Raw genomic sequence first — 72,089 nt, 5'->3', positions numbered from 1 at the left:
ACCCAGAATTAGTGTGTTGATAGAAAACAAAATAAAATAAAATAAGGTTATAAATCTTAATTAGTGTATGATTGATGCAGAACTCTAATAGGCAATCATGAAAAGTTGTCAGAATCTAAGTTTTGTACCCTCATATATGTACTTGTTCCTTACAACTTGTTTCTTATGTCAATTAAATAACTTAACTTTGTTTCAGCAATATCCGTCCCAAAATGCAATGTCAATGTCTGAATAAAAACTAAAGATGACAAATAATAGGGAGGGAGGAATAATGTTTACAAAATTAAGCATAGTTATATATATTTCTTCTGGATAAGAAGACATACATGTATATAAACTTCACCTTGTAGATTTTTATTAAGCATGAGACCAAGGCACTACAGGGCCACAAAGTCTTGGAAATTTTCAGCACCAAAATCATAGGGAGGCTTCGGACTCCATCATTCTTTATCCTTCTTCCTCTTCGTTTCTGATTTCGTAAGGTTTCTGTCCCGAAACATTATTACTAGGACAATTCTCTCTTTTCTTTTCTCGGCACTCGGCTAGCTATGAGTTCTTTAACTGATTTCTGCACATTTGATATGAACAGATGCATACATGAAATTTCACTCGTCAGAACATTAGAGAGAGTACCATTAGAAAAGAATTTTTTTTTAACATAAAGCATTTATTTTCTACTTACAGAGATCATTTCTCTAATTCTCTGTGTTAGATCTTCATTTCTTCTATTGTCTTCGCCTTGGAGACTGAGCTTTTCCAAGGAACTTGAAATGATATACGTCCCCGGGCACTTTAGGTGATGGTAGGTTCCAAGGCATTTGCAATTTCCCTCCATTTTCGCACATGAGGCACTCATAGCAACTCTGCAAGATCAATATGTTTTTCAATGATCAATTACTGCTATCAGAACTTGCAGGAATCAAAAAGTCAACAACTTTATCGCCAGTTAACTAAAACGATTGTATCATACTTACAAGAAGGTTCTCATATAGCATTTTCATGTTCATTTATGTTCACTATATGTACATGTACATAAACCATTTTTTTTTCATTGAAGTAGTATAGAAACAGTTCAAAAGGAATTTTCGTATGCAGTTTAATAATTCTGATCTTCATTAATGATCTCGGACTTTAGTTCCTTTAATTACAGTAAACTCTGGCCAATGAATTCTGACTGCGTCCATCTTTTTCAGCCAAAAAAAAAAAAATCTCATAGCAAATAAATTTTTCTGACGCTAAAGATAAATGAATCAGAGTCCTAGATGACGTCTCAAGATCTATGATGTATCCTCTTGTATGATGCTTTATAATAAGGGAGACTAATAAGATATAAATAATTGCAAATTCATATGCTTCAATTGCAAATAAGATATTTAAATTATAAATGTAACTTATGTGTAATCGTTGAACTAATATTTGCAACTAACTTTTTAGAAAATTTTATCATAGACCTAACTATCATTAATTCTATCTTTTGGGACTTTACTATCATTCTCCCTTATAATAAATACAAATGGCGATTTTTTAAGTGATGTAATTGTAGGTGCAGGTGGGGACCAAAATGAGCATGCTCAAGTAAAGAAATTCTGTAGAGGTAATATTGTAAACCCTGCAAATCAAAGTTGTAAAATTTAATAATATGGACCCCAAAATAATTCTAAACTTTGATATTGCAATGCTACTTGACAGAAAAATAAAATTAAAATCATTTAACATACAAGGAAAAAATTTAAATTTACCAGGAGACTTGCCCCAGCATCGACTTCACCATTAAAACCACTGGTCAAAACACACATGTAGGTATTAATTCCTATTTGTATGATGAGTTTTTGAATGTTGAAACGTAAATATTAACTCAACTAACTGATTCAACATCAAATATAATTGAAGAATATGAGGAGCCTTGTTATACTCTATGGAAAGTTTATTCATACATGCAGCTTTCCCTTTCTTCATGGACACCGTCCCACATAAACGGATATATATATATATATATATATTTGTCTAGGGGCCATTACACACGCACACTTGTGAGAGAAAATAAATAAGCCATTTTTCTAAAAGGGATTAATTTAAAACCCTCTAACACAATTGCAAAATGGAATTTCTATTGGAGAATTAAACTTGACTTGTAGGTAAAGGGGTTAAAGGATTTTGTTCACCCCTTTTGATACATTCGACTTATATGATTTTCTTTGTAAATTTTAGCCCCCTAATTTTATTTATTCTACTAATTTTATTTATTTGAAGCTTCAACCCCAATTATTAATCTTTAATTTGAACCTACGAATTCTCTTACAGGTGGGCAAGAAAATTAATTTATCATCATCTATTACTTAATTTCTTCAATCCAATACATTTGGGGGGGGGGGGACGTTGAAGAGAAGTTCCATCAAATGGAATGTGCAAGTTAAGATTTGTCAGATAATTAAAGGTGAAAAAAAATTATGACACTCTAATCCTAAATCTTTAACCTAAAATCCTAATTTCATACCCGTAAAATCCTTAACTAATGTTTGTCAATGAAACTCAACAATTGTTCATTCCATTATTTTCAGAAATAATTCATTAATTCAAAATATCATTTTTCATAGCGTACGATAGCACCAACGATATACAAGATCTAGAAGATTATATGAATAATGGTCAAATGTGATGCATACCTTAATTTAGTATTCCATTGATCTGATTTATAAAGTCATGCATCAAACCTTTTCTCATAGCTTCACCATCCTCTTCTTCTTGATCTGAAACTTCCATGGATAACATGTCTAAATCATTAATAGCAACCAAAGAAAAACATTATGCTTCGAATAGATCTTGACGGCTGCTCGTAGCTTTTGAAGCAAAAGGGGTGTGCGTATGTGTATATGTATACGGTGATGAGACCTAGAATTTCTTTTAGCCGCCTATGAGAAAATCGCCTAGGGTTTGAAAGCCGTGGTTTGTGATATCTGTGGTTGTGCACGTGTTTTGCGCGGGTAGATTTAATGCAATCAGGAGAGTTTTAAGTCGGACCTAATCTAGAACATTTCGGCCATATATTTGATCTCATGTTTTTCTACCTAGTCATATCAAATTCTACTGCCGAAAATGTTTGTTTAAGACACTATAATGAACATTTTTCATCACAAAATCAAACATAAAAAATTTGTGGCAAATAGAAAATTAAAGTCTACTAATCCATCACAAAATCAATTTGCAAAAGATTTTTCCTTATATCCACCACAAATTTTTGTCACAACTTAAGGTGGCCTAAGCTTGTTAAATCTTGTTCCATAAACATGTAACCATTGTTATGTGCAAAATCAAATCTGAAATTGAGATTATTGTTTTTTTATTGAATATTTTTCAATAATTGGACCATGACTCCTGAAAAAATATGTTTGCGGATAAAAATTGTACTTGGATAAAAATAATTAAGAATTTATTCCTTCCATTAAAAAAATATAAGATATTTTTAACTAAATATTATATCCTAATAAATCAGTCAATTGTCTTCAAACTAATATCATCTTTTCATAAATTACCCTTTTTAATGGAGTGTTTCAATTAAAAATAAATATAAAGTGATTTATTTATTAAGAGCATTTTAAGAAAAAACCAACATTAATTACATCTTGAAATAAAAATGTCTTATATTTTTTTACATCTAACCCATAAAAAAAATATTTACATTTTTTAACAAATGGAGTATATTTTGTCAAAATTTAAAATTGCAAAATTACTTGAGAAATAATGGGAAGATGATTAATAACGAATTAAATCCAAGCATAAATCAAATTCCCCTGGAACGGACAAGTGTTAATTTGGGTTCAAACTCTTTCAAGGAAGAAAAAAATATATAAACTTAACTTAAGTACATCCTCGGTCTCCCTTTTTTTTTGTGAAAACTTAATTCCTTATTTTAAAAAGTGATCTCGCTGAGGCCAGATTTTCGAATAAAAGTATTAAATTTTGCTAATTTTTTTTACTAAAATTAGTCACAGCCTTTGATATTTTTTTCATGAAAATGTTAATATCGTACTTTGAAAACTCATGTCATCAGCTGAACATTTATCCAAATAAATGCATTATATTTTTATGAAAATGTACTATACAGATATCATAAGACTTTCGGTCCGTTTGAATATTTAAAAAAATTAATTTTAAAAAATTGATTTAACATGATTGATTTTGAATATAATTAATTATGGGTCTATTTAGATATCTGTTGGATAAAATTCATTACAAAAAAATGATCAATATGATTTATTTTGAATTTGATTATATATTGTGGTATAATATATGTCAAAATCAATTATTAATCTAACATCCTGATTTTCTTAAAAACACCCAAACACCCCTATACTTGCCAAAATCAACTATGAATACAAAATCATGTTATCTCATAAGCTATTATTACATGTTTTTCAATTCAGCTTTTCAAAAAAATTATCCAAAAATCTTATGATGTATTTTACAAATCATGTTTTTTTGGTTCATAATTGATTTTAAAATGTATAGATGTCTTTGGATATTTTCATTTCAGCGTTTGCATATATATAATTTTTCAAATAATTGTCAACAATTTTCTTGAAATGTTTTTCTCCAAACTTAATCACGGTCTCATTTTTTTTTTTTTGAAATTTAATGTCCTATTCTAAAAATTCATGCTGACTAGGCTAGATTTCTGAATAAAAGTATCATATATTCCTAAAAAGTTTTCATAAACTTAGGCACAGTCTTGGGATCACATTTTTTTGTGAAAACTTAATGTCCTATTTTATAAATACTCATCTCACCTAGGCCAGGTTTTTGAATAAAAGTGTTCAATTTTCTTGAAATTTTGTGTTTATTGGATTACCCTGTTTTGATGATAATAAACCCTTTTAGAAAGGTTGTTGTGCATTACAAATTGAAAGATTCTGTGCCAAAATTATAATCAAGTTAGAGATATTCAAGAGAAGACTTAATAATAGGTTTCCATTCATTTTAATTAATTCTTAGAATCTCATTGTAAAGAATTATTGAGAGCTTGTTTTTCAAAAGAAAGAAGTTTCTGAAATGATTTTTGAGGCTAAAGCTAACACAAATGTTTTTCACATGGTTTATAAAGCCAAAAAATCATTTTCCCTTGCATGACTTCTACATAGCTCGTTATGTGTGGTGTCTAGCACGTTATTAGCTTTGAAAATGACCAAAGGTTTTGTTCTGTGGTTCTAGCTTGTGTGCTATTCATTCGCAACACTAAATTTTTTTTCTCTGGCTCGCTAATTCACTCGCTAGTCATTCTTTCTATCGTGCTATTCATTGCATTTCACTCGAGGTTGTATCTAGACACTTGCATAGCATGCTAAGTGATTGTTTTAGCAAGCTATCTGACTTTCAAAGTCCCGTTCATTTTCCAGCAAGTTTCCATAAAATGTGCTAACCACTCTACATAGCATGTTATCCAAACAATTGATCAAATCCAAAAATATCTTGTTTATTAAAAAATATACTTGTCTCTGTTAACTGATGATTAATTAAACTCATTTGAAAAAATGTCTAATGTCTATCGCTGATTAAGATTAAGAAAAAGAAAGGACAGGCATGGGTGGATGAGCTAGTAAAAAGAACAGTTTATAACTTAAGATTTGATAAATTTTTAAAGAATAAAGATTATTGCAATGAGTCTTTTTTCAACACTTGAAACTAGAATATGATGAAATTAGTATAAACAAAATCATTTACCACTGTATGTGAACCAACAACATCTTCTGAATTTTGAATTGGTTCCGAGACTGGAAGTCTGGAACCATTATTGCCAAAACAATTCTCTTTTTTCTTTGCTCGGCACTCAGCTGAGTTCTTTCATTGATTTCTGCACTCATTTGAAAAGATGCACACATGAAATTTCACTCGCCAGAACATTAGAAGTATCATTACAAAAGTTTTTTTTTCAAGTTAAAGCATATTTTATACTTACAAAAAATCATTTCTCTAATGCTCTGTGCTAGATCTTCCTTTCTTCGACTGTGTTCACAATTGGAGATTGAGTTTTTCCATCTCACAAGAAGAGTTTTGATTCTCTATGCCTAATGAACTTGGCATTCTTGTGCCTAGGAGCAAATCTATTACATGTTCTGTGGAAGCATGCTATAAGCAGACTTGATAGAGATCTAGAATGAGCCATACTTCTCTCTATGCCACTAAATATTTTACTGAATTTATTGATTTTTTAATGTAATTGGAAGTCGTTTACTTGAGTTTTTTTGGCAAAAATATGATCAAGTAGATGATTATGTATGAAAATGGGCATAGAAATGTGATTGAAAGTTAATGGATTAATTTTATCATTTATTATGCGTTTTGTACATATAAGGAGGCCCAATTTATGGGCCCAAAGATGAAACTTTTGAAGCCCAAGTCAAAGAAAGTAAATCGAAAAAGAAAATTTGAACAAGTCATGTTTGCTACTATAGCAAAACGCAATTTGAGTAAAATGCATAATTATGATCTTCATCAAACTTTTAGGGTTTGGGGATCTCATTTTCAACTATTCTTCACTTCTAGTAGTTGCAGAATGTCCAGGGAGAGCAAAAGGACCCAAAGGAGGGTTGGAAAAACTTGGGTTTAATAGAAAATCAAAAATTTTGCTCAATATTACTTTTATTAAGCCTTTCTTCTCCTTCTTATCTTAACTTTGCTATATATATTGCTGATTTTTGCTATCATAGATCCATATGTGACTGATTTTCTCTCAATCTAATGTAGCTATGAACTGATTCTTGGATTAGAGCATATTTGAATCCTTTATTTTGAGCTTAATATTTATTTTGTTTACTTAATCTTGTACTTATTTGTCTACTTAATGCTTGGCCACCATTGAGTGTAAATTTGAAGGTTTAGGTTTTGTCTTGAAAGAGGAGATTTTGAATTTGACCATTAGATTGAGTAATGTGGGATTAGAATTATTTTTAATTTGCCAATAGGATAAGAATATACCTATTGGACCCATCACATTAGAGTAAGTTTGTGACTTTTTTCCTCTCAGGTAATTGTGTTAAGAATAGCATATTAATTCAAAAGAGAGGTGTAATTAATCAAAAGATAATTATTTCTATTATTACTCTAGATTAACAAATTAACATTAAGTGTATTTATTTGGTAATTTCATGCTTTATGAATTGAAGAAGGGATTAGCCACCTTAGGTTGCCTTGACTATATATAGTTGTTGAAATTTTAATTTTAGTGCATTTTTATAATTTTAATCTTTATTTTACAATATCAAATCCAAATTTTGCCTTACTCAACTTAAATGAAAATGGGGACTTTATTGCGTAATTGCCAATTAACTTGATTCCTCATGGGATCAACCTTGATTTATCATGTACTAATTTACGACCTGTACACTTGTGAAATTCATTACATCTTTGTGCGCATCACCTGCTTCAACTTTTTCCTATGTGGTTTTAATACCAGACCAAACCTTAGGGCCCAATTTTTTGGTATCGATTTTAGAAATCAAGTTATCACTACTATGGTATTTGTTTCACACCTCTTTAACCTATAAGTCATCATGTTTCTTACACAATCTATAACCAAGCTTCATAAGAAGAGCCTAGTTCTTATAAGTAGTATGTTGAAGCCCTAGCCTACCCTATTTCTTAGTCTTACACACTTCATCCTATGCTACTAGGTGAATTTTCCTCCACTCCTTAAAACTTCTGCATAAAAACTCATAATTGCATTTATCAAGAGTATCACATGTATTGACAGAAAGCAAAAGATTTGCATGACATGCCCCAATATGGCATATCAAAGACAATAAAGTAGTCTTCTTGGCAAGGGAAAGGGAGTTAGGCTACCATCTAGAGAGTATCAACTTCACCTTATTAATAGTATCTTGAAAAGTCTCCATGTTCACTCTCTTGTGAAGAAATGAAACCTTAAGATATTTACCCAAATCTAAAGTGTGAGAAAAACCTAAGCAAGAGCTAATCTCAAAACATTGACCATGATTAACATTATTAGAGAAAAACATGTGTGTTTGAGAAGAATTTACCTTATGCCCTGATGCCTCACAAAAGGTTCCAAGCAAGATTTTATAAGCTCAGCCTATTGAAGCCTCACCTCAGCAAACAAAATAATATCATCTTCAAAGAAAAGATGAGAAATAGGTGGCCTCGTTTTGGTAAGTCGAATAGGCTTCCAATCTCCCATATTCATCTTAGATTGAATAATATGTGCCAATTTTGCCATACAAATAACAAATATATATAAAGATATGGGGTCCCCTTGTCTAATCCCTCTAGAAGGTTTGAATCATTTGGATTTCGTTCCATTCTAAAGTAGATTTGTACTAGCAGTAGACAAGACAAAGGAAATAATATTTTCCATGCAAATTGAAAGCTTTAATTCTAGCAAACAACTCTCCACAAATCTCAATTTACTCTATCATAAGCCTTTTCAAGATCAATTTTGATATCCATAAACTCACTCTTACCTTTCATAGAGCACATAAAGTGAACAACCTCTTAGGCCACAATAATGCTATTAGAGCTATATCTCCTAGTATCAAAGCTATATTAATTGGGTGAAATAATTTGAGAGAGAAATGCTAAAATTCTTTTAGAGATAATGTTAGTAATCACCTCATAAATCACGTTACATAAATCAATGTAGTGAAGATCCTTAATAGTTTTTGGAGGATTCTTTTTAGGATAAGGACAATCAAAGTATCATTGATATCCTTAATAACTTTGGGATTCTCAAAAATAAATTGCACAATTTTCACAATGAGCTAACCAATCCTATCCCATTGGTTTTGAAAGAAAAGTGTAGCTCTAATCTTTGGTTCTTGAAAACCAATTACATACCAAATCAACATATTATCATCAATAGGAGGGTAAGTAACATCACTTACAATATAATCCTAATCACATCTTTCTTCAAGAAATAATGAGGAAAGATAATGAGTTGTCATCTTCTTAAGAAGAACTTCATGATAGCACCAATCCCCATCCTCTCCTTTTAAGGCTTCAACATAGTTTGTTTTCCTTATGTGGTTAGCATAGGAGTGAAAGAAGAAATTATTACAATCACCAAAGATATGCCACTTTAATCTAGCCTTTTAAGCCTACAATAAAGAGTCTTGAATGATGACATTATCCAATTCTATCTACTATTATAATTGAAGGTCTTAAAAAAATCATCATTTTGGCCTCTAACAATAGCCCACATAATACCATCAAGAATTCTCAACAATCTTTTCTTTCTAACTTCAATGTACTAAAGACATTCTTGTTCAAATCTTTACAAGATTCAGTAAAAATATTTTCATTCCACCCAAGCCACTATTCCATTTCTTCTTAACTAATTCATTAAAATTTTATAAAGGACCTATAAAACAATGACATGGAAGGGCATTCATTATTGACAAACTTTTCCTCATCACATTTGAGTAATATAGGCTAGTGATCAGATTTAAAATTTAGAAGATGAACTACTATTGTAGTTATAAAAGCACCCATCAACTTTTCATATGCAGCAAAGCAATTGAGTCTTGCCTCTGTACAATCACATTTCCAAGTAAAAGGAGGGCCTATAATTCCAATATCAATCATCAACAATTCCTCTAGCCATCAACCAAAATCTATATCATATAGAGATTTTGTAATGACAGTAGATACACGATTACAACCAAGCAAGTTAGCAATAAAGTCAACTCCAACTACCCAAGCATCTTGATGATATTAATTGCTCAAACTACTTAGTTCTTGCCAAAGTACCTATCTAGTAGCATTATGTAGGCTCACATAGATAACCATTAAAAACCACTTCTCGTTTATGAAATTCTCCAGTCAGAGATGGAAGAATTGTCTATGTCATACTAATACCTCCACTCTTTTAAAATTATTATCCATATGCACCATATTCCACCACTGAAACCTTCCACATCCATAAAGTCATAATAGCAAAGAAACCCAAGCTTCTTAATAACTCAAAAACTTTTTTTTTTTTACTCTAGTCTCAACAATAGCCAAAATACTTAAATTATAATGTTTCTTTAAATCAAGTATGAGGTTAGGAAAAGACTTTGCCCCTGTATACCATAAGAATTCCAAATCAAGCAATTCATAAGCAAACTACCTTAGAAAGGAGTATTTTCCCCTTGGAGTTAGAGTTAAACTAAAGCTCCATTTGATCATCCTCTTAGATTTCCTTTCCAATAATTTCCTCAACAAGGCTCATAGCTTATTCACTTTCCATGCAATCTAAATTAGGAATATGGACATGACCTAATTCATTTACCCTTCTTTATTCATGTTTTGATCCTTTCTAGGCCTAATATTCCTTACATTACCATAAAATTTGAGCAAAGTAACTACTCTAAGATGCTCAATATGATCAATCTTCATCATTATTCACCTTAGCTCCCAAACCTTTCCATTCTTCTTGAGGAATATATGCAATAATGACTAATGAATAAAACTCCTCCTTAGCATCCTTTTCGTCATTTCTTTTATGTGCTACACAAACGTGCATTCTTCTTAGGACACTTTGAATTCCTTGGCTCCACACAAGTTTGTTAAGCTTGATATCCACCCTCACATCACTTGTTCCCATTGCCTTTTGGGCAAACTTTCTAATTTCCTTGATTGCCTTTAGAGCCTTATTTTCAAATGTGCATCCATTCAAACACTTGTGAAGATTGACTGTGTACTATAAGGTTGCCCTTACTAATATGCAATAACCATAAACTCCAATAATAATCAAGGGATTAATGCAAAGAGATTACCAAAAAAATGAAAAATCATTCTAGTTTTCAAAAGTTAAAACTACTTGAAATAGGATTCTAATTTTTAAAATCTTTAAAACTAATATAATATAACTTTCATAAACTAAAATTAGAGTAAAATATGTTTACAGAAGCATGAAATATCAAATTATATCAAAGAATTTGTATTTGAGTTAATAAAAAAATAATTTAGTGTAAGGATACAAAGGTGCACCGCAGCATTCTTCCCAAACACTGTGGCACAATCTTTTTTATGCCATGTATAGTGATGCAAGCACCATACACCGTAGCATATTGCATATACATAGCACATTTACAACATTTTCAATGCTCAACCCTTAATAAAACATCATATCAATCATCATCATTAAAAAATCTACTCCTTCCTCACTTACACTTGTATGTTCTTTTTAAATATCATGGTTAATACATAAACTCCTTAGGGCCCAAAATACACAACTTAGTTCTAGGATCAAATAGCACAAGTAAGCAAAAACATGTAATCTCCTAATTGGCAATATCAAGATGTATTATACACATCCAATCTTAAAATAAATGAGGCCTATAAATTTAGGATAGAAATCCTAAGCCTCAATGTTTCCTTCGATCCTATCCTGATAAGCCAGCACTTGTAATATTGAAGAGAAGGGATGAATACAACCATTCAATAATAAAGGTACATCTAACATATAATAAAACATGTCAATTAATTTCAAAATGCAAGTAGCATATCATTCTCACACACATATTAATTTATCATTTACGAGGCTTATTTCACATTTTACTTTGCTAATAATATAAATTCAAATGAGTTTATCATAAGGGTCACAATATAAACAACCATGTGCCCTTAACAATAATATGTATGATCATAACCCCCTTATATATCCTCTTTATGCCTCTGACATAAAAACATAGACTATTACACAATAGGCTCATCCATGTGATAAGACTACTATAACCTTTCATGCATGAAAATTTACCCGACCAAGGTTACTTAACTCACTTGTGAGTCAAGATTTCCTCCAAATCTCACAATATAGGGTGTCACTCTCCCTAGATTAGTTTCCTCATCAAACATGTGAAAACTAGATCAGGTTCAAGTTCCTCAATAAACCATAAGAAAACCTCTCATCGAACAAGTAGGTAATAGATGTAAATATATCCAGGAAAGCCATTGAGCTTTAAATGATGACCATACCACATGGATTTTAACTCACTACTTCTTTGTCTATGCAATCTCCTACCTCACATGATCATGCAATACATAAGTGTAATATTTCATAACATGCATAAGTATCTACTATATAAGCATACTTAGCAATATTATCCTGCTCATTTCATTTTATGATCATCACATTTCCACATAACAAGAAATCATTGAACTCCTTATCACAATTTTTCATATACTTACACATTTTCATATCATCATAAAACTCCTCAACTTAACATTTCTCTCATTACTCATAACACACACACACACACACATCATTTCACAAATTACAAAGTTACCATAGCAACAAGTTATTCTTTATACCATAATCATTCAATCATATCACATGCAACAATTGCATTGAACAATTTTGCACATTTCAAAATAGTTTATGAAAATATATAACTAATCAACTATTAGCCTTTAGAATTTCATGTCATTTAGGCATATTTTCCTTATATTAATCTAATATATTTGAGCTTAATTGTATATATTTTGATTGCCTAAATTAAAAAAATGTATACCTATTTTATATTTACGCACTTGGCTTTAATTTAATATTATTAGGTTTAATTTGTGTTATTCTGGTTTAAGGTTCGGTGGATAATATTTTTGGTCCTTTGATGATTCTTTTAAAAGGCTTTTGGATGAAGAAATTAAGTGTAAAGAGGATAAGTTTCGTTAGTTGCAACTATAGTACAAAATTGCCAAAGTCATGACTTTTGTCGCTGTTAGCAAAATGCTCCATTTTATTTATAAAAAAAATGCTTAGGTAGGATACATTTATGATGCTAACTTGACCTAGAATGCATAATTCACACTTTGAGATACATTTGGAGCTTGGTTATACTAGAGTTTGAGCTTTGGATGAGTTAGGTCTAAGAGTTGAACCTTTAAAGATATTTAAAACACCATTTCTTTGGTTCTTTTTTTTCTTCTCCATTTCTCTCCTTGTAATCCGATATGGCTATGAATATTTTATGTATTTGTAGCTTCTTGATATTTATAAGTAGTTAAACTCTTCGCTCTAGGATTATTTTAAATTCTTGTATGGATTAATACTAAATTCCTTCTTTCTTTTTATGATTAATGATGTGTGTGTGTGTGTTTTTTTTTTTTTTTTGCTCTTCTTTTAATGCTTCTAATTAATTGGCCACTATTTAAATGTTGGGTTCACTTAGGTGATGCTTGAGAGGGCTAGCTTAAGTAAAAACTTGGGTAAAATAGTGCAAGAACTTAAAGTTTATATGTTGAAGGAATGGTTTTATTAGTAAGATAGAGATATACTTGCTAACCTTACATAGCCACATTAGGGTTGGAGCTTAAAATTGAGTTTTATTAATTGTAATAAGAGATTGGGCAATTAATTTAGCTAAACACTTGTTCATGACTTGAGAGAGCTTATTCAAGTATTTTTAGAACCCTAGGTTAGTACTTATCTTTATTAAAAATAGTTAGAAGAGTAAGTAATTTTAGTATTATGAAATGCTAGGAGGATAAATAATCCTAAGCTTCAATTTGTACTTGAAATTTGTGAATTACTATCTTTTTTTTATTTTCTAGTGTTAATTTAGTTTGCAAAATCAACTTCACCTAATTATGTTTTAGTCAACTTAATTAAATTCACTTAGTCTTTTACTTAATCATCATTTTTAGACAAATCTCCATGGGAACAATACTTTACTCACATTATATTACTTATTATAGCCGGCACACTTGCGAAGAGGGCAACATGAACATATAGTAGTACAAGAAAAATTCCCTCCGGTTACCTCAAAACTTTGAGAAATCAAATGTTTACCTCTCAATAATATCCTTCCAAAGCTTTGCAAAGGTTGAATTGTGTCAGTATGTAATTTAATCTACAAGTGATCATACTATAATCATCAATATTATGATTTAACAATTCTTGCTTCTCAACTTAACACTTTAAAACTCCTAAAGCCATAATCTCTTCACTTTTAAAATATACATATTGGGTTCATTAACTCACATTAACTTTATTGAACTCTAAAACAACTATTAATGGCATCATACTTCTCCAACTACCACATTTATTGTGGAATTTTGAATATTAATGGCCCTCAACAATCAAGAATGCATTTATTACTCATCCTAGGTTTAAATCACTCAAACAACTCTCATTAATTGTATTTAAGTCAATGAGTTTGAACCCATAACATCTAAAATCTAAAAATCAACTCTCCTCTTCAAATGCTAACTCAGAAATCCTTAAAAGAGGAAAATAAAGGAATATTAATGCTTGGGAAAATTATCTCTAATGTTTAGCGTAATGTTCACCTTGATATTACTAGAACAACATTCTAATGACACCGTTGTAATAACTAGAATTCATTATAATTCCTAAGTAAAGTCATCACAACTCAAGGGTTTAAAAATAAATAGTTTAAATAATGAAATCCCAAGAAAACCCTTTTTAAAAAGATGTTTGAGCTCAAACCATTGTTTAAAATAAATTAAATAAGGTATCAAAAGCATAGAGACCAAATACAATCATTTAAAACATCAATAGAATATTCTGGAAAATCTCTAGAAATACACCATTCACTGCATAAAAGAACCTTATACTCTCTACGCAATGCACCACGGCATACTCCTATTGTTATTACAATTCCTTTAGCCAACTTTTAAAGTATGCCATTTTGCCATCCGACATCTAATTTTAATGGTTCAGGATTCCACATATACTCTTCGAGCCCTTTAACTATTAGCATTGGTCTCACACCCAAACACTCAACTGATTAAAAGTTAGATACCTAAACCTAAATTGGTCCATTTCTAATTCAAAACACATACAAGGGTGTCCAAAACCCACAACCTAGTGCCAATAGATTTGGAGCACCTTAGACCAACTCAAATGAACCACACTTCACTTGATAGACCAATTATATCATAACAACAATAGTCTATACATAATTTGACCATAGAAACCCTGATTTCACAATAATACCAAGGGGTAATAAGATAATCTTAAATAACATACCTTAATCAACCATGCATGTAAAACATTGCAATATCATCACTTACAATAGTATTTTAAATGCTCACATCACAGATACATCGTTCTAGGCCAAGATACACATAGTACACACATTCTCATGCAAGTAACCTAAAATATGCATGAAATCCTAAGTTGGCATAACATTCATAACTCATTCGTTACAATACTCAAAATAACAAGAGAAAGAGCTATACAGATAAGGCTCGTAATTTTCAATAGTCCCTTCCATCCCTTTACCCTTATTAAAGCCCTCACCTAAAAAATGTAACTATAAGATAAGATAAATATCTCGGTAATAAAATAATTCATAACTATCAATTAACATACATAACTATAAGCAAATAAATCTCATATATGTAAAAAATCTCATTAGCATATTCAAACATAGACATTTTCATAATCATAGGTTATTTTCACTCTAGCATGATCATCCTATCATCTAAGCTTTTATATCAACCTAACAAAAACCAAAGACTCTGTAGGCCCAAGTGCGCGCATACACGTAATGGCTCAAGCTTACCTTCAGTAGTAGAATCACCAGGCCAAAGATGTCCTATTCCACTTTCAGACTATAGTTTCCTTATATCACACAAGATTCAGGGTGTCATTACTCCAACACCACATCACACTGATACTAAGGAGCATAAATCTCTAATATTATGCCCTACATGGGCACTAAGGAGATAATCTCCAATGCCATACCTTAGTAAAAACTCAAGAGATAAATGTTATATGGACTTCCACTACTCCTTCTTACTGGTGAATTCCTACCTCATATCATGATCATGCTCACTCTTTCCTAAAATTTACATATTTGCACCCAAACCATCAATTACACATATAATAGTACTTTCATTGTAATGACCTAAAAATTTAATTTAAATGATTTTCTTTTCCTACTAAGATTTTATTTAGTTATTTTAGTTTATAGCACATAAGGAGTATTAGCCTAGTAAAATTTATACGAATTACTTATATGGAGGTTTAGAGTTTGAAACCTACTTAGGCCAAAGGTTAGTTTATTTTCCTTTATATGGAGAAACTATTAAAGTTCTCCTAGTTCAAAAAAATATTACAATATCAATAATAAAAATCTAGTTAGGTATTGTTTTGTAATTTTTCCAACAAACTTTGGTCTTGTTTTGTAATTTTCCCTATAGTCTTTTTATTAAAATTATTCTTCCTCTCAGTCAGTGATACATGCAGAAAGAGTGAGAGATGGCTCATGATTCTTCCTATATTTTTTCTCTTCCCTTTCCACTACACTAGCTTCAATCTTATTGTTCATGTGATTTTCTCCATTTCCAGAAATTTATCCATTCCTTTCCCCTCTATTGATCATCCGTTTCTATCAAGTGTGTAGCTTAGTCTCTTCTCTATTGCGTGCTAATAAAGGAGTGTACATATTTATCTCTTTTTCTTTTCTTCTCCTCTTCCCTATCACACTGCCTTTCTATTCTTGCAATTAATTTTCTTTGCTTTCAATCAGCTAGGTCTCATCTCTTCCTTGCCGTCACTTCATGCTGCTAAAAGTATTGCTATCACCAGAATCCTTTCTTTGTCACTACCCCCATTTCAATTTGATCTTCCTAGTTTCATCATCAGCGTTCTTCTCTACTTTATCATCACACGTTGAAACTTCTCCTCTCCTTCTTTAACATTAAGACTTTTCTCTTTGGTCCTTGTCGATAATTTCTTTATTGTCATCAACTGGAGCTATTCTTACCATCATGTTTGGCTGCCGAAGGTGTTGAAGTTGTTGGTTCTTCCATCATTATTATCTTCCTTTTTGAGGTTTGTATGGGTGTTTGTTTAGTCTTCATTTTCCTTTTCCCCTTATCTGTTGAGTCTTGTGCATGTGATAAGCTTGTTACTGCTCCTTTATCACTATTGTTGGCCATGTGAGCTTGAAGTTTCAACTCTGTAAAATTTATACTAGCCATCTTTTCCCCCTTTTAATCATCATCAAAGAAAATATGGTGTTATTAAGAGTATAGCTACCATGGAACTTTGAGTTAATTAATTGTCTATTGTTTCTTTGTTTGGTGGTTTGCCCAATTCTTCTCCATTTCATATTACAGCTGTCACAATTTTAGGGAATTGAGGTACATTTTAGTTAATTCTCTATGTGTGTTTTATTTTAATGTTAAGCTGAATATGGATGATAGAGTTAAGGTTGGAAGTTAATTTAATTATTAGAGGCTTAATGTGAACTAAATTTGGTTGCACTCAAGATGTTTATGGAAATGTTTGAATAAATAATTTAGGTATTGTTTTGGACAAAATTAGATGCTATTTTAGAAATCCTGAGCTAAAGATTGGTGAAGAAATTAGATGTTGAAAATTGTTGAATTTTCTTAGATGCTTGCCTTATGAATTCATTAATAGTGAATGTTCTCATAGTCATTACTGTAGGACGAATTTTTAACAATGGTTATTTTAACATTTTAACGTCAGTTATTGAGGGTAAGTGAAAAATTGGGAAGCAAAAAGTAAATATTTAACATCAGTTAATTAACTGACATTAAAAACTGTTTCAACATCAGTTATAGTTATAACCAAGTTGAAACTCTGCAAAAAAATAATTCAAATTTTTTTCAAAATTAGACTTTTAACCACGATTTTTAAAGAACTGTGGTTAAAAGTCCTTTTTAAAAAAAATTAAAATTTCCTACACATCCACAACTGAAAAAATGAAAATGGTATAAATCATAAATAGCCAACCAGCACAACTACAATCAATAAACAATAAGTTACAACTACATTATGTACTTGTTCAACCACTAAAAATTATAAAATTTTGTCCAATCACTTTGAAAAGTATTCTTGGAGAAGTTGTTGAGCCAAAATATTCCGAATGCCATCAATCTCTTCTTCATTATAAGGCTCCATATTATCAAAAATCTAAATGATAAAATTAATTAGAATCATAATTTAAAGCAATTAAATACAAGAATTTAAACTAAAATAATAAAACCAAATACCTCTTGTAATCTTTTAGTACTTTCAACTTGAATTATCTCATACATGTAACGGATAACACAATACCCACATTCTATGCTTCTTAATTGCCTAGGCACTAAAATAAATGGAAATTTAAAATTAAACCAAAAACATGCAAAGAAAAATTAAATATGAAAGTTAGAGGTTCATGCTTACATTTGGATAAATCCATTCACCGATGATTTTGGCTTGCATTCCCCAAGTGTAAGCATATAATATGCCTCAAGTGCATTATTATCATTTGTAAATGAAAAAACATTACAAAAGTATAAATATATCTAGAAATAAAATTTTATATAAATAGAAGCTTAATTATTGAAAATCTATATTAACTCGTTGCTTGGTGTTTTGACTAGAGAACAAAACTAGTATACTACACCTTGATTTAGACAAATAACCCAAAGTGACCAATAGTAACTATAACATATAAAAATTTATATGAGTATTAGATAACACAAATATATATATACATACACACATGAATACACATTCATAAATAAAAAATACTTGCCCATCAATATTTGGCACTAGAAAATATGGCGTTTTCATGTCTAACATATGAGTCATCACATATATCATCCTTCTATATACTACGTTGTGGGCTTTCTGCACAGCTTTCAAGCACAAAAATCCAAATGTATTTTGTTTTCCCATTACACAACAAATATTATAGAGATACCTATCATTGAAATGAGATTAAAATGTTAATGGTTTGAAAATAAATGAACTAAATTAAAAAAAATAGAAGGAAAAATTACAAGATTCCAAATTTAGCCCATGATATGTAAAAATTACAAGATTTCAAATTTAGCCCATGATAGGTCTAGCTCCTTTAAATTTAGGAACTCCTTGATATCTATCTTGTCAAAGCCAAAATCATATCCCCTTTCTATACCCATGAGTCCAAGTGACATTTTAATAGTAATGCCTTCTATCATATGTTTGTAAATTTCATTGAATTGCGCCAAGCAAGGAAATTTGACAGAATATTTAGGTTCCTATTAAAACATAAAATAAGAGTTATATAAGTAATTAAATAACTTAAAGAAAATAACATAATGTTAACTCTTTTTTTTTTACATCTGGCGATGTTGTATCGATATCCGACACAAGATTTTTAGGCCATAGAATGAAAAAACCTTTTGCTTGGGCTATTGTTGTAAACTCAAAAGTAGGAAATGGCAATTGTACATTATTCTCACCCTTTCGAACACGTGTAATTGTCACCCTAACTTGGTTTGCTTTCATCTTCTTGTGATGAATTATGGACCTAAACTTATATACTTGACCTTTAACAACAACACATTTTTTTGGATCCTCTAGGTAAAGATAACAAGAAGTTCTTTCATTATCATCTAGTACGAGAGAATTAGAATTAACTAGTGCTAGTGCCATTATCCCCAGTGAATTATTGCTACCTTTTGTGCTTGGTATCACAAGGGAAGTCTATATGAAATACATATATATGTTAAATTAAATTAAACACATGTTTATATTAAATTAAAAAAATAATACAAACCTAAGGCGAAAGATCAACTCCTAGAATTATCATTCTAGTGACTATAGATTTCATCTCTTCATGAAGCTGGGCTATCATATCTTCCTAAAATGATTCACGAAACTCCTGCTCAACCTCTTGTCAAACCTCGGCTCAAGTATCTTCCCTAACCTTGGCCACCAACTAATAGATCTCATCTCTGGACATACTTCCTGGAGAGCTCTGTGGAGTCAGTCTAAAGTATTACTTAAGACCAACTCTTTTATCGACCCTTCTAACTCCACCAGGATGTTTTGAATTTCCAATTGTAGTTGACAAAATGTCCATCCTTGCACTAGGAGTGAAGGAACCTTGAGCAGCTTGGTCCTCAAGTAAATTTTACAATATATGAGTCAAGTGATTACTTAATCTTCAAAAACAATTATAAGAAAAAATAAAAATATTTAACTACTTAAGATCTTTTTAGCAACTACAATAGCCTCTAGAGTGATATACTTCCCTTTCTTAATCCTCCCAACCTTCCATTTTCTTTGACATGTTGGGCGTGGTAGTTGCTAAATAATAGTGGCGTCCAATTTTACTGCTTCCCTCATTTTCTTTTGACCTTCCTCAATTAGCTTCTACTCAAATTTCCTATATCCCTCACGAGACATGTAATGATGATATATATTTTGTGATTGCATTACTTTATTTGTGATGCTTAATTTCTGTGCAAATGAAAAAACATTAAAATAGCGAAGTCAAAAAACATTATACAAAAATTAAGTGACAACTTATTACCTAAAATTTAGGATCGTTTCGAGATGCCACAGATTGTCTCTAAGTGTCTTGATTAAGAAAATTGTACTCTTGACACGAATCTTAACCCGCCTTCTTCCCATTTATACAGATGTAATATCTAGTTAGTTTGAACTTGAAATCCTTCCACTGCTCAGCGATATTCTTTAACCAATGCCTTTTCATTTTGGAGGCAGCAGAAATATCATAGGTCAACTGTAACATAATTAAGTTTTATGTAAGTTAAAAATTTAAAAAAAATATTATAAAAATGATATTAATAAAGTTTGTGGTATTTACTAGAATGTCTTCCCAAACTTGATCCTTAATAGCTTACAGTACTTGTCTCCAATCCTTGTACAAAATACTAATTTTACTATGAGCCTGAAGGCCAATAAAGCTAATAAATCGATCTCCATTGGCACCAAGTGGAACTAAATCTAGACTAAGTTCAACATGCAACCTCTTTGTAGTCCCATGATGTATAGCTGACTCTCTCAATTTTATAGGAACTCTACTCCTTTTCATACTAGGTGAATTAGTAGTGTTATCACCTTCTCCAGAACCCTTCATATGCCTAACGAAAACAAGGTGATACAGATTAATCAAGAATTTAAAAATATAAGTAAGAAAAGTAATGGAAAATATATAAGAAAGCAAATAAACTAAAATAATAAAATTATTACTTTATTTATTCTCCCAAATTCATTTACAATGATAATCTCTAATAGCATATTCATTGATTGTATCATCCACTTCAATTGATTAATGTGGATTTGTTGTGAAAGTTGAGGTTTCATCAAGATCAAAACTAGAGTTGTCAACACCATCTACTTTAACAGTCTATTTTTTTTCCTTGAAAAACAATAGACAACTACTTATTGGCTAGATTAGTCACATAAAATACCTGTTTTGCTTGATTTACTAAAATGAACGGCTCATTAGTGTGATCTACCTTATCAAGATCCACTAAGGTAAATCCATCAATCTTGTCTATTTAGATGCCACTTCTATGAGCCCACTTACATTTGAAAATAGCAATTTTGAACTTGGTGTAATTAATCTCCCAAATGTCTTCAATAATTCCATAATAGGGCATGGGTGCCCATTTTGGATTTTTATCTTTTGAACTAGAAAAATGCTGAACTTCAGCCACCACTATCACTATACTATTTTGCACAGTACTTTTTTCATCTTGGGCTTTCGTATAAAATAAATAACCATTTATGTCAAACTCGCCCTAACAAACAATCTCAAAATAAGGCCCTGTAGCTAACTATTTTATCGTATCAAACACATTAGATTCATTATGAATCTTTTCCTTAAACCTCTTGATGATTGTCTTATTGTGCTCATTCACTAGCTATATATCATTCTTTTTTGGGTTTTTATTCTTTAACATCTTCTTGTGCGCCTCTAAGTAACACTGGACTTCGTCCATGTTATTCAATATATAAAGATGAGCTTGTAACACCTCTTCATGACACATACTCTTTACTCTAACCCCTTATGTTTCCTTACTTATGAGACTAATCACCTCATGGTGAGATTTAGGAACTCCAACAGCCTTCATCCCATTTAGATATTTGATATAAAACTCAATAGCCTCTTCAGCAATAAATCTTTCAACAATTGAGACTTCAAGATGATATGGATTTTTCAAATATCCTTTTAATATTTTCATGTAATGCTCGAATGTGAACATTCATCAAAGATAGATCAAATCACAAATTCCCTTACCAAATGAACAATTAAATACACTATAATATCAAAAAAAGCTAGAGTAAAATACATCTCTAGTTGGCATAAAATGATATAACCTTCATTCTCTAGTTTATCTAGCTTATCAGGATCAATGACTTTGCTACAAATAGAATTGAAGGAACTACACAGCCTTGTAATTGTATGCCTCACATTATCTTTTAATATGCCTCAAATAGCAATTAATAACAATTGCTATATTAATACATGGCAATCATGAGATATCAAGCCTATTAGCTTCAAATCATTCATTGACATAAGATTTCTCACATTAGAAGAATATCCTTAAGGCACTTTAATATCATGTAAACAATCACAAAAGCTTGATTTCTCCTTTCTTGAAAGTGTGTAGGTTGCGGGGGGTAGATAAGTCATTTTCCCTCTTCTCGTCGTGCAAATAATCATTATCTTATTCTCATCTCAGCTAAATCTAGTCTAGCATTTATTTCATCCTTAGTCTTTCCATTAATGTGCAAAGTGTGCCCATAAGACTATCACAAATATTTTTCTCCACATAAATCACATCAAGACAATGCCTTACACAAGAGACCCCAATATGGAAGATCAAAGAAGATAGACCTCTTTTTCCACAAATTCTTCTCACTTGCAGTCTTCAATTCTTATCAAAGATTGCATTAATCCTCTCTACACGATAATAAACTTAGTCTCCAGTTAATGCCTTGGGAGTAAATTCATATTCTTGAGAGCCATTAAAAGCTTTCTTCAATCTATAATAAAGGTAGTACCGACTAAGAAATCTCCTACAACCAAGGTAGATTATCTTCTTTCTATGCTTTAGATGTTAAGAGTACGTTCCTTCTTCACAAATAGGACATGCTTTATGCCCCTTAACACTGTACCCAGACAAGTTCTCATATGCAGGAAAGTCATTTATCGTATAAAAAATCATGGCACATAGCTTAAAAGACTGTTGTCGGTACGCATCAAATACATCAATGCCCTCCTCGCATATCATCTTCAAGTCCTCAATCAAGGGTACCAAGTACACATCGATATCATTTCCAGGTTATTTTGGTCCTAAGATCATCATGGTCAACATGATATACTTGCATTTCATACACAACCAAGGAGGTAGATTATAAACCACCAGAAGAACTGGCCACGCACTATATGTGCTGCTAAGAGTATCGAAAGGGTTAAATCCATCTGTATAAAGTCCAAGTCAAAGATTTCTCGGCTTATTACCAAAATCAAGAAACTTTTGATATATTGTCTTCCATTGAGGAGAATCGACCAGGTGTCGAAGTTTAACATCACAAATTCTCTCATCAAAATGTCATATCAAATTCTTTGCTTCCGTGGCATTAGAAAACAAACATTCAAATTGTGGTATTATTGGAAGATACTATAGTACCTTTAAAAGTGAGCCTTTAGTAATTTCATTAATATCACCACCAATGTCCTTCTTCAATTGTATCATGATACCTTGCATTTTAGACATTTATATAGCCCTTCATACTCTTTTCTATATAACACACAATCAATAGGACAAGCATGTATCTTTTTATATTGCATACCTATCGGGCACAAGACTTTATTGGCCTCATAATGATGATTAGGAAGTGTATTACCATCCGAAACCATATCTACCAACAATTCAAGCAACCAAATAAAATTCATATTGATCCACCCACATCTTGCCTTAATATTGACCAAACTCAACACACCAGTCAAACGTGTATACTTTTTACACCCCAAATACAAAGGCTTCTCTGCATCACTTTGCAAGCTCTGAAATGCATGTGCCTAAGTAAAGGACTCCATTCTAATATCATGAATCATATTCTCTATTCTATCGTCTGAGGTATTCTCTCTTACTTCTTTCTCTTGGGACATAAAAATCAATCCTTTAGTTTCACCATGCCATATCCATTTCTTATATCTCAAATTTATCCCATTACAAAGTAGATGCTCTCTTATTTCATCAATACCCAATCAACTCCCATTTAAACACTTCACACATGAACAAAAATACCACCTATTTTTACTAGGAGCATTTCTTTTAGTGAATTCAAGAAAATATTCCACCCTATTCTCATATTCGTCACTTGTTCTTCTAGCATTCATTCAACTACAATCCATTGTTTAACTACCTAATTAATCAACATAAATAATACTATATTTAAAATTTTTCTAACTTAATTTAAAAATTTTTTGACAAAGTTTCCCCTTAAAATAGAACCTTCTAAAATTTTAATAAAAATAAAATTTAACTCAACTCAGATCTCAACAACAATGAAGTACAAATCAAACTCACAAGCCAATACTATATTATATATATAAACTTTGTAAATATTAAAAAACAAGGCAAAGTTTTCTCTTAAAATAGAAGCTCTTAAAATTTCAATAATATCAAGTTTAACTCAAATCTCAAACAATTTAAAAATTTAAGTAAATCTAGACAAAATTAAACATATTTTATTAAATAGGTACAAATTCCATCATACTATCTAACAACATCATAGCATAAAAATCATTATAAAAAATTCAATTCATGTAAACAACTATAAATTTCATTCCTCAATCCAACAATATTCATCATAAAAGAAATTAATTCCTCCATCTAAAATCATTTTAGACAAAGAAAAAAATTATATTAATTATAAAAAATAGAAATGGAAATATAGAAAAATAGAAAAAAAATATAATCAGCCAGTAAAATTTTCATTAATCAAAGAAAAAAAAATTTGTAATACTTACTTGGAATCTATGAACACGAAAATGCAACTTAAAAGATCCACTTGAAGCCACAACCAACAATGGAGGAAGAGGAAAAAGGAAGTACACCCACTAAAATGGAATATTAAGTGGCAATGGAAGAAATAATAAAGTGGGAGCCCTAAATCGAAGATTAAACTTTACCCACACATATAAATAAAGGAAATCAACCTTTAAAGAACTAAAATGTCATAGAAATAGGGGAGACGACAGAGCTGATCGACAGTGGCTGCTTCTTTGACCGTGACTGGACTCAATTTCGGCAGGGGTGATTTGCTTCCTCAACTTCAGAGGGTTCAACGATAGAGAAGAGAGATTTGAAATTTGAAATCTAGAAAATAAATAGGGGGAGAAAGATGAGTTAGACAGATATATAAGGGAAATGACATCAGTTACATAACCGATGTCATTTCCTTTCTCGTGCGCACGCTAAACTAAATTTCTTTTTTTTTTAGTTCTAAGGGATACAACATCAGTTACAAAGTAAATTTTTTAACCGACGTTGTATCTTTGATAATTGTAAATTTTTTTATTTTTTTTTCTTTTTTGGGCTTTCGTAACCGACGTTGAAAACAAATTTTCCACGTCGATTACTGACATAACCAACATGAAAAATTACTTTGATGTCAGTTATTAAATAACTGGCGTCAAATAGATCAACTTAATTACATTTTTACCACTTCTTTATTTATAACCATAGTTTTTTGTAAAATCAACGTTAAAAAGTGACGTCAAAGGCATAATTTCTAGTTGTGAGTGCTTGCAAATATACTTGAAAGATTTGTTAATGGAAATAAGATTATTAAATTTTTATAGTAGAGTCTAGAGAAATTATAAGTATTTCTTGAGGGAGTATATGTCTTTACATGCAAGTTGTAAAGTTGAAATACTTATTGAAATCGTGTAACTTTTAAAGGAAAATCATTACACTATATGATAATTAAGATTCTTGTCAAGTCTAGAATAAGCTATATTGATGGTTAAAATTAAATGCTACTTAGTAATGTTAAACTACTTGATAGAAGTTATTGGAGCATTTAATTATAGTTTAAAGGGTTAATGAGAAATTTAAAAGATTATCGAAGATTTTGAATATTTTGCTCGTTTATTATAAGAAAGAAAATTCATAATGATATAAGGATTATTGGATTATGTGTTAAATTATTTGAGGCATCACTAAAGTAAGTAAGAATTTTAGGGGGTCAAGTTTTAGAATTTTTGAAAACTTTTATGTGAGTGGGTAACGTTCTTACTAAATTTTTAGTAAAATGTTTATAAAATTCCTTGATTTGAATTTTATTATTATTCCTTTATAAATTGTCTTAATATCTTTTTCAATTCAATTTTTATAATAATTATTTTAATAATGATTATGTCTTGATTTTATTAATAATTTATGTTATTGCAATTTAATTATTTAATTCCATGTTTAGTATGAAAATAAATTTGGGCACTGAGAATTAATGGTTGAATAGTATGGATGAAGATGGAAACTTTGAAATTGCTATCTTGCTTGATGCACATTGGGTTTTTATTAGAGGGATTGAGATCAAAACGTTAGTCCATGATACACCTAGCCAGTAGGGTGCTTGTGAGAGATGCTAGCCCCATGTAGAGGCCAATGCACATAGATCAGAGGGATGATAATTCCTGAGCATTGTACTCATGTTTGTGTTCATGGGCCTTATGCCTGATCTTGATTCGTGGCTTCTAGCCACGCTTAATATTATTTCATAGTTTTAAACTGCACTTGTTAGTTATTTACCCTTATGGATTATGTGTTCACACTTAATTGGTTATTTACTATTGTAGACTGTGTGTCCATACTTGTTATTCGTTTTGATAAAGCCTTCCTAAATTTAAATTAAAATTTACCATTTTTATATTGATTCTCTAAAAACATTCTATCTAATTATACCATTACTTGAAATTTTTATATTCTATGAATAGTACAAACTTTGGTAAATTTACATTATTGTATTAGCATTGTTTAATTTCATGATTGTATTATTGAGAAAACTTGTTCTTTATATTTAGTTTAAGAATATGCTTTGTTTTTTCATTTGATTGTTTTAAAATAAAATTATCAGTTACTATCTTCATAAATTCTTTAAAATTATAATTTTGATTGGAACGCTACTCATCAAAAATTTCTTTGGTCTCAGATATTATAGCCGACCATGCGCCTCCTATAGATCTTTGAGGGGCCCTATTATATCTTCTTGGAAGGAGGAAGCACATTGTAATTATCTCATTTAGTGATAATATGTATTATTACATGATTATAACTTAGTGCTCCACATACACCATAATTATGTCCTAGTTTTATTTTGTTAGTATGCAACTTCCTAGATTGGTTGACAGGTTTTTATATTATAGAAATTTCGGGGGGTCCAATTTACAGGAGAGACTCTACCAAAATTTCTACAACATGTTTAAAAATTAATGAAATTTATTATTATATGTAACTTAAATACTGATATTTTAGCTTAACCCCTGGCTAATCAAAGCTTATGGAATATGATGTCATCTCATATTTAATGCCGGTCATACCTTTAATATCGAGGTGCAACATTCATAGATTTATTGTTTTTAAAAGTCATTTTTTATGTACAAAATCCTCATTTCGCAACATGCAATACTTCCAAACACAGGTTTGCAAAATTACTCATTTACTCATAAACAGTTAAGTACTTAATCAAATAGAGTAAATTATTCTGTTACCTCAATCCTTTTGTCACAAAAAAGATTACCGTGGTCTAAATATGTTCACCACAAGCCACACATGTAACAACACTCGAGCACTATATAATCTACACAATTTAACGATAATCATCAATTATTACTTTAATTATCGTGGTCTAAATATGTTCTCCACAAGGTCCACACGTGTAACAACACTCGAGCACTATATAATCTACACGATTTAACGATAATCATTAATTATCACTCTAATTAAACCCCTAAATCATTAAATTTTGGGTACATATTGTACCCAAAATCCCATTTTAATAACATCAGTACCTCCAACATACTCCATTTATTCCATTTGACATCCAAACATACTAATAACACCTATCCTTTACTCACATTATTCCAAAACTCTCAAATTTCACTTAAGGTTCATCCAAACCCTAACTAAAGATTTTAAATCACTACAAAACCCTAAAACCTACGTTTAGAAACTTGATTTAACTCTCCAAGATCTTAATTAAGTAAATGGATTCGGTTGAAACCTAAGGAAAACATAAAATCCATCCCATTACACTCAAAACTCAGAAATTTTTGCATAAAAGAGGAAGGAAAGGAATATGAAGTTTACCCAATGGTGACTCTTGTTGAAAATGCTCTTGAAATGCTCCTAAGATGAAGCCTTAATAGACCGCAAGTCCTCCTCCTCCATCTCTCTCTTTTTTCCTTCTTTTTTTCCTCTCTAAAATTAGACACATTTCATATCTGTTTTAACCCTAAAAGTAGCCGTGAATTGTACCGTAGTGTGTGTGCATCATGGCACATGAACAACAAGTGCCTTGTGCCACTTGACCTCCAATTCAAGTCCAGTTGATTCATACACCGTCTTAGCTCACTTCTAAGGCTGTTCAAAGGTGTAATAACTTTATTAGTGTCCCAAAAACACCATTAATTTATAAATCACCTATTTTGACTAATTTACCTTTCTTAAACACTCAAAGTTTTAAGTCAAAAACTTAGGATGTTACATTTATAAGCTTCAAAATACTCCTAAACCTTCAAATTCCTTATGCCCTAACAAAGCTCTCAAGTTCTTTTCATTTTCTCTCTATTTCCTTTCTATTTTTCAAATCTATTCTCACTCTTTCTACTGTTAGAATCTGACCATGCATCACAATATATGCCACACGTGCCACAACATGTGATATAGAGAAACAAGTCTCCTGTTTATGTGACTCATGTGCCAAAGCATCCCGTGCACACACATCAGCATATGGCACAAAGCCATTTCTCCTTATTTTTCTCTTTTTTTGAGGTTTGAGTTTCCTAACTCGGCCTTGGACTTAATCCTAAGGCTAAAACCACAACCCAAAACATTCTATAATCACATAATACATTAATTTGCTTAATTAACCTCATCTAACTTAGTTAATTAGGGGTTAATTTTTTAGGATGTTACATGTACTCTCTAGTTTCCACCTCCTCCTTTGTTCCCTTTGCTGTATTCTCCACCATTTCTGCTACTCCACTAATCCCACACCTCTCGATGCCATAGATGAAACCCTAACTCCATATAGCATCCTTGTATTAGTCTACTATAAAACAAACCCTTCTTCTTCTTCTTCTTCTTGAGCAAAAACACATTTCTTTGATAGAACCAAGCCTAGGCATAGCTTGCTTACACTCTAATAGAGACCAAAATACAAGTCGTTCTCATTTCAGGTAGCCACCAAATCTCAATTCTCAAGTTTGTGAAGCATCTCGTTTATCACTACCCTAACTTCCATGTGACCTGTGTCATCCCCACCATTAAATCTTCACTTTTGGCATCTGTGCCCTTCCTCTAGCCATAAATCACGTCTTCCTTCCTCTCGTGAGCTCCCATGACTTCCCTGCCAAAACGACATCACTTCAAGTCCAGGTTTAGCTTGGCATCTCTTACTCCTTCCCTTTCATGCAGGAAGCCTTAAGCTTTCTCAATATGTCAATGAAGAACCTCACTATCATGGTCATCAAACCCTTTGTAAATGAAGCAATTTAGGTGGCAAAGTGGCTAAATGTCATGTCATACATTTACTTCCCTTCATCTACCATGTTGCTCTCGCTATGTTTATATTCATCAAAGCTAGGTGAGAAGCTTGACAAAAAACGTGGCTAAATGGAGGGAAGTGTCAAGGGAAGCTGTGAATTGCAAAGAGAGAGGAGTAAGGAAAACATGGCTAGGAGAGGAGAGTGTAGAGAGAGAAAGGGCGTGTGTTCCTATGCCTTACCACTAAATGGATTTAGTCTAAATTAACAATGGGGATCAGAATACTTCAAGTTTAATCGTTCAAGGTTTAAAATATATTAAATACAAATTTAAGATTCAAACTACCCCTAACTTATTGTTTAGGGTTTAAATTATCATTTAACCTTTTTAAATATAATGAATTATATTATGTAGTATAATTGCTTTATAAAATTAATTAATAAGACTGATTTTCAATATAATTGAAAATCTAGTAAGACCACAGTTTTGTAAAAATGTATTTAAACACCTCTATTATATGCCAAAATCAATTATAAAATTAAAACTATACTTAAAAAAATTATTCAAACAACATTTTTACATGCTAAAACCAATAATAAATCTCAAACTATGGTTTTATTAAAAATATTCAAACACTTTTATATATCCAAAATTAATTATAAATTTAAAATTACATTATCCCATACACTTCTACTGCCTACTTTTCAATTTAGTTTTCCAATCATACTTTGGTAAAAATTTATCTTAAAATCACATAAACTCTATTTTATAAATCATACTTCTGGGTTCATAATTATTTCCACAAGTAAATAAGGATGTTTGAAATTTTTTTTAAAAAAAAAAATCATAGTTTGGAGTTCATAATTAATTTGGAAATGCATAATAGTTGTTTAGATATTAGAAAAAAATGCAATTTTATATTCATAATTGATTTTAATATATAAGAAAAGTATTGTGACATATTTTTCATAAAACTATGATTTTGACTTCTAAAATTGATTATAGAGAATTAGAGATTTTCCAAACAAGCACTATAAGGTGGGTCATCCTCTTGGTTGCGAGGAGGTCAAAACATGCTTATCTCGTTGATTCTATGCTACATGAGATTCTGCTACAAAGACTCGTCAAAATAAATTACTATATGGATATTTCTGTTGCTTCTACAAGAACTAGCTGAAAACAATAGATCAAGCTAGAGAAAAAGTATTACATTTCATGACAATAATATACCCCTATTTGTATAAACATGAATCAAATTGCATTACTTAGTAGCATCTAGCTTTGCCGAGGAGGATGAGGTGCTATTCGCTTTCTCTTCAACCTCTCTCATTCTCTGAAGACTATCATTAATGCTTTTTGATACTTTAATGGAATGTTCCTCAACATCTCTCAAAATTATCTCAAGCTGTTGTTGAAGAACTGCTCTTCGCTTTCTCTCACGTTGTAGCTCAGCAGTCAATTCTCGGATCTTTACATCCTTCTCATCCTGAGAATACCAAATGGTTAAAATAAAATATGCATCATTATAAAGATGTGACAATCATACAACATACATAAAACTAAGAGAAAAAGATGAAGAAATTAAATAAACAAAATTATGCTCTCCCCAGGGGCAATCCCAACTATATCATGCATCTTAAGGAATGTTGGTCATATAATTTATCAACTCAAAATGTGCTAGTTCTTTCCATGTATACCCTTATTCATTAGGAGTAATTAGCAGAGTTCCAACTTCCAAGAGCACTGATGAATAATTATATAAACGAGCAAAGGGGTAATATAGCGAGAAAGTTTGTTGACATTCCACTTTCCTCTATATTTTGGACCAAAATTGCTTTTAGAAGCTGTCCTATAAATCAGACCAGAGGGAGCATACTATAATTAACACCTTAACAAACAGATTCATTCATTGAAAAAAAAAAAAACGAACACGAACACTCAGCATGCAAGAAGTTTTGCGCTTTTTTTTTTTTTTTTGTTGGGGGGGGGGCGCAAAGTCAACGTGACTAAAAAAAGAGCTGGCTAACAACTGCACTTTTAAATGCATTACGATGTTAGTCCTAATTATAATAAACTTCCAGTCAGTAATCATAAAATTTTTTAGTTAAATGACATTTTCAGTAAGTCTGACAGATCCCAAGGGATGCATCAACATGCATGCTAAGTTATCAGAATCTATAAATGAGACCCATCACACCTTAATGGAAACATTATAGCCACTTGTCTTCTTATTCATAGAATATTATGAACCGCCAACAAGAACTGTCTCTCACCCTGTATACTTGAGCTAGCAGATTGAAAACTAACCTTCAAAGTTCTACATGACATGTCCTTCCTTACTTCATAAGTTTCTTACCCTTACTGCCACCCAATCTAATCCAACATGAACACGTTACCAAGGTCAATGATTACTAGTTTCTAGTTTCTATGCCCTGGCAATCAAACAGTTTTGATATGCAGATGAAGCATAATGCATGAGCAACTATAAATTTATCCTTATTAAGATGGGGAGACAGCAGATTACTTAAGGATCTAGTAAACAGGTCTATGCTTAGCGTTTGTAAAGGGTACATCATTGATCAACTAGTAGAAGATAGGGCCAACAATGATTTTCCAATTCTCCTCTAGAACTTCACAAGTCACTGCCTATGAAATAGAGATTTTAGATCAACCAGAGCACATGAGAAAAAACCTTGGATATTTGCATGAGATTAATAAGAGAGATATTCTCAATGATCTCACTTTGCTGCCTGAACTGCTCTCAAATAGGTAGCCATTTCAAGGCAAATAGACCAAGCTCAACCTCTCATGTTAAACAACGTATAGTTAAGAGATTCAGGAAGAAGTATACAGATGATTGGCAAACATCACTTAAACACGCACACAAAGTTTGTTCCAACACTGACGCAGGCTCCATCAAGTAAAAACATCTCAGGTTTCCAAAAGTAATAAATGCTTTGGTGAGACAAATCTGAGCACCTTCTCAATGCTGAAACACGGGATGCTCTCTACATCAGCAAACTTGAATATTGGTCAGAACAATCTAAAGCATGAAGATAATAACCCCTAGGTGCATATTATCTCACTCTGTTAACCTAATTCATAATCATATGACAGGAATAACCGCTGAGCTCAGCAAAGAGTAAATGACCACACATTTCATTCAGTAAGTAGAACTGATTAGTTCAAGGCTTAAGGGTTCATCATCAGAAGACTTCAGCTATTTTAGAACCGCTATTAACAAAACTGATGCTAAAAATAAGAAAACCAGGATTTACAAGTTACTTGTAATGCATTTTGCACTCAGGTGCTGATCTAGAGCAGTGCGACACATGGGGTGGATTAAATGTCATCATTCATCAGAATGCAGTACATATTATATACATTGTACAAATTAGATATCTACTCAAACAAATTGTATTTAATTATCAGATATAAAGATTTGTTTTTTTCTTATTCCAGAAGTAAAAAGTAAAGAAAATAAGAGAAATGAAATATCCTATCATTAAACAGTGCACATGAATTAAGATTATTTTCTAGTTAGTATGCTTGAACCTCATTCTCTTTCCGTTGGGATGCTTTCAAATGCACTGTTTCTGGAAAATGAAGCGGGTGATTGTGCTCATCAACGAAGTCAACAATTCTATATTTTCCATTTATGCGTGATACTGTCATTCTTGCTTTGCATCCTGTTCTTGTCTCTGGGCGAGGATGAATTGTTTTATAATCTCTTTTATCTGGCCTTCGTACACCTTCCTTGCAACACACGTATCTGTATGAAGTTATGGTGCCATCCTTCCTACTCTTGCTGAAATATTGCTTTCTAACACCAAATCCAGTTTTGCCACCATAACTCACCCAATATTGCCACGCTTCTTCTAAAGTTTCAAATTCAAGACCCAATCTTGGGATTAAATTCGTATCCATCTAATCAGGCCTACACAAGATGATTACAAGTGCATCATTTTATTACACATTCAAACATTAATTTTTACTCTTTTTTTGCATTAAAATCTGGACTATTGCTTTATGTTGCAGTAATTGAATGAAATTTTCATTACCCTACAAAATGATATACGCACATTCAATGTTTTAAAAGCTCAATCAATATTTTAAAATCTCACTCAATATTTCAATAATTTATATTAACCTTGAAAAGAAAACATCTCATTCAACAATTTATGAAGTCATCTAAGCACTACCATTATCCAACATAATAACAGAGCAAAAATTTTAGTTAATAAAGAAGATAATCACAAGTAAAACATCATTCAGCATTATCCAACACAAGAAAAAAATTATCCAATAACACCAACCAACAAGCTAACGTTTACAATCACCTGTGCATAATCCAAAACAGCAATCACCAATCATCAATATGTCTAAAAATGAGTTTTTATCAGTCACCAATCTAAAGTTCGATTTTTTTTTTTTTGGGCACCCATCAAGCATTATTCACGAAAAAAAAAATTGCCTAATACCAGCAAAACAATCAGTATGTTCACATAAACATAATTTAACATAACCCCAAAAATGCTCAATTTATTTGATTTTGCACCATAAATAAAAGGTAAATTTCAAAACTCCAAAAGACCAGAAACCAATCCAAACAATATCTGAGAAGGGAAGAAAATTTACATAAGCAGATCATTGGTGCTTTCTTACTTGCTCTGGTCTTCCTCTAAATTTTCTCACTCTTTAAACCCTAACATCGAGCCAAACCGCCTCTGTTCGTCCACATTTCGTTTTCTCCACTAATCGTAGTCAAAGATTGTTGATCCTTCCTCTTCCGCCACATTCAAATCCAGAAAACCTTCCTCCGTCCCGCCGAGAAAGCCTTCACCTACCACCACAATCCTTTCCAGTTCCAGCGCCGGAGGGGGAAGAAAGGAGCTAGCCCGTGGTTTTTTATGTGTACGAACGGTCACGATTTTCTTGGTCATTGAAGGGCCAGGATCTCCTCAAAGAAACGACGTCGTTACATTTGTGTTTATATACTGTCCGATATATCTAACGGTTTTTCCTTTAGTGCCCCGCAGACAAACTGGAGACAACTCGAATGTGAAATCATCTGGTTTCGTTTTTCTCCTTTGCCCGTTGCCACCCCTTTCGTTTCACTGCAAAAACCTTCACTCTTTTCGAATTCAGTTCTTTCGAAGCTTCGCAGTAAACTATAGATAGACGTTGCAAAGCGGAAAGATCTGCCATTTCCATTCACAGTAAGTAACGGTGTGTTAGTTAGTTGTTTTTCTTTCGGCTTTCTTTTCCAAAATATTCAGATGATCACTGGCGTAATCATGTTTTTCAGCCTTCCGTACTGTTTGCCTTCGTGACCTCTTAGCGGGAAGCCTTCACTTTCTTGAAGCTTTGTTTTTAGTTTTTTCCGTGAAAAAGGCTCATATTGTTACGGCTTAATGTGAAGAGAATTTCTTCTTGAATTTGTTTCCTTATTGCTATTATGGGACAGTTGATGGGGAGTGTTTCTGAACTGGAATTATTTCCTTTTAAATTTTTAGGTTTTTGTAAGTGAAATTTGAATTTGACTTCCTTCTCATGTATAAGATAAGTAAATTGAATCTTCATAACTATTATCTGGATTCAATTGCTTGCGTGCGAATTAGAAGTTAATAGCACTGGACAAAGTTTTGAAAATTGATGTTCAGATTCATATTTAGAGAATAATGACTGTCTATTAACATTTTCACTAATGAGTGATAAGGCAGGGATTTATCAGGAGAAACAGTGGCAGTCGGCAGATTTTATGGGACTTATTGTTTAAAAAAAAAAAAAGTGTCTGGGCCATGTTACATGATATACATGATTCGGTTTGGCTTTTACTGCTGCAAAAGCAGGTGAAGGCTTTGGATACATATTTATGAATATGTGGATTCTGAATTTCTTCTGTTAATAGAAAACAAGAAGGGAAAATGTAGAAGGTTATTATTCTGCTGTGAACAATGAGAATTAGCAACAGTTTGAGCAGTAATGGAGAATGCAAGAAGAATAGAGGATAGAAAGAACTTGGATTTAAATTGTTTATTTGCAAATTTGCTTGAAACTTATTTTCAATCTCAGTGTCAATTCTCAACTCTTGCTCTCTATTAAAGAGATATCTCTAAGCTCATCCTTTTCCTACCAGTAGAAATTTTTCTTAAAATAAAGATCTCATCAATACTTCTTTCACTAGGACTTTGACTCTTTATGTATGACTGTAGGGAGTTATTTTCCATAGAAGTTCTGAAACAAATAATCTTCTCTTTTTGGCTATATGCATTGTGAGGTAGCTTGGCAATTTTTTTTTTTTTTTTTTTGAACTGAAACTGGAGGTCTTCTGATCTATGTTATGGAAGTTTGGGGCTAAAAGGAGAACAAGAGCAATGAAATTTTGCTCTCTGTTTTGGAAGGGTGGGTGTTTTAGCTGACAAATACATACTGCATAATTTTTGTGGGATAGGCTGGTTTCTTAGCTTTCTTATGAGTTTATACACATAGAGATTGGGTTGCTTTTTGAAGCCAATTTACTTTCTTTTTGTCTCTTTTCCATTTTTCATTTTATCTTTTTTTTTTTAATGTTATGAGGATTCTTGATCTCACGATTCTAATAAACTCATATTTTTTATTTGAAATATGATTAAGTTTGTGTGTATGGCACACCTAGTCTATTGGTATTAAATTATCATAGAACCATGATGATGCAATGACATTGAGCCATCCAACAATTTCTTCCGTTGCCATATTTTTTTACCACAGCAATTTCCTTCTTTAAGAGGATTTTTCAACCCTATAAACTTCAAAAGCCATTTTGCCCAACATCAAACTTTTGTGAAGCTTTAAACTTTCAGATACCAGCACAACATTTTGTTTTCATATGAAAATTACATTTGCATGATGGAGAGCTTGGTAATTAGGTCTGGTATAATTGCATTCAATGTAAACATACATGATTAAATTAATTTTCTTTCTTGTTTGATCTTATCAACAACGACAGAAAGCCTTATTACTCTAAGTAAAGTCGGCTGTCATTGTGCTCCATCAAAAACTAACTATAGTTTTTAAAAAAAAAAAATCCTCCTGATAAAATTTATTCCAAGCTTTTGCACTAGTCCTTTTTATTGTATACGTTTTGATCTCTAGCATTATCTTAAGTTGCTGATGATCAAGTAAAGCAGCTATAATATTGGAGCTACATCTACATTTTCATCTCTTGCATGGTTTTGATTTGTAAACTGCATCACATGTACTCGCTGTAATGTTGTAGTCCTAATTTCTAGATTATTAGGCCATCTACCATGGATAGACTGTAAAAGGGATATGGGATAGGCTAGAATATCTGGCTGACTTTACTGTCAGCCTTTGCCTACCCATGAACAATTTCGTTCCACCAGATGGGATGCCCGGCCCTTGGTCAAGATAAGTTGATAATACTGTTCTGCTACAACTAACTTTTGTGACTTGTCAGTAGAAAGAAAACCAGATTTTTAGATGTGTAAACTGTTATTGAAACTGTCTCTCTTCGAAGGCATGATTTAAGAGAGCATTATCATGCGGTTGTGTGTGCAGTGAATAGAATTACTATTAAAAACTTACCTTGCTGCCTTTTAGATTCCATGTGTGGAGAAATATGACTCAATTGCTTGATTGTATTCATCTCCTTAAAATAGGAGCAATTTATATGCAAAATAGGAGCCCCAATCATAATGGCTTATTAATACCCCAATCCCCATGATTATGCTGTCATTATAATCATGCTGAAATGATTCCTATATCTAAAATAAATGAAAGAGTATTCTATTCTAACACCGTAGTTCTTGGGATTAACAGGCCTGTCCTGGTTTCTATTTGGCCATTGTTTTATGTGGCTCAAGTAAAGTTGTTTTGGGACTATGTGCATAATTGGGACAATATATGTATATTTCTCTCTTTTTTTTTTTTTTGTAGATATTATCTGAAATCATTCTAGTGCATCAATGTGTTCTGAAGTCATAGTTTGATTAACTTGGTAGACTGGTGATTTATCTGCTGAATAGAAGCTGAAAATTTTTAAATCATGACAAATTGAACTATTTAAGTATGATGATGGTAACCGGAATTCTTGTGGATTATTGTGATAGTGGATTTGGACAAGAGAAATGATGGAGAACAAGGCTATGTAGAAGTTAGTACAAGTATGCTACATGGCATTGAATTTCAAGAACCATATGTAGGCATGGAATTTAATTCTGAAGAAGATGCCAGGAAATACTATGTTGAATATGCTAGACGGGTGGGATTTGTAGTACGTATCATGCAACGGCGCCGTTCAGGGATTGATGGGAGGACTCTTGCCCGTCGACTTGGATGTAACAAACAAGGCTTCTCTCCAAATAGTAAGGGCACAATTGGAGCTGACAAAAAGCCAAGGCCAAGTGCACGAGAAGGTTGCAAGGCAACAATTTTAGTGAAGTTGGAAAAATCTGGAAAATGGGTTGTTACAAGATTTGTAAAGGATCATAACCATCCTCTAATTGTTACAGCAAATGGGTTCATCACACCGGTGAGCTTTTGTTCTGGTTTCAATAATACATTCTTAATTATAGCTTTTTTATTGATTAAAGTAACTGTATACTGTAGATTAGGTATTACTATGTAGCATACCAGTTGAAAGTGAGAGTATGACGGTTTTTTTTTTTCTTTTTGTGTATAAGATTGAAGTCGAGGGCCCCCTATATATTAATAAAAAGCATCATTTCATGAAAACGCTAGTAGCTACTCTGCATGGTGTTGTAGCATCCAAAATTTTCGCTAAAAGAAGCAAGTTCAATTGTTTGGTGTAGCTAATCAATAAAACATGTAAAGCCAACTCTTTGATGGACCTCTTTTTGCTGTGTCTGATAAGGAGAATTTGTCATTCAGTTTTTGTTGGCAGGCAAAAATGCTGTTGACCAAAACACTAACTGTTTCAATTTATGAGTATATAATATTTGTACATTCTTGTGTTCTATGAATGTTATGTATCATTACGAGAGGCATTTTCATATCTGAAATCTCAACAAATGCATTATAGAATCAACCGAGTTGATCAATATTTATTTTTATGTCAAAAACAAATGAAACAACTTATTTGGGGCTTTTTGGTCAGAAGAACTGCTGATTTTGGTGTTCTATAAAAATTGTAGGTTTTTGTTTTCGAAATTGGTGTCATTCATGATTTAACAGTTAAACTTGTGCTACAGCAATAGCTATCTCTTCCAGAAACCTAGTTTATGCCACATCAAAAGAGTGTGAATGCTGTGTTCAAATATAAAACCTTTATGTCAAACAAAAGTGTCTGAAGCTGTAAGGATGCATCATTTTTATTTTGAAGCTTGCAAGTTATATATAAATCAAGTTTTGGAATGCTTTGAATGGACTAAGACTGATGTAGAACACCAAAGACAAAAGGGAGAGGGGAAAAGAAAGAGGTAGAAAAAGAGGGAGAAAGGGAAGAACGAGGGAGAAATAGATGAGAAAAGGAAAGTTGGGAGAGAGGATGGCAGAAAATGATTATTCTAAATTTCGAAACATCCTTATCTGACAAAAGAGAATAGCATAAGCCATGAGAACTATTTATTGCACAAAGCACAAGGACTTCAAGGGAACACCTTTTCCCGTGCTCTAACTAAACAAGGCAAGAGATTAGATAGATCTTGCTTGGATGCTTGTCATTTTAGATGCTTTATTTGCGAATTATTAGATTAGATACAAGGTTCAATCATTTCTACCACATTGTAATGTTTTTCTTTTCCTTTTTTTTTTTTTTTGGTGGCCTTTTCTTTGGATGAACAAGTATTTTTCTTCTTGCAGGGTGATAAAGACAAGAAAATTGAAGAACTAACTAAGGAATTAGAGCGCCAAGACCAGCTATGTGCAGCATATAGAGAAAAACTGATCCGTTTCATGAATAATGTGGAGGAACAAACACAAGAAATGTCAGAAAAAATTCAAATTATTGTAGAAAATTTAAGGAAAGTTGAATCTGAAGTGCAAAAGAATCCCATGAATAGAAAGTCTTGGGGTTTAACCTGAGTTCCACGTTAACGTGATTCTGTGTATAATTCCACATCCAATCTTCATCAACCCTTCACTTTATTTTGTATAGTAGTTTTTGTTACATAATGGAATATATGCTTAATGTGTATTTTCTTAAGGCTGGCTATTATTTCGGTTTTGTTGTTATTATCACTTATTTTTGTTGCTGAAATGGTAAAAATATTCTGACATAAAAATAAATTGATCAGGTATGATTAAAAATAAAAGATAAGGATGAAAAGTTTTCCTTTATATTTGGCTTTATTAAAAAAGAATGTGGGAAACAAATGTGAGAATACGCATACGTCAACAAAGGGATTAAAAGTACACGGTAGCAAAATTAATTCTGTTGATGTTAATTTGTAACTTATAATCTTTATATGCATTTTTAAAACTATAAGATTTAACATTGTGGACAAATCAAATTAAAAGGACATGCAATAACAAAATAAAACTATAAAAACTTAAAGCAAAATGTAATCAAAATATAGGGACTTGCTATTGCATTTTTTCTTGCATAACAACATAACACAACATTTTACAGTAATGCAATGCTGTTCATTTTCAACCATCAACATTAAGTCAACTTGAGACTAAAAAAAAATAAAGGAAGAATTATATTGAAGTTTTACACAAAAATTAATTACTGAAAGATTTATTGACAACTAAACTAAGGCAATTGATCACACAATCAGATGTCAATTGCCTTAGTTCAATTGTTAATAGACCTTATAGTAATTAGTTTCCTTGTATGGGACCTAGAGGTAATTATCCCAAAAACAAATCCCTTGCCTGCAACAATGGTTGACTTAATGATAAAAAATTAAAATGGGGTAACATTATATCAGTTTTGAAATATTATGTGGTATGTTACTCCATAATTTTTTTTTAAGCTGCTCATAACTCTTTTGAACATACTTTAAGAGAAAAAAATGCATTTTAACCTAAATTAGATCTGACTCCTTTACTCTCAAAGTTAAAAAATATTTTAGTCATGATCTTATTTCATGTAAGATGGAATGAGTTCCCCCCCCCCTTTTAAGGGTACCTCATTATTTATTCTTTCAACAACATGAAATATAAGAAACAAAATCATAAATATTTACTAGTTTGACAAGTTTATTAAAAAAATTTAACCTCCTTGGTAAAAGGTTGTATTTGTTATACGATATGGCAGTTTGTAAGCTTGATTTACTTTTAACCAAATCCTTCTTGAAAAAGTAGTAGTAGAAATATGTAAGTATTAAAACGACTCATATATAGGGAGAGAGAGGGAAAAAATTAGACTACTTCACTACTTGTAGATTCATACAATCAGATTACATTTCTCTTGTATAATCCTCATTTGAAGTTCACTTCAAATGATCCACACACACCCCTATGAGGTTCGGCAAACTCCTTTTGACAATTTTAATAGCCATATGCTATAAAGAATCAAGCTTTGGGAATATTAATCCCACAGAGAAGCAACAAAAAGGAAATAAAATAGACACCAACAGGTTGAAATAAATAAAGCAATACAATATTTTGGGATCTATAATCCAACAATCTTCAACAACAAATATTTAGCATTCTTCTCCAGTATTGAAACAATTGGACTATGTTGTATTAACACAGATGAGAATAATATCGCCCAAAAAAAGACATCTGATTTACAACTGATTCAGTGCTACTTTTCACTTCGTGACAAATTAGTCAGTCACTCTACACATTTTATTGGGCTTGCAAAGGAATGATGTAGCACAGCTTCCCAAGCTCCCCTGTAATTCCCAAACCTTTTACATAAAGTACATGTTAAACAATGGAGAGAGAATTTTCTAGTGAGTGTCCAAAGGTTTTTCAACATCATTCTGAAGCTGTTTTACACTGCTAACGACAAGTTCGAGTTTTCCTGATAAAACTTCAGTTTGCTCCTCCACAGATTCCAGTAGGGAAAGTAACAGCTGGCGGTATAGTTGACATAGCCTATCATGACGCTGAAGCTCCCTTGTGAGTAGTTGAATCTTCATATCCTTTGATTCCTGGAAGGTTCGCAAACAAAAGTTTTTGTTAAACTTTCACATAGCTATCAATCATTATTTAAAAAAAAAAAAGATCAAAAACCATAAATTTCTTAGGTTGTTGGGGTTACTAATATTTTGTGGTGTGCTAGAATTCTCCAGCAACATGGCCACTTGGGGAAGGTGTAGACTAAGGCAAAAACACAAAAAAGTTGACTGTCAGAAGTCTTGAGTAATTATACATGGTATTCCAATTTTACTATAACTTTGTCCTGCTCCTGAGCTTCTAAAACAAATATTCATTCTTATTGTAACCAAAATAATAATAATAATCCATTCCTATTGATTCCATCTTAGGAAGGGAAGGAAGTATTTAAATAGTCTCCACTGAAAGAATCTTGCATTGAGCGTCAAGATATGCAAAAAGACAATATGAATGGTTGATATTTGATCTAAACAGTCAGAACTTCAATACGCATTACTTTTTTATTTTATTTTATTTTATTTTATTTTATTTTTGGTTTTGAAGAAGTAGAATGCAAAACCAAAACAGTTTTCCAGCTGAGAACTCGAGAAATTTAGATTAGAAATATAAAATAAGAGCCATGAAATCTAGACTATCATTTTTATTACATGAAATCTAGACTATCTATATCAAAATATGAATTGTCAAATTTCCTTTTGCCTCACTTGAGGCTCAATGGAGGACTCTCTCAATGGAGAGGATCAAAATCTCATATTCCAGCAATATTAGACAGGATGCTGTAAAGAAGATGTCAGAGCATTCACAGCTGATCAACCACAGTCTATTACATTCCTAATTTGCTCTCTTCTTATAACGATTGCTATGAAATGAATGTGAATTTCAATAAAATCCTTTATTTAATTTAATTTTAACCTCTAAGACTTCTGGACAGTGTTAAGCGCAAAATGATGACGGTGGCTTAGGATCGTACCAAGTCAAAGTTGAAGCTTGCATAATCATCGTGAAAGATGAGAATTGTCATAAAAAGCTTTATGACCAGCAAAGAAGAAAGATTTCTTCTTCTTTCATCTTGCCATCCTCCTCAGGCCACAACCAGATAAAAGGGTGTTCGCATTAATAGTGGGATGAGCTACATCAAAAAATTGTTTTTCCACATGACTTTTAGGTTATGGTCTTAAACAACTAACAAATTGGAAAAAGAAAATTAGAGTATAACAGCTTCCATAATCCAATACCCAAAATCAATTATGGGAAAAGAAACCAAGTGAAGCATCCAAAAATACATATTACATTTGTATTGTTCTTGTAGAATAGAACATTTATCTTGGCACTGCCTGAAAGTTGAAAAGAAGAAATTACAAGTTTCGTATAATGTTTACGTTCCCAGAACAAGTAATAAGTCTGTAATGCCTAAACAACATGAGGAGAAATAGCAGGCATAAATGAAATATGAATAAGTTATATATTGTCTTGTAAAAACTTATAATTAGTTTGAACATTATCTTCTTGATGATAGACATGATGAATCTTTCCCTCAATTTTGGACAGAAGAGAATTAAAAATTTCAGGCATTTCAGACGCAGTCAAATACTATTGAAAACTATAAGCATCAGAATTTTCTTCAATGCAGATATTGAACAGTTTATAACTCAATTGTAACTACAACAGAATTTATAGATGTTCAAGATTAGAAACTATCATACTACTACCTTAAGGACACGTCAACAAGAATACATGGCTTTACACTTTTGGTTATGATTTATAATTGATAAGATGTCGAAACAGAATGAAACTCAACTGTATTCAATTTAAAGATAGTTGTGAGTACCATGATGGATAGAGAATATGAGAACTGATTATTTGATGTTAGTAAATGTATAACTCACCAAGGTTCTATCAGAAGAATAGGCAGAAACTTGTAGAGGATGACAGTGTTCCTTCACAAATTTGGTAACAACCCATTTCCCATGATTGTTTACTTTAACTAACATCATAGCCTCACAGCCTTCTCTTATACTAACTCGTGGTCTCCGAACAGGTCTTGTCCCATTTCTTGGTCTCACATAAAAACCTTGCTTATTGCATGAAAAACGACGAGAAAGGATTCTATTATCAGCCTCAGAACGATGGCAACGGTCAAGACGGACGACAAACCCTTCATGTCTTGCATATCCACTGTAAAATTCCCTGGCAGCCTCTTCAGAATCAAACTCCATGCCAACACAAGGTTCTGAAATTGATCTATCTTCACATGTTGCTGATGTTTTCTCCGCAGAACTCTGAACAGTTTCTACTTCAGCATCCAAATCCACTAACCATGCAACAAAAATACATTATTAAATGAAAATGTTCAGCAATGTGCTTATCAATAGAAACTTTGCTTTCTGGACTATGACGAGCACAAACCAATAAATATCTCTTTAACTCTGGCCCAAATTCACACATGCATAGGATATATTGCACTACTTAAAGAAATTTCTCCATCGGAGAGCATTCTGGACTATGACGAGCACAAACCCAGAAATTTATCGATATGCAACCCGAAACTAAATTGGATTACTTTGCTCTAAGCTAAGGTTGTTGTTAGCTAAATGAAGTATACATCCAGTAGACCATAAACACTAATCCAGCAGGCATTACGAATAGCCACAGGTCTAATTCCACAATCCAACACTACCAAAATGCAGAATTAATATGACTTATGGACCAATTACCGCATAAAAAATACAATCCAAAACCGAAAGTAAAAGCAAAACAAAGAAATTTAAAAGCAAACAATGAATCTTAAAATTGAGGAGAGTTACTTCTTAGCTACGGGACTTCATCAGGACGCTCAATCAAGAGAGAGTCGAGAAAGAAAGGCGCTTTGATTCGTCAGCTGCTTTCTTTCAGGTTTATGATGATGGAGAACAAACTTTCAAATCAATAGCAGAATGGGTCCAAATAATATTTCTGCGCCAAATTCAAAGAGCAGAGCTGGGTCTGAAACCAGGGTTCAGTTCATCGCATTCACAGTCGAATGAGAAGAAACCTCAATTTTTGCTCTTCTTTTAAAAAAATAATAAAAAATGAAGAGATAATAAAACTTTAGTTACTCAATTTTGCCAAAATTATTGATTTGATGTCTCAAGTTTAATTTTTTTATCAATTGGTCTCTTATCTTTTCTTAAATTATTATTATCATGTAAGTACTTTAAATTTTAAAACCTAAATTAACTATCAAATTAATTTAATGTATAAAGCGTATTGATAATTTGGTATGTATATTGTAATGTCTGCTTTGACATTACCAGAACAACACAGTTACACTCTATTGTGATAATCAGAATTAAATAAAAATCCCAAGCAAAGGTTATAACAACCTAAGAGTTTTAAAAGATAATAAGTTAAAATAATGTAATCTTAAAAAAGTTGTTTTGAAATACTGTTCGAGCTCAAATCATGATTAAAAAATAATTAAGAACAAATACAAAAGCATAAAAATCAAATCACTTCAAAACAAGCTGAAACAAGCCATTTTTTAAAAATCTGACCCATTTATCACAGCGGATGGTACAAAAGAATGCGTCCCTCGAAGGCCACTTGCGCCTACGCCCCGGCGCGCACCTATTATTATGACAGCAGATTGCTGTCATGACAGCTTTTCAAATTTTTAGAGCACACTGTTTCGCCATTTGATGTTTGATTTGGACGGTTCAAGAGTCCACACAAAGCTCTTTGAGCTCTCTAGCCAATGGTGTCACACTCAATTATCTATTTAAATGATATGACACTCAAATTCAAAATGATTCGTTTTTATCTCAAAAACACACACAAATGTGTCCAACTCACAATGCCAAATGCTATTAGCTCCGGAAACACTTTGACCACCTCAAATGAGCCACATACAACATGACAATTTAATCATAACACACAATTAATCATTCACACTCAAAATGACTACTAAAACCCCAATTCATAACAATATAAAGAGGTGAATAAAATCTAACACACATATCAACTTGGTCATTTTAACACATAAATCACTTCAATTATATCACTTGTAATTGTAACTTGGCCAAGCACACACAACATCAACCTTGGACTAAGATACGCACACTTATCACAAATTCATACAAGTGATATCTCAAAATAATGTCATGTTCCTAAGTTGACATTATATATTGACAATATTCGTTACAAACCCAAAAGAGAAAGGGAAAGAGCTATACGACTACGCTCTTCACTCTTCAAACATCCCTTCCTTCCCTTTGCCCCTATCGGAGCCCTCACTTGTAAAATATAACCACGAGGTGAGATAAACATCTCAGTAATAGAATAATTCACTACTATTAATTAACATGCACAACCATAAGGGAGTAAAGCTGCTAAAACACCAAAATTTACTTTTTCATATTATAACATACTCTTTTTCATCAATGCAAATCATTTACCACTAGCATAATCATTCTACCATCCGAGCCTCCATATCACCTCAATTAAAACCATAGACTCTTAAACTAAGTGCACATCCACAATGGTTCGAGCTCATCTTTGGTAGTAGGATCACTCAACCAAAAGTGTCCTATCCTACTTTCGGACTATAGTCTCCCCCTATCGCACACAAATTGGGGTGTCGTTACTCAAACACCGCATCATTGATGCTAAGGAGCATCACTCTCCAACACCGTATCCTGCATGAATACTAAGGAGAAAATCTGCAACACCATACCTCACTAGACACTAAAGAGATACATGCCATATGGACTTTCACTACTCCTTCCTACGAATGAACTCCCACCCCTAAACATGATCATGCTCACACACATCGTATATATATAATACATATACACTTCAAATTTTTCAACCCATTCATATATAACTTTCATCGTTCTCATTGTTTGTAAATAGATTTTTCATGTGCAAAATCACATTTCACAATATGCAAAGTTATCAAATCTCAAGTTCAAATCAACATATCTACTCACAAATAGTTAAGTAGTATAATCAATTAGTATAAATTATTCCGTTATCTCAACCCTTTGTTATGCAAAAGGGTTACCATGGCTCAATGTTAGCTTTTCACATTCTATATGCATGATGTAGCTCGAGCAACACTCAATCTACACAATCAAGTGACAATCGTTAATTATCACTCCAGATAAACCTCAAATTGTCTAGGTTCTAAGTGCCTATAACACTTAAATTTCTTTTCTAACAATATCAACCATTTCCAAACACTCTAACCATTCTATTAAACATCCCACTACACCAAAATCACTAACCAATACCCTACATTGTCTCAAAATATTTAAATTATACCTAAGGTTCGTCTAAACCCTAACCAAAAATCTCAAATCATCATAAAACTCATAAACTTAGGATTAGAGGCTTGATTTAACTCTCCAAGACCTTAAATGAACTAATTGGGTTCATCCAAACCCAAAGAAACCGAAATCAAAGCCCACACTACCACTTAAGTTAGAAAATTTGCATAAATGGGGAAAGAGAGGGAATGTGAAACTTACCCAATAATGATTCAAGCTCTAAATGCTCTTAATGTAACCTAGGAATTGTGCCCTAGCAAACCATGAGCTTCTCTCTACTGCTCTCTCATTTTTCTTCTTTTTTCCTTCCGATTTTGAGTCTGTTTTCGTGTCTGATAAATGCCTGATTTTACACGTGTACTGTGGCACATTCACATGCTCCCCACGATATATGGCACAAAAAACCACACCAAAATTTAAACTTCCTTCCGTACCATGGCTCGCTTAAACATCAACCTAATCCTCTTCTAAGGCTATCCAAGGATCCAAAAATTATATTAGTCTCCCATAAACCTTATTAATTAATAATTTATCTAAATTGATTAATTTACCCTTAGAAACACTAATAATTATTAATTGAGAAACTTAGGATGTTAGATATATGTAATTAAATAAGAATAAATTAACCCTCAAAGTAGGGGATGGGTGTAGTGAAAGAAGTTAGTTGTAACATTTATAATTTCAGTTACTAGATTAAATTAGATTAACTAAAGATAATTAGGAGTAATAAACAAAGGAGGAATGAGTTAGGAGTAATGTGGAACAAAATTTGAGGCTTAAGAGTAAATTTAGAGGAGAATTTGGGGTCTTTATCCATGACCACTTGCGATTGTAACTAATAAGTGACCACTGTGTACGAACGAGCATCCTTGAAAGTGTGCTCTCTATTCACAACTATTCACAATTGAATTCTTCATTGGAGATTACCGTCCACAGTTGTGAACAGAGGAAGCAAATCTTAATTAGTGGCTTCAACCATGGCTAAACATGATTATAACATACACAACCATTCATGGTCAACACATCAGAAACACATTTTAAGTAGCAAAAAATGTAAAAAATTATAAAGAAAAGAGAAGGAGTTGGAAGTGGTATATTTGATTATTTTTAGTGATAATTGTTGTTATGGATTGTATATGAACCATACAGCATGTTATGTGAACTTAATTTTGGCTCGAAAAGCCATTTGTATGTGCCTTCTACAAATACTTATTTAAATTGATCAATGGTTATTGTAAATTGAATATATGTTTTTATAGATTATATTGATATTTATATGTTTTGGACAATGACGCAAGTGCAACCTAATTGTTATTTGAGTAGTATTTATTTATTACAATAAATATGTGACGTGAGAAATTATGTTTTGGCTTGAGATTTTAGCATGTGTGGAATAATGCATTGATGTTGCATTAATATATGTTGGCATGATCACATATTTGGGAGGGAGTTCACTTTAGGAGTTAGTAGTATATTATCCATGTGGAGATAACCAACACCATGAGAGGCCTCAGTATTTAGTTTAGGGTTGGGTTTTTTAAATATAGCCTATAAATGAGTGTAAGCATAAGTTACCCAAACCTTTTGCCCTTAATATCACCCTAACCGGGTGTGAGATAGAGCATTGCAACACCTCTATTCAATTTGAGAATTGGGAAAATTTGTGATTAGAAAGTAAGCATAGCACCTTTGGCCAAGTAACTTTTCACAATTGGTAAGTTTGGCTAATTCATTCACACGAACTTAGCCCTGTTGAATTGACTTCACATAGATTCAATTGATAGATATGGAGGTCATAAGGAGTATTGATTATGCATTTACTAATATTATGAGATGTAATATTGCATTAAGAACTTTATTGATTTTAATTTCAAACTTTGCATGCCTTAATTGATTTGACATGTATATGCATGATTTAAAATTTCATTAATTGTTGAATAGTTATACTTACTCCTATCTTAACATTTTTTTTAAATAGTAGCGTCGAGCATACTAAGGGAAGGCACTAGAGTCTTAGAAATTTAGTATTCCTACTTTATGCCTCTCATTTTGATATTTATATGTGTAATCTGATAATGATATTGTCAACTAGAATAATTCTTTTATTTACTTACACCGTTGCATGTGATATGTGTTTGATTGGTTGTATTTAATACTCTAGGCTTTGTTGTAGGATCTGTGAATGCTTGATTAGGGTTTAAATACCTGTGCAAATATATTAATGAACATTTTGATAAATATGGATGATTATGTTGTGTTCTAATATTGTTTACCCTCTTACTTTTTGATGAATATGGGATTGAGGATTGAAAATAAGAATTGTATTGGATATGTCTGTTGTAGTGTTTTATACAAGTCGTCATAAGTCTATTAAGCTTGATCTAGGTAGTTGTTTTAGTTATTGGCCCTTCGGTTGGAATTTGGACACCTTGGAGGTTTTAAGTGTGAAAAGGAGTTATTTTGAATTCAGGTGTCTAACTTTTTGATATGATATAATTTGAAAATGGAAACAGTGCCAATAGCTAGTTAACTATTTAAGTTTTTTCGTGAACACCCAGGTTAACCCTGTAGACATTAGATGGAGGCTCGAGGCACTTCAAAAGTTTTCCCTCAATGTTGTGGCTTGACAACACCAATATTGCCATGTATGTGCAATGTGCCATGGTGAATGGCGCCTTCGCTAATGCGCACGACACAGAGAAAGCTCACTGCGACTCATTGTTGTGCTGGCGATGGTGAATGGCCTTAACCTCATCAATTGCAATGGATATGATGTTGGCCACGGTGGATGATGTTGATTTAAAAAAAATTGTTTTAAAAATACTATTTTCAAAGGTTTTAACTATCTATTGATATTCCATACTTTCGTATATCTTTTGAACTCTAAGCTATATCTGTATGGTCCTTAAATGATTTGAAATACGGGTTCTATTGTGGGATCCCAAAGATTTGAGATATTTTACTATATTAGTGACAAGTTTTAATATTTTATAATATACTAGCATCTAATATATAGTTTTAATCATATCTATCATGGTAGGATCTATTTTGGTTGGATATTTAAGTTACAAAATATTATGTATTTAATTCTTTAAAGCATAATAGGCCTTCAACCCATCTTTTTTCTTTTTTTATTATGGGTAGCTTTTCTTAACTACAGTTATTTCTTTCCACCATGATAAGGTGGTTAGGGTAGCTAATTCATAATTACCATGGTAGTGTATAATGTTATATGGTTAAGTTTGTGGAGTTAATTAGATAATATTACACTAGTCTCTTATAACGTGATGAATCAAAGTCTAAATTCTCAAGAGAGGTGCTCAAACTATGCCTCAAGTAAAATTGCTTCTAATAAGAGAATAACCTTAAGCAATCAAAAAAGAGAAAAAAATTTTGCTTTTTAAAATTTTAAAATATATTTTTCCTAACTAAATAATTATATCTCTTTTAATCAATCTAGATATTGTCATCAATATTTTGTTATCCATATCAATAGATTTTAATTGTCATGCCTCCCTTTTAAATAATAAGGACCAATTTGATAACCATTATAAATTTAAATGATATGTTGATATTCTTTTCGTTAAAAAATATAAGGTATTTTTAATTGAATTATGTTGCCAATAAAGTATTTAGTTATTTTCAAAAGACAAAATTAATCATCTGGTCCTTGTAATTTTGATCCAATTATAACTCAACCCCTGAACTTTAACTCGTTATAACTCAATCCTTGAAGTTTTGACTCGATTATAAATCAGTTCCTAAACTTTGCCTTTAATAATTTAATCCTTGAAATTTTAACCTCTTAAATATTGATCCCTATATTTTAAAAAATAAAATTATAAAAATTAAAAATATTTTAAAATTTTAATATTTATAAATATTAAAAGGGTTTAGTAATTTAAGATATTAGTAATAAATTTTAAAATATTTTTAATTTTTATAATTTTATTTTTAAAATAAAGGGATCAATATTTAAAAAGTTAAAACTTTAAGAACTAAATTGTAAGAGGTAAAGTTCAGAAAATGATTTACAATGAAGTGAAAACTTCAGGGAATAATTTATAACAAGTCAAAGTTTATGAATTGAGTTACAACTAAGTCAAAACTATAGGGACTAAATAATTAAATTTTTTTTTCAAAATAACATCACCTTTTTATATTCAGTCTTCTTTAATAGGATGTTTTACTTTAAAATAAATATAATATGATCTATTTATTAGTAGCACTGTTGGAAAAAGCACATTAATTATACTTTAAAATATTTTTTAACAACTAAACTCTTAAAAAATATCTTACATTTTTTAATAGACAAAGTAAAAATTGAACTTGAGAAACAAAATCATTAACTGAGATAAGCTTGATGAACTTAAAAATTCTATCAGTTTTATAATTAAATGAAAACTTAGGGTCGTCAAAATGAAGAAATTGATATGCTCTTTTGCTTTTGCTAAAAAAAACAAAGAAAGAAAGAAATTGAATTAGACAAAGTAATTCTTTCCACGGTTTATTTCATTAAAATGATGAAACGTTATATTTGGCATAACTTAAGGATTTGATAAAATGTCTGATTACAATTCAATATAATTTTAATTATTAACTCTTAAATTAGTATTTTAATTGGTTCAATAATAAATTTAATTTTCAATACTTTACTCCAAACCAATTTTGTATCTGCTGAAGGTTAAGATATGTGTCAAAGAAGTTGCCTTTTTCAGTTATATCTCATCAGAGTCCTCTTTATATACCGGCCGTGTTTACGGTTAGGCCACTAAGGGTCTAAGGCCATTGCCTTGAGCTTCGAAAATTTGCTTATATTCTAACGGGTCATTTTTCTTATTAAGAATTGATGTTAAGAACATCTTTTATTTCATTGATAATTTATTGTATCGCATTTCACTGTGCCTATTGTTCCCATTTCCCGATGTCAATGAATTTTGTTTGAATGAAGATGAATTGAAAATGTTTTGCATCAATCTTGAAAAATTCCTAAATTTTAATGATCATTATGATGTTTATGGTCTTGGTTTATTTTCAAAATTGGAGGTATTATAAGAAATGTTGACAGAAGGAATTAATTTCCCAATCGAAATTACTCTTTTTCAAATACATACTCCCTCCATTTAAAAATGTAAAACATTTTTTTTTGAGGAGTTGGATATTCAAAAATACAAAGCATTTTTAGTTTTTCGAGATGTAATCATTGTCTTTTTTCTAAAAGTGTCCCCATTGATAATGACTTTATATTTATTATAAGGTGTTTAATAGAAATAAATATAAAAAGATAGGGTTAGTTTGAAAGTGATAATTATTTTATTGAAAAGTGAAATTCAGTTAAAAATGCCTTACATTTTTTAACAAAGGCAGTATATTACTTGTATATAAGATATTATTGACAGTGCCAGTAATAATTGCTATTGTTGAAAGAAGTTTTTATTTTAAATTAAAATTGCTTCAATCCTAATTAAGATTAAGAAAATAAAATATTAGAATTACTTAACTACAAAATTTTAATATTTGATTCCGTAACTTTAGGTCCCAAATAATTTTGTCTTGTATCACAAAACTTTTTCACACAGCCCTACTTACATGCACTGTGATTGTAAGGAGGTAAATATTTTCTTCGCTGTTTCCTTGCAGGATTGAATGTTCCAAAATTCAAGAATGATGCTTGGAGCTCCAGTACAAGAAGAATCCTATAGCAGAAACTTTTTACTCATGCCAGCTAGAATATCTGGAAGGCAAGTTACGCAAGTCTATTTTGATGAAAATACTCATGACGAATAATTCCTTCACCAACAGTCAACAAGGAAGAATTCCAACTAAGGAAGAATCCCATCTTCAATCAAGGAAGAATTCCAAGTTCCGGCAGGCCCCATGATCATAGTTTTTCTGTACATTTGTAAAATAATATAAACTAACATTATATACTGATCAAACTAAAAGAACTAAGAACCAATATTTTCATACCTGAATAGTCAAACAAGTTGAACTATCACTAGATAAGGAAGCGATCTGGTTCAACCATAGGGCATGTTCTGAGAGTTGAGTTGGGTTGGACCGTTTTGACCCAGATGGCTTCTAAAGATCTGGAGCAAAAAATCGAGACCTAAAATGTTTGAATTGTTTTGACTTGTTTTTCAATATATATGTATATAAATATTTTTTTATTTAATTATTATGTCATTGGTTCAATCATAGGTTTAACCAGTTAAACTATAAGACCCGTGACCCATTAATCTTTCCAATTCATTACCTGATCCAGTTTTTAAAACAAAAACAACGAAAAATACTTCACTTTTCTTGGTCTTAAAACGTAGTGTTATCATGTTTTTGTCTAAGTCATGAACTATCAAACCTCTATTTTTCTTATTTCCTAAGGTATTTTCATGACTGGTAACCACACTTACTTTGGAACTTCCAATTTTTATCATCCAAGCTTCCAATTTTATAATACCCAATGGATCCAATTGTTGCCATAAATGACACCGAGTACACTAGTTTTCACGGTGAAGCTTGTACCTATGGCAAAAAATAGTATCTTTTGCCACAGGTGAAGCTTAAACATATGATGAAAGATGTTATTTTTCACCACAAGTAAAGCCGGGACCTGTGACAAAACATAACATCTTTTGTCACAGGTGCCGCTGGAACCTGTGGCGAAAAATAATATCTTTCACTACAGTTTCGTTTTGACCTATGACAAAAAATGTTCATTTACTATCACATAACTTTCTATTATGTAGCGTCTTCTGTCGGCAAAAATATGTTTTAATTATGGTGAAAAATGTTTTTTGCATTGGTGAGTCACTTGTCACTAGACTTCTAATTTTATCCACTATAGCCTCAAGTTCTCACCATTCAACTTCTACATTTGATAATCTTAAAAGCAAGAATTATCACATTTCGACAAATTAATATGTCTCTCTTAACTAGTTATAAGACTATTAGGTTTTCTTTAGCAAATACTCCCTCCATTCCAAATTATAAGATATTTTTAGATAAAATCTCATATGCCAATAAATTTTATTAAATACACTTAACAACCTTATCTTTCTAAAACAAAAATATAAACTTTTAAAAATACTCATCATTTAATATATTGAAAAGAAAAATGATAAAAATTAATTATAAAGAGAGAAAGGTAATATTAAAATTGATGCATTTAATAAAACCTTAATCTACTTAAAGTGTCTTATATTTTAAGATGAAAAAACTTTTTAAAAAATATCTTATAATTTGAAACGAAGAGAATACTATATAACTTGTAATAGTGTAATTAGTTGATCATTAGTGTGAATTGACAAATTTTGTTTTTCCTCTAGTGAAGAACATCAAGTTAGCAAGCAATGTGACAACCTAAATATGATGCTCACGTGTTTTAGTAATTTTTTGAAAGACAGAAGTGTCAATTACTTTATATTATTGAACTTTAAGGCATCACTAATATTAATCAAATTAGTTTCTCTCTTTGAAGTTAAATAGTTAACATTATTGTCTATTAGTCACATCACAGCAATTTTGGACCTCGAAGGACAACATTGCTTCAATAAGTAACTTCAGATAACTAGACAGTGCTTATTGCAAAATAGTTTAGACATAAAAATGCTATAAAACCTTCAACTAAAAATATGTTTACCCCTCAAAATCTGCTTTTTTATTTTTTGGTTGTAATAAGCAAAAGTTTAGGTGAATTGAATCCTAAAAGCTCACTAGAACTAAAATATATTTCCAAACTCAAAGGACACTTACAAAAATACTTACTAATCACTCACCAACAATGTCATCAAAATCTACATAATGATTTGAATAAACTAACTATTAACATTACAATTTCTAAGTGTTCTAATAATAGCAATGCAAGTAACGAGAGAATACGGATGGGAAGAGAAGATAACAAAATTTAAAAATCAAGTGCATATAAATCCATTTAACATTTTAATCAATTACTGAGGGTGATAAATTTTAGATTCCCCACAAAGCAAAGAGCACATAAATCCTAATTTCTGTCCATTCAACATTCGTCAAGCATCTCCATCAAGTTTCAGATCATTTTCAAGCAAAACTGATTAACTGCAGTACCGTGCAATGCATTATGAAAAGAAACATCATATTCATTAGTCGTTTGAAAATACAGCTCTATCCAACAGGCTCAACAGTGCCATTTTGGTAGATCTAAATTTGTGAACTCCCATTAAAACCTACTGATGAGATATTAATATTATGTCTTTACACGCTTGAGCTTTACACACCCCTTTTTCATAATGCTTGCTCATATTTTGACACTATCATATAAAATCTGTAGCAGGGTCATCATCATTGGATCAAAATCCCTTCACATCACATCTGCCTCTCTTCTTCATACTGGATGTAGTTGTCAGTTTGGGACAATACATAACGTACACTGTAAAGAAGGACAACCCATCATCAATACTAGGATAAAAAATTGAGGAGGCAAAGGGAGAAAGAAATCACAACAGTAACAAACAAACAAACCTTACCCTACTAGATAGAGTTGGTTACATAAATTGCACGATGTCATTGTGCTCTAGTAGCAACTAAGTGCTTCAGAAATATTGTTGGCCAAGAGGTCTCATTCAACAATTTCTTAAAAGTTTAGAACAGAATTTAAGGCCACATCTGCTATGGAAGGATGTGGAGAGGATGCGCCAAAAGTTGCATTAGACATTCAGAATTTGTTGAATAATAGCAACAAAGACATAATTAAAAAAAATAAAAAAAAACAGTTAATTCCTTGTCCAACTTGCCAACCAACTATTCATTGCTATAATCAATTCCTTTCAATAAGATTGGGTCAATGACATCACAAGAATTAAATCTTCTCCCAAAAGCCATTATTATATTACATCATTGAATGCTAAATCATTCAATTTTGGACGTCCAAGGATGGTTTGAGAGAATATCCCATGACAAACAATAAAAGATTAGAGCTGTTGTCGAGCTATTTATCAGTAATCTTGTAGCTCGAGCTATAGTCATATAAAAATAGCTTCTGTACCAAGAGCTGTACCACAGCGCTACAAGCTGTAGCCTGAATTATAGTGAGCTTTTAATAACTGTAGGCAAACCACATACGATCACTGAGAAAGTTGGCAGAAAGTAAAATTATGAAGCAAACAAGAGACAGCTACAGAGCACGCCTCCTTTTCTTTCTCCATCCAGGTGGAATAAAATTTAACATGTTATAGTCATTGGCTTGTTGCAGAAAAAGAGTAAATATAATAACATATAAACAAAAGGATAGGGAAAAAAATGAATATATTTGAAAGTTTAATTGTTATTCATGGTAATCGACTGTAAGGATATCTCCAGAAATGATCGTGGCAAAATGTGAGAGGAAGTGGAAGTAAGAAATATCCCTGGAAAACCTGCCTGGAACAGAATCACTACTCCAGCATACTAAAAATTACATAAAGATTGCGTTTCTCCTTCAACTCGGGAATCAACTCAAATAAGAAGACCATAAACTACTAAAATAAACCTTCTTTCATTCTAAAACAATGCTAGCAAAATTGATATGCATTATTTGGTGGGACTAACACATTCTACAAAATCCCACAATCTGCTTCGCAGAACACTAAATTGCCAATGAAATGTGAAAATAAAATAGATAAGTTAACTTTCCGTAGGTATTTGCAATTTTAGTTCTTCATTAAAAAGATAACATGTGAAAGAACTTGAGAGAATCAACATATGATGTTGAGCTGTAAAAATATGAACTTGTCATGGTTTCATTAGAGATCTTCTATAAAGTGTACCCAAGGTTCTAGCCAAATAAAATATGATAGCTCATATGGCACAAACTCTAATAAGCTAGAGAAAAATGAGGAAAATGCCATTAGAAAGAATAGCTGGTTAAGAATAAACCATCTTGAAGGGATTAAACACGTTGAAGATTATGCAGGTTGAACTATTTATCCTGTATGGTTTACATAAATACACAGTCAACACAGCTAATCAAGCAACTCCCTGGGTTGAAAAACTAAAGAAAACAACTATAATAGCAGGAGTTCTGAAAAACTTTTAACACGGGCAGATCAAAAATAAAACTTGCATCCTGGGCATACGAGGCCATAAAACAATACTGACCATGGGAATAATAAGAATGCAAGACATTTTTAACCTGACTACATCCAATCCAATTCGATAGGGCACAATTTATTGTAGGAAAGACCAGCAAACGTTTTTCCAATTATCAAGGTTACCCACAAATTCAATTAAAGATATCAATAGGGTGATATCTATCTTGAACTAAGTTTCCAAGAAGAAGTTAGACTCCACGCTGAAAAAGTGAACAACAATAGTTATAAGTATAAAACAATATGACAGTGCGGAAAATTTATAAAAATCAAACAATCTGCTATATTTGCTATGCAGCTTGACATTGTTGATACAAACTTGGAATAATTGAGAAAGCAAATTACAGAAACAAATATGGATCTGAACAATTTTACACTAAAAAGAAGAAAGAAGAAAGAAGAAAACGAAAACCAATCCAAAGAAGAGCAAGGACATAGCAGAAGAACGAAGATGGTTATAATAAATTACCTCCTTGCTAAGAGCTGGATCTATAACAAGCTGTGCATAAGCCATGGCAGTTTCACAGAACTCCAAGTGATTTTCTTCCCGTTCAAAATAGGCGGAAAAAATTGATGGCTCGAAAGGAGGCAACAATAGCAGCAGTAATGTAAGCAGTACACCAAACTCCGACGGCGAATAACAAATAAAGGAAATCAGTGTAAGCCATACAAGACAGAGTCCCCGGACGGAGACGGTACAAGAAAACCTGAAAAGCAAACAAACAATTCCAAAATATATAAATAAATGCTTCGTATCCAATTTTTTTATACACAGATAAAAACAAGCAAATAAACGTCTCTGTGGGGTTCTCGCAAAGCAAACAAAACTAGTCACGACGACACAAACTACACAATCCAACAGTACAGGCTATTAAAAGGGGAGATTTTTCTATGGCTATTAGGATAGAGAAACAAAAATGATCAAACAAACAATTGTGCTAGTCCTTCCAGAAATTAGAATTTGTTTCGACCAAAAACCAAATCAATACGGCGACAGAAATTCAAACTGAAGTAAGAAACTTTGAAATTGTAAAAACCAAAAAAGAAAAAATAACAAACAAAAAAAGCAGCAAAATTGAAAGATAGGGTGCTCCCATTGAATCAATTCGTTCAATGATCAAGCCATGAGATAAGCACAGATTATGGCCGTAATACCCTGCAGAATGCCGAGATAGATGACGACGACGACGACGACGACGAAGATGAAGATGGCTGAGGGATGAACAGCATGAGAAGCGAATGAAAGCTGTGAAGGCTGATCAACCGGGTAGCCAGGTAGGTTCTACTTTTTGACTCCACTGGCTAACCGCGGAATAAAGGCATAAAGCTAAACTTAAAAAACATAACAAGTGAAAAAGACATGTGAACAAAAGGGTGAAACTTAAATAAAATATCCAAATTTTAATTTTTTTTTTAAAAAAATTTATTATTATGATGGGTTCTCGCTTCTCAATTCTACGGTTGGTTTTATTGCCCTTACCCTTGTCGCTTTCATTACAAATAAATGAATATTGTTGATTATATTTTAAAATGTATAATATTTTATTAAAATTTTTAATTATTATTTATCTACATATAAAATATCAAATATAAAATTACTATAATATAAACTATTCATGAATTTGGATACACAACTTCTCACTTTGAAAAAGAATTTTTCTCACTTTTTATATGTGAGAAGTTGTTTGGATATAAAATATAAATAATGGGGTAAAATGATTTTTCAAATACAAATCTAGAAGTCATTTGAAAGTAGATTTAAAAATGTGCTAGGGGGAAGCTTTTTAAATGTACATTCACAACCTTGATGATGATAATATTGACCGTGCTCTCCACAATCAATTATTAGTGTAGTTTTAAGTGTGGTTTTTGATAAAATAATTAGTCATGTTAATTAGAGATACATTATATATAAAATAATTAATCACGTTAATTGTTAATATTAATATATGTTAAACTATTTATTATATAATTTTTCAATACATCAAACTTTATTTTTTTTATTTTGATTATTTAACATATCAAACTTTATGTCTTTTTAAATTTTTGTCACATTGTTTAAACATTTTTAATATATTACACTTGTATAATACAAATTATAAATTATTATAAATTAATATTTTTTAATGATTATGTATTCAAAAAGCATATTTTATTATATTAATAAATTTTAATTTACCAAACTAACTTTTAAAAAATATATATTTAAACATAAATTTTATTAAATTACCTAACTTTTACTAAATTAATTCTTATTAAATAAATTTTTGATAAACTAACTTTTGATTAGCAGAAAATCAAACGCACATTAAAACTACAACTCATGTACATATTATGCACTGTATGAAAACATATATATTTATGAATTAAATAATCATAATCCTTTTTTTAATACAAAATGATTGTGTAGTTTGATACTTTGATCTAGAAACCTCATATAAATTTTAAAGATTAATTGCACTTTATCTATAATGTAAGAAAGTTATTTATGTAAAACTGAAAGTCTAAGAAATTATTTATAAAAAATAATTTTTTATTGAGAAAATGATATTAATTAACAAGAGAATTATTAGCACATGACTGAAACTCAAAAAATAATTATTTATAAATGATCTTAAGAAATATGAAAACAACACAATTGAGTAGCCACCCACAAATGACAATGAAGTCCAATGTAGACACTCTACTTTGAAGATGGATTTTTATAAATTAAATAAACAGCAGTCTCTCTCTCTCTCTCTCTCTCTCTCTCTCTCTCTCTATATATATATATATATATATATATTTTTTAATGTTGACGCCGAAATCATATTTAATTTTTTTTTTTCAAAGTCATCTAATCACTTATACCTCAATGACTTTTAAACGTGAAATATTTTTTTTTTTTTGGGTAAGGAATTTGAAATATTTTTATAATGAGTTCTTTGAATTATTCAGCAGCCTGTTAGATTTTCTTCCTTGGGGTAATATTCTTTGCCGTTTGATGAATAAGAGTCCCCTAGTTGACATTTTAATTTATCTTTCGACTAAACTTGCCTTGTGGGAGGCCAAAAATTTAAATTTTAAAAGAAAAACTTGCCTTGTGCAAACAATTTTATTTTTCTTCGGACGTCATTTGGCATCTATGCTTCCTTCAGGCGCAAGAGAAGCTCATTTATTGTATTATTATTTGTCAACTAAAAAGATTTTTTTTAAAAAAAAAATGAAACTGCACTAGAAATTTCCTCGATTCTGGGTCATTTATAAATAACTTGTATCATATCGCCTTGTTATTTATGCAAATACGTTATAGTGAACCAAACCCCGTTTAAAAAAACAAAAAACCAAACCCCACAAGAAAAGGTTTTAACCATAGCATGCCTTGTAAGTGAAATAAGTAGGGAATTAAATGAACATCATCTTGAAGAGATAGTATAAATGGCTACAACATCTTTACTCAATGAACAATAAACTAAATTGAGTTATAATATGAAAAATGCATTAGATCCCATTAAAACATGGATCTCGGTTTGATCATGACAAAATGACAAATAAAGATCTCAAAAGAATATTAGTGTTAAATTAGGATTTTTTTTCACAAATAATATTCTCAAATTCAGTAACATTCTCCCATGTTTTAATATTAAGGGTTCGTTTAATTGTTGGAAAGAAATAAATAAGTTAATAGATGAAAAATGGGATTACTAGAAAGGTGAGGACAATAGAGAAATGAAAATCATGGGTGATAGAGAGGTGAGAATGAGGATTGACATGAATAAAATCATCAATTTCTATTTCCATCTATCCATCACTTAATGACTCTCACCTTTCTAGAATTCTCATCTTTATCAATCCACAACCTTATCTTAGCCCACTTAGTTCTCTATCAATGTATTTCATTCCATTCCATTTTTGCCAGCAACTAAACAGGCCCTAAAATCTTTTAAAAATATTGATTGGGCTATTTGTTAAGCGCATTTTTATTGATGAATGAATTACCAGTTGACCAAAAACATCATTAAGAAAAATGAAACAACTATTTCCAGGTAGCTCTGTCATTGCCCATCAAGGCTCCTAATCTTCATTTATGATTGATTATGTATACAATACAAGTTGGAGAAATGTATAAAGCTTCAATCTCCAGATAATTGAAACCCCCCTATCCAAGAATGATGATACAATCTGGGGAAATAACTGAAAAAATAAAATTAAATCTCTATGAATAACATAACAAATCTAGTGCATGTTTAATCAAAAACACTTCAATGAGCCAGAGATCATCAAGTGAGAGCAACCTTCCTCAGTCAAAAATTCTCTCCCCAGTTGAAAATTGTAAGAATATCAAAGAACTAAAAAAGCATAGCAAGCCAGGAATGAAGAACACTGCTCTCCAGCTTTCAGGACCTGTAAGATCTGAATTAGCAGTTTTAGCAGCTTCAAGGAGCCTGCCGGTAAGGTCCACTCCAACAATGCCGGCTAAGGTTCCGGCAGTATTAGAAACACCCATCACTATTCCAGCATATCTTGGAGCCACATCCATGTGATTCACTGCAAACCCAGCTCTTCCTAGAGCCAGAAAACCGAGAGCCACAGAAGAACAGAACACAGCACCACCAGATGTTCTGAATATGGGAATTACAATCAACGCAAGAGAAGCAACTAAAAATCCTATGGTGTTCAAGAATTTCCTGGTTTTTGTCACAGACATTATCCTCTTGGTGATTAAATAATCAGCAACTACACCACCAATGTTTGAGAATATGAACATGTTCAGATAAGGCATCATTTTTGAAGAACCCATATCTTGAAGGCTAAGTTTAAGGCCTAGTTCAAAGTATGTTGGTAGCCAATTCATCAACACATATAAACCATAATGAAAAGTGAAATTGTTCACAACAATTGCCCAGATTGGCAAGCTAGTTAGGATTTTCACCCAAGGGATTTTGGCAGTTCTGACTGAAATTCTTGCATTCTCAACCTTTGATCTCAGCTTCCCTTTGATGGGCAACAACAATTCCCCAAAGCCAGAAGCCGTGGCTTTTGGATGCTCAATTCGAGGAGGATCACTTCCATATGTAAACCAAAGTAAAGACCACAAACCACCCATTGCTGCCTCAGCAACAAATATAGATTCAGGACCTCTAAGCTTCACTAGACTGGGAAGGACAAGCATCCCCATTGCTGCACCTAGATACATCCCAGAAGTTGTAAGAGAAACAGATCTAGATCTTTCATGGGGAGGAACCCATTGTGCTAGAACAGTGTGGATGGAGGGAAAGATGAATCCTTGTGCCACACCAACTAGCAATCGTGCAATTATTAACACAAAAACTCGATTTGGATCTAATGGAAGCAGTGCACAAGTTAGTGACCATGATACAAATGAAAGAAGGAGAACTGTCCTCCCTCCAATTTTCTGAGCAGCCCATCCTCCTGGCACTTGCGAACAAGCATATCCATAGTAGAAAGTAGATAGTATAGCACCCTTGCTAGATTGATTCACGCCAGCAGCATCAGCAGCAACAGTATATGCAATTGAAAATCCAACTCTCTCTATGTAACACACTGATGTGCAGACAAAGGTCAAAACAACAATCAAGTAACGCTTGGGGAATTTCATCATCCACTCCAGACTCCTACTTCACCTACACTTCTAAGTCCAAGCATTTACTTGGTTGACTCATTCAGATTTAACATCGCTTCAACATTTTACCATTTTAGGTGGACGATTCACAAGATTTAAGCAAACTTATGCCCATAAATATTTCAACTCCCCAATGGATCCTGTTGGTCAGATAAAATTATTGATATGGGAACATTAGTCAAACTAACTCTAGTAACTCATAATTTTCCAGATCGAGAAGTAAATAAAGAAATGCAGAAGGGCACACCCAACACTAAAGCTCCGATGATAAATATTTACAACAGATCAAAGCAAATCAATTATCCATACACATGAAATGGAGAGAAGCAGATAAAACCCACTGCATCTTAAAAAAAACAAAAAAAAATCAAGTTTCTTGATTTTTATAAGTCCTGACATTCAGATGGGGACCAAAACAATGCAAGAGAAGAAGAATGATTAGGGAGAAAAAGACAATGAGAGGGGGAAATGGAGTGAACTGAAATGGGGTCACGTACCTCGCCAGTGGCGGACGGAAACGACGGCGTTCGTCGCCGGCGAGACAGGGACGGTGGATCAGAAGGGGGGGTAACTGGAAGAAAAAGCAGAAGAAAATACGGCCCACTCGGATCGGCAACTAAACAGCTTTCAGAAAAAATAAAAAATAATGTGATGTTATTACCATAAATAAATAAATAAATTATACAAACGGCCCAGCTGGCTCATACACACACACACGCACACACATATAATCAGGCTAAATAAGCACATGTGCCCTACGTCAATTCTGTGTTTTCCAGTGATCACACGGGGATGCGGGCAGATTAATTTTGGAGAAATGAATTACTATTTAGGGAGAATGACGATTGAGGACCCCCTCAAGACATTAATTTCAGTTAGGGATCATGAAAAATAAAAATCTCAATTAAAGATTATAGTCTTTAAGTAGGATAAAAAAATAAACTTGAGTTTACAAAACTGCCCCTCACTAAACATTGAAAGGTAACAAGAAAGATGCTCATCTCGTGTGCTCTGTTTTCTTATTTTTTGGCAGGAAAAATACTGATGGAATGTGCTCTCGTGCACTGAAAATGTTAGGAAAAAATTAGTGGACCATAATCATCTTTTAATAGGTAATTGTATGCATTACTTCTTTTACATTTCATCCTCTGCCATGCATGGAAGAGAAGTCTACATCTTCTTCTTCCATTTCTCTTTCATTGCTATGTTTTTTTCTTTTACACATGTTCTCTGTCATGCACGCACAGAAAGAATGTTTTAATCTTTGTAAATGTTGTCTTGCACCATTTCTCTTTGTTTTATACCTAGGAAAAAAAAGTAGTTTTCTTAATGATTACTAGACTTTATATATAGACATGCGAAAGAAATGATTTTCGAGGATGACACAGTTGAAAAAGTTAAGGAGTGAAAAACAAGAAAAATGTAATATGGATGCTGAATTTATGTAGTCAAGGTTGGAATTATGGAATGGACAGTTGTGAAGTACTAAATTTGTATGTTGCTTGTAGTTGTTTCAGGTTTATTTCTCATATGGCAAGTACTTCATCAAAAGAAGTATTTTGTTATCTTCATGTTGATGGACATTTTGTAAAAGATTTATAAGGAAAGATGACCTATGAAAGTGGGAGATTAATTTCTAAATTAATTAGAGAATGCATAAATCATGAAGAGCTGTTGAGGATGGTGTCATCAGTGACAGGAGTTGAAAGTGGTGCAGCTGACTTGAAATTTACAGTGAAGTTTAGTGAAAACACATACATAGATCTGTTAGACGATAAGGGAGTACAACATTTGATAAAGTATAATGATGAGTTAGCACATGTGTATGTTGAAACAAATGATAATGAAATAAATGAAGCAATGGATAATTTGATAGAGTAAGTTGTTGTTCTTAGTTATTTGTGTGTTTAATTAGTTTAATGATCATTTATATTGACCTGTAAGTAATTGTGAATGTAGGATGGAGAATTTGTTAACATGGTCACTGCCAGGATCTCCCTATAGGCAAGAGCTTGAAAGTATATCACCCTCTTTGCCATTTTCAACACAAAATGCTCTTGCACCATTGCCTGAGGTTAATTCGATAAAATGGAAGGATTTATTTATGGGTGTTGGCCAGACATTTGATGATGCAATTGTATTCAGAAAAGCACTATATAAATATAGTCTTGCTCATAGATTTGGTTACATATTTGTGAGAAACAAACCTAAGAAGATGATTGTTAAATGTAATATTGATGGTTGTAAATGGAAGACATCAACTTATGCTCTTGGGAAGACAACTTCTATATTGTGTGTGAAAAAATTCCACAATGAACACATGTACTCTGCTCAAGACAACCTCCTATTAAAGCAAAAGGCTAACTCAAGATTGACATCATCAATCATCATTGATGCTGTGAGGGGGAATGTGGAGAAAACTTCAAATGAGATTAGACAAGACCTCTACAAAGAGTATGGGTTAAATCTCACATATCGGCAAGCTTTGAGGAGAAAAGATAGGGCATTGAAGGAAATACATGGGCTTCCACAACAATCATACATATTGATTCCATGGCTTTGTGAGAAATTGAAGGAGACGGACCCAAACACAGTTGCAAAGTGGGTTGCCTATAAATTATAGATTTGATAGACTTTTTATTGCATATGGATGCTGCATCAAAAGGTTTCTCTAAGGTGCTCGTCCAATTTTGTTTATCAATAGAAGTCATTTAAGTAGTTCATATAACGGGACTTTGCTAGCAGCTTCTGCAATTGATATAAATAATGACTTATTTCCTTTGGCTTATGCAATAGTGAGTGGAGAAACATATGATAATTGGGTTTGCTTTCTTGAAAATGTGAGAGAGATCACACACCAAGTTCAATTGACCATAGTGTCAGACAGGCATAATGCTATTGTTGGTGTAGTGTGTGCAATATTTGATGGCAATTGACATGCTTTTTGTTATCGTCATGTTAAAGAAAATTACAGCTCAAAATTTACAAAAATTAACAGAGGCATGCGAAGGATTGATAGGATGACTAAGGAAGATGCACTTAAGTTGTTGGATAATATTGCATATGCAAGGTTGGAAACAGAATTTCATGTTGCTATGGGTCATTTGATGGTTTTCTCCCCACAGTTGGCAAGATGGTTAGAAACAAATGGAGACATAGATTGTTTGGCGTTAGCAAGATTTCCATATAAAAGATGGGGCAATATAACATCAAACCATGCTGAATCTCTCAATGCTTAGTGAAAGAGAGAAAACATAATATATGTACGTTGATAAATAAGCACCAAGCAAAATTAGCGAGGAAGCTATACAATAGCAAGATAGAAATGGCGAATTGGTCAAACGGAGTTGGACCACGTGTTGAGGCAAAATTGAGGGAGAATGTATTGAGAGCTGAAGTTATGGTGGCTAAATATTATAATGTGAATATGATACTAGTGAAGGTAGGAAACAATGACTTGAGAGTGAATCTAACATTGTGAGAATGCTCTTGTCAAGAATGACAAATGGTAAGAATTCCTTGTGCACATGCATGTGCATCAATAAAATTAATTCAGGGTAATGTGTATTTATATGTTAAAGAATGCTATACTATTCATGCACAAGAAAAAATTTACAGCTCCACAATGATTTCGATGGAAACCATTAACATGCCTCAGTTGACCGAGCTACATTATAAAGATTATGAAAAGAATACCTTTTTGGAACCACCACTGACTACATGTCCCCCAAGGTGACCACCTACTAAGCGAAGAGAGTCATAGTTTTAGAATAAAAAAGTGTATCATTGCTCAAGATGTAGGGATTGAAAGGGGGTGAAAACCATATGCATATTAGTTAGTTTAAAATTGAAATGCATATGGTTTTTATTTATTTTGTGCATTTTGCTGTTGAATGACCTTTTGTACAGGCAGCCACCTCATATGTTTTTTGTACTTGTGGAGGTGATAGATTATGTTAATGGGATTGCAGTCTATATTGTTTTTTGATAAGGACTGCATAGGTACCATTTAGGTAGCTGGGATATTTTTTATGTAAAAAGGGATGCAAATATGGTGTACATGTATTGCAATCAGTGTAATATAAAGCTGATGAAAATTTCAAGTCTAAATTTGTTCGAGTAAAAATACTGTCATGGCATAAGACTGTTGAATTCACTAACATAGCATAAGGATATTGCTAATGTAACTACTGACAACATAGAACCTTACTTGGGATTAAAATTTTATGCAGTATTTTAGACATTTAAGAGACTTATCAGATAATGGGAACCAATAATGTTGATTAGCAATTTTATATCCAAAGCAAGAAAAATTCCTACCATAAGTTGTGAAATGAATAACCTTACTTGGGTGTCATTGTTTATCAGAAGATACTTGTCAGAAATCGAGATTCAGTAACCTTACCTGAGAATTCCCTAACCTGAGTTAGAAAAGTAGCTAATGTATAATGTGAAATGTCCTAACATGACTTGAGAACTCTTTTTTTATAAGTCTTGCCACAGATTGGGTTCCAAAAACCTCAGTTGGAAATTCCTTAACCTACCTTGGAAACATAACTAACGTATGTTGTGAACGTGCTTAAAGTGACTTGGGAATTCATTATTAAAGGATCAGTATTGCCACAAGTTGGGTTCCAACAAAGTCACTTGGGAATGGCCTAACCTAACTTGGAAAAAAGGTAAATGCATGTTTTGAAAGAGCCTAATGTGACTTGGGAATTGACTGCGTAAGGATAAGCCATTTGGCACAAGTTTTGTTCCAGCAACCTCACATGAGAATTTAGTAACTTAAGTTGGAAAAGTAACTAACATATGTTATCAAAGTTCCTAATGTGATTTGAAAATTTATTATTTGATGAAAACCGATGTGGCACAAGTTAGGTTCCAGTAAAGTCTCTTACGAATGTCCTAACCTAACTTGGAAAAAAGCTGATCGTATGTTTTGAAAGAGCCTAACGTGAATTGGGAATTCATTATGTAAGGATAAGCCGCTAGGCACAATTTGTGTTCTACCAACCTCACTTGGAAATTCCGTAACATATATTGTGAAAAACCGAACGTCAGTTTTGAAAGTAACGTGAGTCAATGAAAATCAATAATGGTTTGTCAAATTTCTTGAACATGTAATCAAAGTTTTTTTAAATTAATTGTTGTATCATATACAAGAAGTCACAGAAAAAAAAAACTTAATTATATAAAGGTTTAATTTACATATCACAAATGCCTACACTATGATTTCAATCTTTTGGATCGTGCATGCCCAACATTCGAAATGGACGTCATGACTTGAGAGCCCACTCTGTTGTGTGGATGAGTCACCAACCAATACAATACCTTACTCTTCATTTCATTCAATTGTTCCTACACAATCAGATAAAGTCAACTCACAAGATAGAAAATTGTCACACATAACAAATTATATCTTAACTTTAACATTTGTTCCTACCATTGTTAGAGGAGGCATAGTAAGGCTGCCCTATTCCTCTCGTGCAGTATTATTCTACTATCTAAGGCAAAAGATGACATACATTCTACACTCAGATCTACAAAAAATATGAAATCTATTAGCACGTAGTTGGAAAATATACACTTAATTACATGTACACAATTTTATCTTTTTTACTCACGTCGTCAGTTGCTATTCCATAGGCACCACTTTCAATTCTAGGTCATAATTGTCATCAACAAGTTCAGGTTTCAGTTTCATTAATATTTCTACAAACTTGCTTCTCTGAGAATAAGAACAAAGTGAATGAGAAGCTTTCACTAATAAAATTTTATATATCATTATATGGAAAAAAGCATACCATAAAATATGCCATTTTTTCCTTCTCTTTCGGCAACATCGCTTCCTTTGCTTTCTTTATATTCTTCTTTTTCTTCTTTGATTCTTTACTAGATGGTAGCATCGAGTCCAGCACATACATTGTGGCTGTTTTCGACTCCACAACATAGCAAAACCAGTGCAATGCAAACACTATAGGGAAAAAATAAAATTGCAATCTCTTATGTTATACCTAATGATAGTTGGCATAAAGTCCTTCAAATGGCTATCCAAATCCCATCTTTTTTGTTGGTGGATTATGGTTTCCTGAAATGAAAAAATGTAACACTTGTAACTTGTAAGAACTTAATAAGATAAAGGAATTAAACTGTAAGACAAACCGCAAAATCTGGATAAAAAATGTGTCGCCGCACAAGTTGATCCTTTTTCTTTTGCTCATTGACCAAACGTCTTCCAATTAATGTAACAACCTATATAACAAAATTATAGTTGCATTAAAATTTAACTATAACTTGATCTATTTTAACTAGCACACTTGCTCACCGAACTACTAATCCATTATCTAGGACCTAGACACTTGCATTCATAGCTTATCAGATAATAATGCTCAATCTTCACAATTTTCCTATTACATAAAACAAAACTATATCAAATAATCGATTATGAAAATATGAACTAGTAAGGTTGAATATCATACTCATGTCCCTCATTGGGTGGAATAGACTTTGTACAGTATTGGTAAACTTCTTTTTCTATACATTGTCCTCTTTTTTCATGTCCTTTTTTGCCTTCCCTCTATCAACCAAAAAGGGTAAATGAATAATGCTGACTATTTGTCGTTGTGATCGTCTTAGTGTCATTTCACCCTTAAAATCTTTTTTTCTAATTAGCTTTTCGACTTCTTCTTGTGCACCTGATTCTCCCTCCTTTTCATTTTTATCTTCTTCTGCTTGTCCTTCCTCTTCCTCCTTCTCATCTTCTTCGAATTCTCCCTCCTCTTCATTTTCATCTCCTGTCTCTTCTCCTTCCTCTTCTTTGTCATCATGTTCCAACTCTTCCTCCTCTTCCTCTTCACCATCATGCTGTTGAACAACATCCTTTCCTCTTCTTTTATCTTGAAGCTTGAGGAGTCTTTGTGCAATTCCATGTGTAAAGATCACAATATCTCTGTATACCTCTTTTATATCCTGCACCATATAAAATATCATATATTTAAAATTATATAAAAAATAACTTTGCTAATTAACAACCATCATTTTGCCCTTACTGGATCATAAAATGAAGTCATTTCTGGAAGCCCTATTGAGAAGCAGTCATGTCCTCGAGAAGGGTGATACAAAATGCCATGATCACTTGCCTTCTCAAGTTGAACTCGTGCTGTCACTCTCTCCTCTGTCTAATATTCCAAAGCATCTTCTTGCGATGACACCTCAATTGGCTCCAATAGAAACATTTAAAAGTAGGAAATCTGCATATTTACATCTATATCATATAACCCACAGAATTTTACAAAATAATTAACTTATAACAAATTATATCTTAATTTATCCACATACCGCAAGAAGAAATAAGCATCCTCCAACAGTTTTTTTGTGCCCATCCTTCTTCTCCCATGCTTTATATTCGACTATCTCCTTTCCAAGCTCAGATAGTATAAAGGATGACCAATCATAATGTACAGTTCCTAAATTTAATCCAGACATGACCTTCAATAATTTATCACTTATTTTGGAACTCAAACTTGGACAAAGAAAATTTTCTAAGCAATAGAGAATGAAGAGAATCTCAAATTTATCATTTTCTTTCCCCGAGAGTATCCTATCTTTTATTACATTATAGGATACTTTTTTAAACTCCTTGTTTAACGACTTTAATTTATTCTTATTTTCATTCATATCAACCATCTCCCCATTATTAGGCAAGCCAAGTAAGGCATGAATCGCTTTGTCATTGATGACTTTCCTTTGACCTGTAATGAAAAGGGATGATGTAGGAGGATCAAATGCCTTCATCACTTCGTCTCACAAATCTCTAGGCAACTTGTAACATTTAATATTTTAAAGCTTACCAAATCCTATTCTATTAACCCTATCCCTCAAAGATTTTCGCTTTTTGATATAATCAAAAACGTCCTTCATCTTTAACGGAGAACACCTTGTCTCAAATGGAATCTGTCTAAGAAAAACAAGTCAGCGCCATTACTTGAATTCATCACATTTTTCATGCTCCAGGTCAAAAACAACGTACCTCGTAAGCTTTTACCCCAGCATTTTCCTCCTTAGCCAAATGCTTATAGTGATCCTGTTCTTCTGATGACAACTTTCTCCATGCTGCAATTGCTTTTACATTAAGTTTCTTTAAATCATTTCCCTGGGTTGTATACTTGCCACGATACGCCTCTTTAAACTTGCTTAAGCCAGAACAACTTTTTTGCTTTAAAGGATTTCCTTTTGTTCTAACCATTGTCTTGCACACAAATAATGGGGGTTAAAAACAAACTACTATTAAATATATCTAACGTCACTAATGGATACACATGATAGCACTATTGAATTCACCAAACATCAACTCTTAGTTTTCTCCACAGAATTTCTTTATACAAAAGATATAAATGTCTTGCCTTTTATGGAAAATCTTAATTTGCAGTTTAATCTATATTACACAAACTCTAATCAATTTATGTTGCTTAAGAGCAACAACCAAGCATCGCAATTATGCACCACGCACTAAATTCTTCAAAAGTTAGCCGTTATATTGAAAATTAAAAATAATTAGAAACAAGATATTTTAAGTTTATATAAGTTCAAGATAAATAATTATAGGGGGAGAATGTAAACAATAACCTACCCCCACACACACACCAATACATGAAAAGGGTGGAACCTTGGGCTGCTTACAAAGAGAAGGATAAGACGTTAATTAGCCTTGAGGGTGTGGAGCTACTAAATCCTAATGAATTGAGATTGCTTGATTTGACAGAGAAAGAGATAGTGTTTAACATTGGTAAGAATAGCAAGAATGAAACTAAAACTGATACACAAAGCATTACAAGAACCGATCTTCATAAAGAAGGACCAACAGTGATTTTTGGTGTTTCTAAACTCGGGAAGAGAAGGAAATTTATGGAAGTTAGCAAACATAATCTTGCAGATAGGAGTGACAAGGTTAACAATGGGAATGATTCAATTATACTTGTGAATTTCTTGATGCCTCAAGGTCTAGCTTTTCAAGGATGCAAAAATAGTACCAAGAATGATACAAAGCAGACACAAGGAGCCAATTCAAAAATGGAAATAAAGATAGAAGGACCTATTTCATAAAGATAGAAGTCCAGAGACTAATTTCTCAGTTTTAGAAGTTCATAGGCCAATTTACAGGTGAAAGAAAGTAAAGGAAGGCGTTGCATTTTCCCTTATCACATTATACATATTAAAACGTCACTAAACATTCCAAAATAAGTATTTCCTGCCTCAGGTCGCACACATCAGCAAGAAAAATATCAATGACAAACGTTCATAAACATTAAGCCTTTTGCACGAGAAGCATTTTATTTTAAAGGAAAACACTGAATCCCAACAAATGCCAACCATTAAAATTGAGCCAATGCTATTTACACGAGAAGCATTCCGTTTCAAAGGAACTCAAAATTTTGAACTGGGAACATGAGCAAGTTCTATTTTCCATTGCAATTTTCAGGCTGAAAAATAACTAATTTCTACCAGAAACAAAGAATCCAACAACGA

General features: G+C 32.1%; 4 protein-coding genes and 1 long non-coding RNA gene across 6 annotated transcripts; 1 reads left to right on the top strand and 4 right to left on the bottom strand.

Moving 5' to 3' along the window:
• Nucleotides 1–30,620: 30,620 nt before the first annotated feature.
• On the bottom strand, nt 30,621–34,386 carry LOC129291239 (protein FAR1-RELATED SEQUENCE 5-like). Of its 2 annotated transcripts, none has more exons than XM_054928504.1 (3): nt 34,138–34,386; nt 33,055–33,436; nt 30,621–30,985 (listed from the first exon to the last, which is right to left on the bottom strand). In XM_054928504.1, the coding sequence occupies exons 2-3, from the start codon at nt 33,424–33,426 to the stop codon at nt 30,761–30,763; spliced, it is 597 nt and encodes a 198-aa protein (XP_054784479.1). In that variant the 5' UTR covers nt 33,427–33,436; nt 34,138–34,386; the 3' UTR covers nt 30,621–30,760. The 2 variants fall into 2 exon arrangements, with proteins under 2 accessions (XP_054784479.1, XP_054784480.1); XM_054928505.1 differs by having other exon boundaries at nt 34,165–34,386.
• Nucleotides 34,387–34,455: 69 nt separating this feature from the next.
• LOC129291238 (protein FAR1-RELATED SEQUENCE 12) lies at nt 34,456–39,665 on the top strand. Its single transcript, XM_054928503.1, has 3 exons — nt 34,456–34,718; nt 37,611–38,032; nt 39,322–39,665. Coding segments are annotated over exons 1-3 (645 nt in total). The 5' UTR covers nt 34,456–34,717; the 3' UTR covers nt 39,544–39,665.
• A 1,346-nt stretch (nt 39,666–41,011) lies between these two features.
• Nucleotides 41,012–44,565, bottom strand: LOC129291283 (protein FAR1-RELATED SEQUENCE 3-like). Its single transcript, XM_054928564.1, has 3 exons — nt 44,337–44,565; nt 43,419–43,843; nt 41,012–41,567 (listed from the first exon to the last, which is right to left on the bottom strand). Coding segments are annotated over exons 1-3 (630 nt in total). The 5' UTR covers nt 44,338–44,565; the 3' UTR covers nt 41,012–41,363.
• Nucleotides 44,566–54,931: 10,366 nt separating this feature from the next.
• Nucleotides 54,932–58,256, bottom strand: LOC129290528 (uncharacterized). Its single transcript, XR_008588427.1, has 3 exons — nt 58,094–58,256; nt 57,408–57,645; nt 54,932–55,242 (listed from the first exon to the last, which is right to left on the bottom strand). It is a non-coding gene; the product is annotated as an uncharacterized LOC129290528 (long non-coding RNA).
• A 2,708-nt stretch (nt 58,257–60,964) lies between these two features.
• Nucleotides 60,965–63,191, bottom strand: LOC129291247 (probable anion transporter 5). The gene is made up of 2 exons (XM_054928513.1): nt 63,059–63,191; nt 60,965–62,701 (listed from the first exon to the last, which is right to left on the bottom strand). The coding sequence occupies exon 2, from the start codon at nt 62,538–62,540 to the stop codon at nt 61,218–61,220; it is 1,323 nt and encodes a 440-aa protein (XP_054784488.1). The 5' UTR covers nt 62,541–62,701; nt 63,059–63,191; the 3' UTR covers nt 60,965–61,217.
• Between the last annotated feature and the right edge of the window lie 8,898 nt (nt 63,192–72,089).

Source organism: Prosopis cineraria, unplaced genomic scaffold (assembly GCF_029017545.1).
Source record: "Prosopis cineraria cultivar Desert tree isolate PC_DT_omini unplaced genomic scaffold, ASM2901754v1 PC13, whole genome shotgun sequence".
Classification (NCBI taxonomy): Eukaryota; Viridiplantae; Streptophyta; class Magnoliopsida; order Fabales; family Fabaceae; genus Prosopis; species Prosopis cineraria.
This window is presented reverse-complemented; position numbering and strand designations above follow the sequence as displayed.

What these genes read in the sequence shown, in the direction of transcription:
- LOC129291239 (XM_054928504.1), bottom strand. Translation starts at nt 33,426, where the DNA reads ATGGATACGAATTTAATCCCAAGATTGGGTCTTGAATTTGAAACTTTA. An exon ending in CCCAACGGAAAGAGAATGAG is followed by an intron (nt 30,986 to 33,054) that starts GTTCAAGCATAC and finishes TGGTATTCTCAG; the next exon opens with GATGAGAAGGATGTAAAGAT.
- LOC129291238 (XM_054928503.1), top strand. An exon ending in CAAATGGGTTCATCACACCG is followed by an intron (nt 38,033 to 39,321) that starts GTGAGCTTTTGT and finishes TTCTTCTTGCAG; the next exon opens with GGTGATAAAGACAAGAAAAT.
- LOC129291283 (XM_054928564.1), bottom strand. An exon ending in ATTCTTCTGATAGAACCTTG is followed by an intron (nt 41,568 to 43,418) that starts GTGAGTTATACA and finishes CGAACCTTCCAG; the next exon opens with GAATCAAAGGATATGAAGAT.
- LOC129291247 (XM_054928513.1), bottom strand. Translation starts at nt 62,540, where the DNA reads ATGATGAAATTCCCCAAGCGTTACTTGATTGTTGTTTTGACCTTTGTC.